At 44.5% G+C, this 71,255-nt stretch overlaps 1 protein-coding gene across 1 annotated transcript; it reads right to left on the bottom strand.

Annotated features, from left to right (window-relative positions):
• Positions 1 to 11,386: 11,386 nt before the first annotated feature.
• On the bottom strand, positions 11,387 to 46,924 carry TMC2 (transmembrane channel like 2). The gene is made up of 20 exons (XM_075705837.1): positions 46,879 to 46,924; positions 46,518 to 46,565; positions 44,133 to 44,463; positions 43,225 to 43,377; positions 41,022 to 41,112; positions 40,017 to 40,098; positions 39,614 to 39,720; positions 37,767 to 37,865; positions 33,295 to 33,437; positions 31,639 to 31,786; positions 31,005 to 31,193; positions 29,292 to 29,471; positions 28,283 to 28,435; positions 26,789 to 26,917; positions 23,709 to 23,776; positions 22,571 to 22,810; positions 20,820 to 20,945; positions 15,093 to 15,171; positions 12,780 to 12,900; positions 11,387 to 11,640 (listed from the first exon to the last, which is right to left on the bottom strand). Exons 1-20 carry the CDS (start codon positions 46,922 to 46,924, stop codon positions 11,387 to 11,389), a joined length of 2,787 nt encoding a protein of 928 aa, XP_075561952.1.
• Positions 46,925 to 71,255: the final 24,331 nt, after the last annotated feature.

Raw genomic sequence — 71,255 nt, 5'->3', positions numbered from 1 at the left:
AAGTGTTCATAATGCCTGACTTTAACTAGTGTGTCTCTTCTTGTGTGAGAGTCCTAAATATTTCCGTCAGCATTTGTTTTACTGGCTACAAGATTTTTACTAGTTTTTACTACTACTGTTTGAGCATGAATAAAGTAAGTCCTCTAAAGGACATTGGATTCATCCTCTGAAATGGTGGCTTCTTTGAAGGCTAGAGAAACCTGATTTCATACAAAATCTTTGCGTTCATTTTAAATGCCATTGCACTACACCCAGAAGGCTTGAGTTGCGCAGCTTGCTCCCTTCATTTTGGTACAGAGTCTTGCCAGTGACTCTTGGGCAGAATAAGGTGTACCGTGGCACTCCCATGCGTCTAGCAGAGACCACTTTTCCGCAGCATCGTGTGCCCACTACCCTTAGTGCGGGGGCTTGGGTATTAACAGCAGGCAGCTCAGAAGAGGAGGGAATGAGGTGTATTGTATGAGCCAGAATTGGATGCTAAGGACTGAATCAACCCACCTTTTAGGTATTCAAAGGGACTAAACACCTACCCACCCTGTTGTGTGGATTAGGGTTAGATTTAGTTACGCAAAGCAGGGAGCTCAGCATAGGAAGAAGTGTGGCATGTTGCACAACTCGGAGCTGGTCTGCCACGAGGACGGTCGCGTCAAAGACTGGGCCAAGCTTTTGCCGTAGCCATACGCACAGGTGCTGCTCATTCCTGTGCTGTCAGTGGAAACCCTGTGGTGCTGCCATAAAACCTAGAAAGCTGCTGTGAAGCTCACACCTGTAACGCTGAACTTGTGAGCCTTGCCCAAGAAGCTAGTTCTGGTCCTGGAGGCTGTTTGCCACATCACCTCTGGAGAGCCGAGGGGATGCTGAGAGTGAAGGAGACGGTCTGGATATTTGCCTTTCAGGTCTGAACTAGCTCAGGACCAACGCAGGGCAGGTGGTGACCGTACCAGCATTTAGCCAGTTTCAGATGTGGGTATGTTAACAAAAGTGGCTTTCTGGGGGCAGGCAAACACCGGACCATCAGTCCTGCCTGGCAGGTTTCAGGTGGATGATGGTGGTGCGTTGCACTGCTGCCAAATGCGAGGGTGTGGATCATTTCCAAGACCCCGGTAGATGGGGCTGTTATTCCTGGTTTGGCTGCTGCTGGTGGCCTGGCTGGAGAGACCGGGTGAGGGAAGGGTGGTCAAAAGCTGTTTTGTAAGCACACCTGGGCCTTTTGGGGTGACAGCCTGTGGTGAAGAGCTCGCCTGCCCCTCCTAAACATCCCAGCTGCTATTCAGTGCTGCAGGAGAGACTTGATACCGCTGCAAATCCCCTGGCTACGGGGACTAGTGGAGAAGTGTCTTCAGTGCCAGCCTCCAGCTCTTGCAGCTAGAGCAGAGCTGGTCCAGCTGGTGCTTGCCCTGTTTCTCACCTGGCTTTTTGACTTCCCTGTAGCAGGATAGTGCCCTCTCACAGGGATCATAATACACTTTTTGTGGAAAAAAAAAATATCCAAACTCAGAGCCTACTGTTTTTCTATACGTGTCTGAGTGTTAAACTTGTCTCCATGCTCAGCTGCAAACCTTGATCTTGCTTTTAAATTTCCCTAAGAGAACAAGTGTGGGATGCTGCTGGCTTCCAGTGCAGAGAAACATAGTGCTCCTAGCTGAAGATGCCTTGGAAACTTTCTAGCTCATCCGTCCTGCTTGGCTTATTGCTTCCAGCATTTCTAGAGTGACTTGTCTTCTCCCTAGTACTCCCAAAGCTCACAGGTATACAATTCATTGTACCTGTTGGCTTTGCTTAAATAGGGAAAAATTAAGCAGCACATGTAGGGAGGGAATCAGAGTGTGTACCATTTTCCTTCACTTGTTACTTTGCTGTTAGAGGCTCTAATTTGAGAGGCAAGATTAAAAAAAAAAAAAAAGCCACCACAACTTCCCTCTCCACAGCATCTTTTCCAGATGCTCCTTTAAGCCACATACCTGCTCCCAGCTGGGTAAGGTTTTATGAGTCCCAGGTGCCAGGGGCTGGAGCATCTCCTCCACTTTGCTCAGAAGGACTGGTGTGGGCTAGGAGTGAGCGTGCTGTTGGCTTTTCTTCTTGGCTTTGTGAGGCAAACCCACTTTGTCTGAATGCTGCAAGCAGCCAGCAGTTCTCCATCAACTCCTTCAGGAGGGCTGAGAAGTTTAGCAACTAGTTTTTCTGATTTCAAGGGTTCAACCCTTTGAAAAGTTTTGAGGTGAATTTTAAGTCTTAATTTTGTTTGCTTAAGCATGGCTTGGATTCCTCCTTGACTTCTAGTCTGCTCCTGCACCTTGTTTTACATTTTATTTTCCTTCTGTGAAAGCTATGTGTTTGTGGTTTTGTTTCAAAATGAGAACTGGGATTTCTTGAACCATACCTTGAATACAGAAGCAGGAACTTCATTAAAATGTCAAACCTGAGACTTGCGATAGAAAATGCTGCAAGTTATCAACACTGCAAGTTATCAATGCTGAGTGGTGCCCAGGTGGGATGAGCGCTCTGTGGAGCCGTCCTTTTGCAGCGGCAGGATGGTCTGTCCTGGTCCTGCTCCCCTGGGATCCGGGAGATGGAGGTTGCTCTGTTCAGGTAAGTGTCAAGCCTTTGTATTTATTTAGTTTTTATTTTAAATATTGGGAGTCTGTTCTTCTACCATTACAAGAATAGTGGATTGACCTTCCCTTCTAGTGTTTGTTTGGTAGGCACCTGTGTTAGAGCAGAGCATCTCTCAGCTGGGTTCAGCCTGGGAAAGGCTCGGTGTGCAAGTGTGACCCCGTGAGTGTCCTGGAACATGAGGGCTGCTGTAAGACTGCTGTCTTCTGGGACTGTGACTTTGTGATTAGTGACTCTTGGGGCTCTTCTGCTAATAAGATAATTGCAACACAAAATATCAATCACAGAATCATAGAATGCTTTGGGTTGGAAGGGACCTTTAGAGATCATCTAGCCCAACCCCCCTGCAGTGAGCAGGGACAGCTTTAACTAGAGCAAGTTGCTCACAGCCCCATCCAACCTGACCTTGAATGTTGCCAGGGATGGGGCCTCCACTACCTCTCTGGGCAACCTGTTCCAGTGCTTCACTGTCCTCATTGTAAAAAATTTCTTCCTTATATCCAGTCTAAATCTGTTCTTCTTTAGTTTAAATCCATTATTCCTTGTCCTGTCACAACAGGCCTTGCTAAAATGGAGGAAGACAAAGAGTGCCTCATCTGGGGCAATGTAAGACAGAGGGGAATAGTATAGAGATTAGGCACAAGGCAGCCGTCTCTTTCCTTGCCAAGGCTGGGGTGAGCTTAGCAGTCACAGTAGCTGCTGGGGCAACAAGTTGCTAGTACCATAGGGAGCCCTGCAGCAAGCGTGCACTTGGTGCATCTTCCTGGGTTAGGTGAGATTTAATGGAGGCTGCCTAGGATGGGTCTTGGCGCTGCAGAGCCTCCTGTGTCCCACCCCTCTGGTGATGGTGGGGTGCGTTTCTCACAGGCTAAGTTTGGGATAAGTGGTTACTGTGGGGTGAGGAGAGCTCTCCCACTGCATTGGTGTTTGTGGACCCATGTAGGGGCTCCCTGGCAATAGGGGTTCTGGTCTTCAGCGTGGTGCCTTGACTGACCAAGGAACAGCGCTGTCCCCAAAACCACCCCGAGGCTCCCTTCTCATCCACGGCCAGGTGGAGCAATAGCCTTGCAAATAGTTTTAAACAGATGTTACTTTCGGAGGCTCTGCCTTGCATCCCTTATTCTTCCCTCTGAACGTGAGGCCGGGACATGCCAGGAAAGGGGCACTGCATCATCTGTGGGCAACTTGCGGAGGCCAGCGCATTGGCGCTGGCTTCCCTTCATCCAAGGAGGATAACAATCTGAAATGCAATTAGTAAATGAACCGTGACTAAGAGGGTTGGGATGCTCTCTTGGCTGGGAGGCATGTGATTTGGTGGTGGGTGGGAGGGAGCCAGGGCTGCCCATACCCGGACAGGCTGCACTGCAGGGGATGGTAGCTGTGGGATAGGTTGGAAGGAGGAGGATTGGGTTGTGCCTGTCAGGTCTTGCTGTGTTTCTTATTGGAATGGTAACAAAGAGATGAGAGCTTTGTGTGCTGTCTGGGCCAAAGTCCAACCCAAAAAACCCTATTCCAGCTACGTGCAACCCCCTTATGTTTTTAGATAGATATTTGTTTTTTTCTCCAGGACTTTGGGTTGGAGGAGTGCTGTGAGCAATGTATATCTGGCTCATCCCTGATGAAGTGATGGTTTTGGCTGTTTGGTGGATAACCAGTTCAAATACACTACTTGCCTTTGGCTTTGGTGGCACTGTGGTACTGTTGCATACCCAGGTGGTGACTTGTCCTGTTCCAGGACAACTAGATTAGCTCTTCAGAGCCAGCAAAAGGTCTTTGAAGCTACTTACCCTCCATATTACTGGCCTTGAGGGGGGATGTAAGTGGCTGAAAGGGCATGTGCCTGACATTGGGCTTCCTCTGGAGATGGATTGCAACAGATTTCCACCACTTCTGTGCAAGGGGACTGGCTCTGTCTATGGGTCAATGCTCAGGGCAGTGCAAAGGCAGAGGTTTCCCCACTGCTGGCTCTCTGCTGCTGTGGAACAACCCTGTCCCATGTGGGGCCAATGGCAGGCGTGTGGAAAGTTGAGCAGGAGCTGCAGAGAGTTTCCCAGGCTGAGCTGCAGCCATTTTTAAGGGAAAGCTTGCCAGTGGCTCAGTAGTTACATTTGCGTATCCAGTGTCAAAATGCTTCTGCAGCCTTCTCCTCCAAAAAGTGCTGGGCTTCCTGGGGAGCAGAAGCTTGGTTTGCCGGGGGGCCTCTGCAAAACCCCTGCAGCCCTGGCCTTGGGGCCGTTTCCCTGCTGCAGCAGCTGCTGATGGAGCTGGGGGACCTGCAAGCTGCAGCGGTGCTGCTGTGATGGCAGTGAAACTCCGCTTCATCTTCAGGCAGTGTTTGTACCACTGTGCCCGAGCTACTGTAGCAAAGTGCTCCAGCTAATGAAGAAGGCATAGTTTTTATTAGGGTTTTTTTTTTTTTTCTCTCTACCTGGCCCTGAGCCCTCCTGGTACCTGATTTAAATAAATCTGATAATAACCTTCATATCTTGAAGATCCTAAACATCTGCTTAAGCACTGAATTATTTACTGCTGCTGCTATGCAAAAAAAAAAAAAAGTCTCATGTGTGTGAAATGTTTCTTAATTACAGGAAGGTTTGTATCTGCAGCCTTTTGCAGAAGAAGCCTTGGTTCCCCTAAACAGCTTTGCTTTGAGGGAGGGAGAATGGAGAAAAGGGGAGGACACAGCTGCTTGGGATGTTTCTGCAGCTGCTGTTCCCCAGTAAAATGGGGTTACTAACTCATTTTTAATAATGTTCCACCTACTGCTAACCTGATCTGCACACTTGATCACTGTGATGGTTTGCCCATCCTCGAGCAGTCCAGGTAACAGTGCTATGCTGCTATGGTTGTCTTTATTTTATCTTCAGCTGAGCTGAAGTTATTTTTTCTCCCTCCCACATTGCCTGGAGAGAGATGACATTGGCAGCTTCGCTCAGTTCCCACCAGAGAAGCTCTCCTCGCCTCCATTCCTGCTTTAATATCCTGCAGCTGTTTCCTTGCAAAACTTTTTCATTGCTTGTATGCAGCAGCGGTGGATGCAGTGTGTCCTTACGCCCGTGCTGGTGCTGAGGGGGGTGCAGGGCTGCTGAATTTCTAATCCATCCGCTTGCTACGGCTGGGCCCAAACCATCCTGATTTCCCAGCTCTGTGAGCTGGGTTAAATGTTGCTAAATCCTGTTCCACTTCCCTTGGGCATGAGCCTCTGGGAAGCCCAGCCCTGGGGTCTCTTGTGTCCTGCTGGCACTGTCCTGCCTGGGTCTGGTCCCCGGGAGGTGGGGGAGACCATCTGTGGTTACCCCTCTCCTTCTCTTGGCTACTCTGCCACCTTCGTGTGGCTTTTGCCCATCTGGCAAAACCCCTTTTCATGGGGGTTTGATGCTGATACACACAAAGCTTTTGTCTGCTCGGAAATGGCATCTGTCTGTCCATCCCTGGGCGGTTGTGGGCTTTCCTCCCTCTGCCTGCACACTGCCAGGGGAGGACGCTTGGTGCACCAGCTGCAAACGCATCCCCTCGCCTCAGTGATTTCCAGTTTTGCTGTGAATCATGGAGCGGTGCAGAAAATAATATCAATCCTGAAACATTTTAAAATCCTCTCATCTTTATCTCAGTGCCTGTGTTGATACATGCATACACAGACTGTCTCCCAACATGTGGGAACTTGGTGGCCTCCGTTTGCTGAGTGCATGGAGGAGGTGGGTATCCCTGGGTAGCACCACGTGGTACCAATTTAGGATTTAGAGACAGTGTTCACTACTGGTTTTGCCTGTCTGTAGATGGCTGAACTGAAGGGGAGCCAGGGAGTTGGGTCCTATGATTGGAAATGAATGATCACAACAAAGCCAAGCCGCGTTAGCTTGCCGCACCATAGTGTTGCATTGTTGTAGTCCATTTAAAACACGATGCTGAATTCTGATTCAGCAATGATGACTATGTTGTGTGAGAAATGGTCCGGAACCTAGAAATCCTCGATTTCCAGAGTTGCCTTTTTTCCCTAGGGAAAAACTGTCTGAGCATTTGTGAGCAATAAAGCTTTGGCCGCAGATGAAACTGGGCTGCCACCTGCCAAAGGACAAGCTGCTGCCTTGGGGCTTAGGCAAGCAGCAAGAAAAGCGTGATGGAGAGAAAAAAATCCCCATGGCTGTCAGGCTGGAGGGTTGGTAACGTTGCACGCAGCATGAATCAAAATGGGGGGATTGCTCTTCAAAGCCTTTCGTGAGCACTTTTTTTTTTTTTTTTTTTTTGTCAGGACATTGCTGCTTTGAAGAGATGTGGTTTAGAGATGCAGTGAGGTCAGGCTTCAGAGGTCGCAATCTGACCTGCTTCAGTGGCAGCAAAAGCACCTGTTATGTGGTCACAGAGAGGGGTCTGAGCATGCTGAGATGCAGAGGGGTGGGCAACCTGCGGCACCCACAGCCTACCGGTGTCAAGTCAGGCCCGCAGGACATTAGAGCAAGACTTAGTGCATTTACACCAGCGTGGAAGCCACCGTGGTGCTCCTGGCAGCAGCAGAGCCCCTGCCCGGCTGGGTATGCTGAGCAGTGTGCCTTGTGGGGTGGGATAAGCTGCAAAAATACCAGAGTCCATCACTGGGAATTTTCTCTGGGCATGGGAAAATGGCCGTTTGTTGTCTTCCTCACCTGGATTCATTGGTGAAGGTTTCTCAGGGTAGGTGTCAGTGGGTACTGGAGCCAGTGCAGCTTGCGGCCCCTGTCCCTACAATGTCTCTTGCAGTGTGTGGAGCCTCTTTGTAGTTGAGAGGTTTATTTAGCTTAGATGTGCAGATGACACCCCTCCTCAGCACCTCGAAAGAAACCAAGAATCCCTCCCCAAAACTCTGTTTTGTTAGCTGGTATGAGGAAACCCTTCTCCCTCTGTCATAAGCAGTGCTGTGCAACTAAAGACAGTGAACAACCCAAAGAAGAAAGCAGGCAGATTACACACGAGGCCTCTGTAGCTCAGAGTTCCAAGCAAGGTGACAATCCTATGGCTGTGAAGGTTCAAAACATGGGATAGATGGCTTTCTCTTAGTGCAGGGTCAGCCATAGGAGCAGAGAATGAAAAAGGGCTCAACAAGATGATCTTGACTGCTTGTTTGGAGTAAGTGAGGCTATCAGAAAAAAAATGCTGTCAATGGTGGTGGCGTGCAATGCTTGTTCTCTCTCTCCTTGGGAAAGCTTCATATAAGCTACCCAAAAATGCAAGCTCAGATGTTTCAAAGTTCTCTTTTGGAAGGAACTTATTCTCCTTCTCGAGTGAAAAGCTTTTTTGTGCTTTGGAGAAGCCAAGGCCCCAGTATTATGGTACTGAATGCAAGATCAGTGTATTGTTTGCATGTACATGAGATACTTGGACCACTTTTCTGGCTTTATGAGCAAACCTGTTTAGTGGTGTCTACTATTTTCTGTTTATTGTGAGTACAGAAAGCAGTTTGCCTCATATGATGGATGAGCACAGTATGAAAGAAATGGCTGAGTGGCATTTTTGACCCTAAGAGAAGTGTATGTGTTGGTATCCCTTTCACAGTTCATGTTTAGCCTCATGTGTTTTGCAAAATTGCCCTTTTAAATTTTATTTTTTATTTTATTGAGATTCCCGTTCATCAGTAACACTGAGCAGATGCTCAGTCTTTCCATGCTCTGTCTGGCCATGCAGACTAAAAACTGATGCCCACGAGAGTTGCCTGTTTAAAAACAAGCCTTTGGTGAGAAGAATAATAAAAGAATTAAGCTTGGCTATTGCCTTGTTTTTTAGCAAAACCTTTCGGATGCAACATTCAAGCTAGTGGCAATAGAAGATGTGAAAAAATTGCAATGTAGAGGGCTTTTCTAGTTATATATGAATACAAACTGCGCTGTGTGAGATGTTACTAGGAGGCTCCCACTACACACTACTGAGCTTTTTTCTTTTTTTTTTCCCTTCCCCTTGAAGTTAGCCTGAGCCCTAGAGGAAACTTGGTATGGATGTAGTTTTTCAATAAATGTCAGGGGGGCAGGGAATCAATGCTGAATTCTCAGACAAGTACTTATTGCTGTTAATAACAGTAGAAAAATAGGGATGAAACCAAACAATACTGGATACTCCACTGAGTTTGTGGAGTTTAACCTCCAGTGGCACATGACTAATTGATAAATAGGCTCAAAACTCAGAGTCAAATAATCATTTCAGTCAACTTGAGGACCAAGGGTTGGCATTTTTACACCCTTCACAACTGTTGTGCTCTAACAGAGGACCTCATTGTGAATTGGAGTCGGGGAAGAGAGTTGCCACCAGTCTGCAGAAATCATTGTCTAGCTGATACCATCACCCTTGTACCTGGAAGCATCTGAGCTTACAAAATACATTGATCAATGGGCAAACCTAATATCTTATAATTAGAGATAAGCAAACCTTGAAAGATTAATTAGCTAATGGGCAGTTGTGTGCTCCAGAGATGACAAAAGTGCTTTGTAGGGCTCACTATTATTGCAGGTCTCAGGGGCCTCATTCAGAGAGCATTCAAATCCTGTAATCTGGATCTAAGCCTGCCTCTGCTTCTCAGGTTTTCAAAACTGGTCTGGAGTTTTCTATGGCTTCTTCATGTTTCTTATTGCCCTTATATTCCTTGTTCAAATAAATAAATATTCTCTACTTCCCTTCCATGTATGTACACACGTTTCCAGCCCCTTTCTGTTTTTTAGCAGAGGTGAGAGAGATCTGAAGCCATGTCTCCTCTTTCCAAATCATGTTTTAATGTGAGATGAGGCGCTAAGAGAAGGGAAATCCTATTCCTCATTATGCAACCATTCCCTAAGACACCAGAGTCTGCAGGGCAGGCTGAATCAGGGCACCGTGTCATTTCTGTGACATCCTTCTGGATTAGCAGGCTGGCAGCACCTTCCCCCAGCACTTTCTGACCACTATTTTCTATGGACACCTGTGGAGAAGGATGGGGGACAACAGCTTCTGTCTCTTGTCTGACTTCTCTCCAGTCCAATGACTGGGCATCTCTGCGGACAGAGGTGGCAGGAGAGGCAACCACAGCCGTGTTGCACCAGCAACTCTTGCAGCAAAGCAAGACAAGACCTTATCTGTGAGACCCAGCTCTGAGAAATGTCCTTCCAAGACCAGGAAATAAATCTGATGAACAGCTTCCCATATGGAGGCTCCCCAGGAGAATGAGCGACCCTGACCATTGCAGCATGCCTGGGAACAGCTGAACTGACTTTGAGCCGCACACCAGGGACAGCTATTTCTACAAATAACCCATTGAATTTTCAGTATTTGAAAGCAAAATGCAATTACTTAATTTTTGAAGAAATTCTGAATTCTCCTTTTGTTTGACTCTCACTTGTATCTTCTGGAAGTACTTCTCTAGGGCTCTGGTCTCTTATAAAGCACAGACATCAAAAAAATGAGCTAGGTCTCTATCTACAAATAAGCACAGCACAATATTTAAGCTCTTAATTCCTATGAGGAATCGGATGCCTAAATACTTTTGTTGTTTTGGACCTGAAAAACAGAATCCTTTTCCCAGTCTGCCTCACATCTGACCTAACTGGACCCCTTTGCCCAGCTCCTCAAAGGTAGACATTATCAAACTGAAGGTCAAATGCTCTGTGCTTTGTCAAGCCATAGAGGGGAAATAAGTTCTGAGGTTCCTGTCCCGTACATACCGTATGACCAGATCTGTGGCATTTAGTGGAAAAATTCAAGGTGCGAACCTTTAATCCCAAATATCCCAGCTACAGTGAAATTGTTACTAGCTATATTTATGGATTTGTTTTTACTGAAGAACATGACTTTATGTTTTACAGACATTTTTATGAAGAACAACACACATGTGAACACCAGATCTAAGCTGCCTGGGATGGGTTTGTGTCAACAACAGGAAGAAACTGTAGGTGTAAAAGAGCAGGTCAACCCAGAGGAGTCCTGCCATGGAGTCCTGGGAAGGCCTGTGTATCTGGAAGATATGATCCTTAAATTGCACCAGAAATTTCTAACTGGTTATAATCAGAAACTAGGCCAAAGCACTTTTAGTCTTTCAGTTGCGCTGGGTGGTGTCACTATATAAGGACTTGTATATAGGGATAGAAATAATGGTGCAAGCTACTGTCAACAGACTATGAAAAGAGGAGCGGAGTGGGAACCCAGAGAAAGCAGAGGTGAGATACACAGTGGGGTTGAAACAAAAAGATGTAAGTTTGGAGGAGGTAGACTAGAGAAAACCTATCATGAAGGATGAAATGCAGCTGACAAAAATTCCTCCTGTGCTGGTCTAGTAGGAGTCCTCTACTCCTCGTAGCAGCTGCCATGCAGCTGGAGAGGAACATTCACTTTTTTTTAAAGAATACTTAATTCCTCAGTTGGAGGGACAGAAAAAAAACCCCAAACCTTTGTTGAGAAGACAGGTAAACTCACACTACTTTTTATTAAGTGAAGAAACCTTTGAAAGGACCGACAAGCACTCGCACCGCAGAGCGAGCTCGCCGTGCCGCCGTTAGTGGCCACTGGGCTGCATGCTCTGTGTAGTAGTTTAGCAATGCCATGGCTGATTTGCATCCTGACTGCCTCCTGTTTCCTTCGTGATCAAAATCAGCCCAGCCATTGCGGGTTACAGCTCCAAAGTACTGCTAAGCTTCCAAACAAAGCTGGTTTAGATAGTCAGTGTTGGATAGATACAGGTCATCATGAGTAGATGACCAACATACAGTAATAATTTCCTACTAAAACTACGATAGTTCATGAAGCACCTCTATTTTAATGTCAAACGGGAGAAAGGTTGCTGAGCTTATTGGGCAGCATGTAAGTAGCGTGGCTGCCCTCTCCCCCTTCCAGGGACTGGTCCTGGTGGGTGCCACCTTAGTCTGGGCTGGCCAGGGTAAGGTGCCCAGACACCCAGTGTCGGTGGCTGTCTCACAAACACGTGCGGTGGCAGGGTGAATGCTGCTCCTCTCCCACCAGTCATAGGGCTGCCAGCCAGGGCTGCTGCTTTGCCTGGTTTCCCGACAGGGCTGGTTCTATTAGGAGACTCTGTTTTCTTGTCTAGAGCAAAGATCATGAATGTTATTTTCTTGAGAGCAACCACTGCCTTTCTTCCTCTCCCCACTGGCTGCTGTTTCTTCTGCATGCAATAACCCAGGTGTCTGGGGATTTGTGTTTGAGCATCTGAGTGAGGAAACCATAAATAAGACTGTTAGCCCCTGGCCAACAGCCAGTATGTGTCTCTGCTGCCTGAGCCATCTTTGCAGGTTCTTACTGATGCATTTATAAGACATGATAATCCTACCAACCATGCTGGTACACCTCTAGCTGTGTGGTGGTCATGGGTAATTGTCGATTTTAGCCTTTATTTTCAATGCACCCACAATGCTGCCAGCACTATTTCCATTGAAATGAGTGCCCTGGGTCTGCTCTGGGGGCAATCTGAGTCTGGTTGGTCTGAACTTTCCAGCTTGTCTCAGCCTGTCCAAGAAACAGCCCATCTAAATGCAAGAGGGTTATGGTGGCACTACTCTGCTTTTCTCATCTCTATCAAGCTAAAAATCAGTGTCTTTCACATGTGTTGCGCTGTTTCTCACAAATGAGAGCAGGAGGCTCTGGTCGTCAGGAAATGGCTGGTTCAGACTGAGCCTGGAGGATCTGTCTTCCTTGAGAGTGCCCGGATCCTGGTGCCAATGCCTCCTCCCACATCTTTCTGCCCAGCCATGGACCCCCTCAGCAGAGCTTACAGCATGCATTTATTTGCCCTAAGAACAATGCAGTCCTGTAAAAAGCTTCTGTCTCATTCATAATGAATTTTCCAATGAAAACCTCAATTTGGAGAAAAGTGTATGCCTGGCTCAAGTCATCAGCCCAGAAACAATGCTGGAGTTTCAGCATCATTCCCAGAATAAATTGCTGTTTTCCAGCATGGTTAATAGCTGGGGTATGGATCATAACTTTGGATTAAAGTTCCCACACTGAGATAAGCCTGTGAGAGACATAATCCAGTCTACAAACTTGCCCTTCCTGGGTATCCATTGGCAGATGGACTTCTGTAAGCAGACAAAATCTATGCTAGTTATATTCATCTGATCCTTTGCAAATGTGTATCACTCCAGTTTCTCAATCTTTCCCAGTCATCATTTGGTGGCAAAAGGAGCCTTTTCAGGAGGGTTGAGGGGAGGTTGTTTAGTTTTTACCTTCTGCTTGTTTGGGGAGACTTTCAGTCTTTGTACTTGGCGTAAGTAAATCCTCCATGTCTTGCAGCACGGGGTTAGTGCTGGCTTTGTTGTTTCTCTTGTTTTTCTCCTCTTCACGTTGCTGCATCAATAAAAACCGTCGGGTTTAGTTTGAAATTGCAGATGTAATCTGAAATGGTGGCCTGGTGTCATGGTTGGCCTGGCTAAGTGTTTGCTGGTATGAATGTAATCTCTTTGCCAAGTTCAAGGTGCTGAATCTTGGTCCAGTGACCAAGCGTTTTAGGGGAAGAAAGTACATCCCAGGCAGGACCAAGAGCCTGGGAAGCGACGGCTCTGCTCTTGTTAGGGCAAAGCACTTGCTGATAACGTGGTTTAGGTCTACCAGGCTGTCTGTGTGTTTCTGCAATTGCCAATCTGCCCTCCCTGGGCGTTTGGTTTGTTTTAAATGTGGACCTCTTGGCAGGGAGGTTGTCAGTGATAAACGTCAGAGGAAGAGGAGGAAGGTATGGCAGCATGGGGGTGGGCTGTAGGGATGTCTTTGGTTTTATTTGCACACATGTAAGTCTTCAAAAGATTTCCTTCTGGATGGCAGAGGGTGGAAAATACCCTGGGGGCTGTTTCTGCTCAGGACAAGCATGCTGGACAGGGAAGGGAGAGGCTGCCCTCTCTTATGCAGTGAGAAAGCTTGGATGGACTCCACTCCAACTCCATCCCTCCTCCCAAAAGAGTGATCTGCCCGTGGAGGGAGTTGTGTGCTGGAGCCACAGAATGCAAGGTGGCTCGTGGCCTTGCTACAGCTGAGAGGTCCCAGTCCACAGAGCAGCTTCTATCCATTTGGCAAACCTGGCAGACTTTGGGGGCAGCCATGGCAGGTCTCTCTGAGCTCAGCAGGTCATCACATGAGAATTTCAGGTGGGCTCCAGCTGCTGACCGTGCCTGCCATGACCAGGAAGCTCCCATCCCTCGTTCCCTAAGCAGCGGGGCTGTGCTGATGCCCTCCCTTTCCCCCTCCCCTGCTGCATACCCCTCCTCTTGCTGGGCTTGTCTGCCTCAGCAAACCTGCAGGTACCTGCAGGACAAAGATGCATTAGGTCAGTGCCAAGGCAGGTACTTGTCTGGAGATGTTTCTGTTCCTTTGGGTAGTACTGGGCCTTGCTTTATGACCCCTCCATCGGGGCTTGTGCTCCCTTAAACCCTGATCACAACTAGTTTGCGCAGCGTGAAATAGATTACGTGCCCCTAAGTCCGAGTGTGCTGTAGCATGTGTTCAACCTTTGCAATACTTGAGGATGCCCTATGCACCAAGACCCTTATTTTAAGCCATGTGCATGAGTAATCAGTTCTGGATTTGAGCATTTGGATGTAATTTATGGAGTCTCATTTCTCAGTGTGCACATCCTCACTTTTAACGTTGCACCGATCTCTGCTTTATGCAATGCGTTGCTTGATGTGGCATTGCTTCTTTGGTTTGGATCCTGCCCTGTACCAGTAAAATGGCTGATACCAATCCTTTGATGGCATCATATCCTCTCCTGATGCAAGGCTCGATACTTTGGACACATCTATGTGGTACAAAACAGCACAGGGTTAGAGACTCACCAGGAAAGCTCTGGGACAAACTGGTGCTGCCAGACCAGCACAGGTAGCAGGACACCTTTGCTGTTTCTCATTGAGACTCATTATCTGAGCAGAGCTGCGCTTTTGCAGGTATTCTGCTGCCAGACCTAACTCATATTAGTTCAGGATCCCTGTGTTATGGTCCTCTGTGTGTTGCAACCTTTCCCAGTTCTAGATATTGTGAGGTCCAAATCCTACCCTGCGAATTTGAGTCACTGCATCTGTATCTTGCTTTTCCCATCTGCATGGCAGAGACAGACACCAGCCTCCTTTTGTAAAGTGCTTGGAGAATCACTGGTAATAAATGTTATTGCCATGTCTTTATTTGTGGCTCTTTGCTCTTCAGCTTGTACAAAATCTGTCTGTGCTTTTGATAGGCTGATCATTGTCCCTGGGAAATCTCAGGCTCCAAAACATTACTTGAATTTTGAGGTAACATTTTTGTAGGTGGAAAGCGCCGTTTATGGGAAAACTCACTGTAGTTTGATGTATGAAATAGCAGCCTATTATGGGATGTGACCACTCTTTGCAGTTAGCCATTAAATGCCATCCGAGAGGACTGAAGAAGCATAAAATGCATCTTCCCCTTGTGTCACTAATGTGTTCAGAAGTGAAGAGCAATTTAAAAGCATATGTTGCACATCAAACTTGAAGTGCACGGTATTTAAAAAATGGCTTTGCCAGATCAATGCTTACCATTTGCATTTTCTTCTTCAGCTCTGCATTGGCGCGCTGGTATGCTTCAGCCACGGCGTTTAAGTAATAGATGGCGAGGCTACAAAAACAAATGTGTTGCTGTAGTGATAAGATCAGGGGAGAGAAAAGTTTCACAGGGAGGGAACATTTAATTTTTGCCTACCTTCTAATACCTAGTTTTTCTACCAGCTGTCTCCAAACTGCCTTTAGAGGCTCAAGGCTTAGGAAAAATTCAGGCTGCCTCGTGGCATGGTCAGCTAAGATGGGCTGAGGAGCTCAGTAGCTCACTTCTGCTCAAACAGAATTAAAATTACCATCCTGCCCTCCTGTCCCTGCCTTGGCTGGCCACAGGCTCCCTGTGCTGCCTTTGCATTAGCCTTGGCCCTTGGGTCTTTCCTTGGTGGTGAGCCCATTCAACTCATTACCTGAGTGAAAACCAACTCAACTGATAACGCACATGGCTTTCTGCCATGGCTCAAAGGAAAACCAATACAGACACCAGGTCACACAGGGAACTTAGAAAAAAACTAGGTGTCCTGGTTTCGGCTGGGATTTCTTTCCAGTAGCTGGCATAGTGCTGTGTTTTGGATTTAGTAGGAGAAGAATGTTGATAACACGCTGATGTTTTTGTTGTTGCTGAGTACCGCTTATGCTAGTCAAGGACTTTTCAGCTTCCCATGCTCTCTGCCAGGTGCACAAGAAACTGGGAGGGGGCACAGCCAGAATAGTTGATCCAAACTGACCAAAGGGCTATTCCATACCATATGACGTCATGCTCAGTATATAAACTGGGGGGGGGGTTGGCCAGGGGGCAATGATCGCTGCTCGGGAGCTGTCTGGGTATCGGTCGGCGGGTGGTGAGCAATTGCACTGTGCATCATTTGCTTTGTATATTATTATTATTATTGTATTGTTATTATTATCATTCCTATTTTACTTTATTTCAATTATTAAACTGTTCTTATCTCAACCCAGGAGTGTTTCTCACTCTTACTCCTCCGATTCTCTCCCCCATCCCATCGGGGTAGGGGGAGTGAGCGAGCGGCTGCGTGGTGCTTAGTTGCTGGCTGGGGCTAAACCATGACACTAGGAAACAAGGAAAATAGTGGCAGGCAAGGCATGGTCTGCCTTCCCCCTCAGCAAGGACTGGCTGTCTCCTGCAGCCTGACAAGGGGCTGTCAGGAGTGAGCAGAGATGGGAAATGAGGGTGAGCAGCAGCCAGGCTGAAGCAGAGCCACTGGCTTTTGTTTCAATCCCTTCTGCAAAAAGGGCACGCTAAAGCCAGGGGAAAAATGAGCCAAACTGGAAGGAACTGAAAGGCGAGTGGAATGGGAGAGGGCATGCTGGCAGCTAGCCTTTGGCGCACGGGGAGGCGCGTTTTAAAACATGCCCAAGCGTCTGGGCCTGTCTTGCCACTGCTGCCACTCACCAGCCAGTAATATTTTGGTTGTCAAAAATGTCTCCTCCTGCTTTTGTAGAGTGCTTTTATTCTTCTAAATTATAAACATCGTCTGCTCAGTAACTCCGAGCCATTCCCAGGAAAAGCACCAGCCGTTCAGTTCATCACTATAGATTTTTTTTTTTTTTTAAAAATAAAGTAGAAAAATATCTTGTGAAAGAAAAAAAAAAAAAAAAAAAAAGGCAGACCAAAAAAAAAAAAGCTTTCCTGACAGTTCATAACCTGCTGTGTGGCTACAGCCTAGGTTCAGCATCCTCAAACCAGGCTCAAAGATTTTGTCAGCGGAGTGCCTGACTCTAAGCCCAGCAAGGTGCCATGTGCTGGCGTATTGGTTTCCAGGTAGGAGATCAGGAGGGGTTACTCTGGATGGCTTTTTTTGAGGCTTTTTGCAGGGGTCTGTCTGGAGAAAACACATTTGGTTCCTTTTGTCTAGTATTAACACAAAACTCAGTCTTGGTGAGTTTGAAAATTGCTATTTTTCATCTTCTCTACGGATGCAATAGTTTTTTCTTCTACATTGTCAAACTCATTGCCTAGGAAATATATTGCTTTGTAATCCAGGGCTTTGGTGCTGCTCTGCTATTTTTGTCATGACCAACCAGGACATAAGTGCCTAAAGCCACCCCTGTTTTCATAAAGATAACTGGATCTGCCTATTCAAAGCAATCTGGGATGCCACGCGCTCCGTTGCTGAGCTGCCTTCTCAAGTTCATTAACTGAGCAAATCCATTCCCATTCCTTTTTCAGTCCCTTCTCACCCTCTGCATTAGTGGCCAGCATTGTCTCCAACCACCACAGCTTCCTCCCCTGCTGACTCCTGTGCTTAATGGGGCATTGATGGGAAGGGTCTGAACTCACCAGGTCCCTCTCCCAAATGCTGTGAGATATGAGCCTGCTCTGTCTACAGGCTAATGCTGTCCTTGGTTTATTGCAGGTTTGTTGTTCAAGGGAGGTTGAGTTTGTCCAAGATTGAGCTGCCCTTAAGGGGTCTTGGGAGGGAGAGGGGAAGGGGACAGTGCCACAGAAAGGGCATTTGGGGGGTATGCCTTTGCTGCAGTCCAAATCTGCAGGTAGTTGGCAGATTTGGACTGGGTTGTTCAGGCCAAGACTCAGCAATGCTGAAGCAGCCTGGGTGATCCTCCCAGGTGCATGCAAGTGTCCTGGGCAGGTCCTACAGGTGTGCTGGATTTGCTACTGAATTCCTGATTCACACTGCTAGTGCTGGTTCCCAGAAAAGGCAGAGCAAAGCCACGCCCTGGTCTGACTGTAAGCAGCAACATGAGGAGCTGCAGCCTTTGCTGGAAACTCAAGTAAGCATTAGCAAATGGTGTTTATCCACTTTTAATGGGATGCTTTAGATCTACCTGCAACTAAAATGAGCCTGGGGATGCACCCTCATGTTTGAGCTGCTTAGCACAAATGCTGTGTGGCCCTGGCACCCCTCTTCTCTGATTTATTGCTCCCTGAGACCTAGGGAGAGAGCATGGGTCACTGTCCTTCTCTAGCCTGTGCAGTAGTTTTGAATCTTTTTCTCCTTCCCCTTGATGCAGTGAGGTGCTTCTAGCTTCTGCCAGGAAGCTCTGCAAGCCATAGCTTGGAAGCCTGCTCCCGACCCAAATAGGATTAGGTTATATGTCTATGTGCAAAGTATCTGTGCTTCTTCTTGCTCTGTTCCCTTTTTCCCTTGTCCTTAGGCAGCTAGAAACATGACAGTAAGTTTGATACCTATGTCACCTGCTGGACCCCATTGTTGTCTGGGACCAGAAGCCAAGAACAGAAATAAATAGAAGAGGCATTTTGGATTGCACCTGGAAAAAGAGAGGGGGTTATCATGGCTTGAGAAAATGACTTAATTCAGTCTATAGAAGTGGAAAACACACTTTTTGAGTGTCTGCTGTCAAAATCAACAGACTGTCCATTTACAATCCACCTGTTACTCTTTGTAGACGCTATTTGTTATTTAGGCTGCATTGTAGGTTGCCTTGCCTGCTACTTTGAGAACTGCTGTCTCTCTGCTCATCGGGACCAAATGAGGCTGCAGCAGTTGCATTTCCCTGGTTTTAATCTCTTGGCAAGCTGGACGGGCATCAGCGTAAGGACTAGCTCCAGCTTGACCCTGTCTACCTGTGTGCGCCGCAGCAGAAGCTGAAGACTTTCAGGGAGAAGGCAGGAAACTGGGGACTTGTGCATGATTTATAGTTACCTACTTTCCAGAGAAAATGGTGAAAGAGACATAAACCTAAGTTTCTGGCCGCTGGTAGCCATTGGCTACAGGACTATAAGCAAAAGGAGTGTTAAATGCTCTTCTGGCAAAATTTTAATTGGGGCAATTAGATTTTGTCTCCCTGTATATTTAAGTCATTCTTGTAGGCATACAAAAAATGGTGTGCTAAATTTGAGTCCCTTAATTCTAAAGTTTCTGAGATGAGAAAAGGACCCAAGCCTTAGAAAACTTCCTTGTAGGGTACCTATAATTTCACCTGGGATTAAACGAGGAAAAATTTGCATGCACATAGTGAGCAGTGCTTCCACAGGACACGTGATGCTCTTGGAGCATGCAAGAGCTACTGCCAAGGGGCTGTAGGTCTGACTTGTCCAGGCACCATGGAGGCACCCACTTTTTTAGGACTGTGACTCTCTTGGTAGCTGAACAACTAGAAATCACAAATATCTAATATCCTCAAAGGCTGCACAGGCAGTGTATCTGAGTGAGAAACGAGGATGTTTTAGGTAATGTGGACATGGTGTATCTCTCAGTTTGCAGAGGGGATCAGGGCAGAGACAAAATGGTGCCTTGAGGAGAGATGGACCAATGGGAAGGCTGTGGGGTAGGAATAGCCCAGACTGGGAAGGGGAGATAAAATGTGTCTCTTCAGCAGATAAACTTCATTTGTGATGTTCCCTGTCCTGGCTGTCAATGGAGGAAAGGGCGGGAGACTGCCACTGGACAAAACATTATTTTTTCAAATGTCTACTGCTCTCCCACCATCTTTTTTGGGGGGTTACATCAAAGCCTCAGAAACCTCACCTGCAGCCCTTCTGCAAAGGTCATCCATTTGGGGTGAACTAGTTCTGCAGTCTTCATCTCGTGTTTGTGGTAGTATCTGCTAGTACTACTGTGAAGCCCGCAGGAACAGAGCTAATAACTCAATAACATGCTTGGCTGTGCTAATGTTGTAGCGTGAGACTTCTTGTCTCCTGTGTGTATCTGATCTGATTCTTCTAAGTGTAGGATCCGTCTGCATGAGTTATAGTATCTGATCATCTTTATTTAGGTTAAAATGAGTAAGTAGTTCGAGAGAGGTATAGGGATGACAGGTCATTTTCAGTTTAATTAGGATTTTTCTCAGGCTGTTTCTGTAAGAAACTTCATAACATGGGAAATTGTATTTGATTTGATTTATTTTCAGTATAACCTGTTCAGAATGAAGGATCACAGTGCCCAAGAGCAGCTGTAATGGATCAGCCCAGAGGCCCATCTCCAATGTGTGGGATGCCCAAGGAAGACTCTGAGCAGACAAGCATATGTAATATGCTCCCCAACCCTCTCCCTGTCTCCCATTGTTTAGCCTGGAGTGTTCAGAGCTGCCTATAAAATTTGGCCACGGCTCTCCCACTCATTTTGATAGCTATGGAAACCTTGAGAACAATGCCAAAAACATCTTTTTAAAAAAGAAAAAAGAGAACTGCCCTGGTCCTAGTGCTGCTGAAGGTGCTAAAGATTAAGTGTGGTTTCGAAGCTGAAATGATCAGATAGCACTGAAACAAATTCCAGATGTATTATTTGGAAAAAGAAAAAAACCCAAACAAACAAAAACTCCCCAAAACCACAACAACCCAAACAAAACCCATACCTCTTCATATTTTTGGAACATGCAATTTTTGAATGCCCTGGCTTGGCAGTGCTGTAAATACCACCAGCTGTGACAGAAATTGCTTCTCCAAAAGGCACCAGGCTGAGACTGTCCATTTATTTCCTGCTGGCTACTGAAAATCTTTCATATGGAAGCTGTGACAGCTTTGATATCCATGAGGCCTCTGTCAGCAATGCGTTTCATCTATGAAGTTGTGTTTAATCGGGTCAGAAAATTAAATTTTGGGAAATTGGGTTGGGTGAAGGTGAGGGGGTAGGGAGCATGTGTCTGCCCTAATAAGAGCTGTTGTCTCAGCAGAAGCTGTGTTTAGACCTCATTAACATCCCAGCATTTTTTTTTTTTTTCCAACCTTTTACCCCTAGCCAGGCATGTAATATTGCAAGGAAAACTTACACCATGAGCAGAATTGCAGGTATGATCAGTCCTGGATTTGCCACATAGCTGAAGATCTTGGCGACAAAAAGTGGGAAATCGAGCTCAATGGTCTCTTGAATGACTTCATACATCCTTTTCTTTCCACTGGAAACACAAACGGCCAGTTAAGGAGTGTAGATATTTCCTGGAGGGACAAAATAACTCCTAATCTACCGATCCTAAATAGCATGTTTCCTCTCTCTTTCCATGAGCATCAGCTTGCTGTTGGCTACCAAGGATTTTGAGATGCCTTCGTTTTAAATTATCTGTTGGTCCATCCATTCCCCCCACACCCCCACTGATTATAAGAATAATCTTTGCTCGGCCAAATTGCTTCTGGAGTTAATACATTTATTTCCATATGTGGCTCTTTTACGAGTTCTGACTATTTACCCCTCTGAAATGTATAAAAACCTACAGATTGCAGTAACCATAAATTTCTGATCAATATCTTGTTAAAAATGGCCTTTTCATGGTAGAGATGACTTTCTATATGCAAATTCCAGCTTTGTGAAATAATAAGCCAACTTGAAGAGCTGCTAAGTAATGACAAAAATAGCAAGCTGTGATTATTGCTTAATAGGAAACTCAGTGAAAGAGTCATTTCAAACCGGATTGGTAAAGCAGATGAGAGTATTCTGTATGAAAGGAGAACAAATCTGGAAAAGGCTGGATTACATAATTGACCTTCTTCTCTCCCCGGCATCTCTGGGTCTATGAATTCAACCCGATGAGTGCTGTTATACATCTTTAGGCTTGTTGCCTCCTGGGATCTTGCAGGATTCTGCTCAAGAAGGTGTTGGACTCTGTCCTGATGATGAGAGTCAATAGAGACAAACTTGGCTAAACGGTATCCCAACTTCATCAACTACCTTAAGCCCAGGAGAGCTGAGCTTTCAGTCAAGTTGAGAGGAAGTGCCAGGGGTCTGAATCAGGCTGAGTGGCTTTTGAAGGGTTGATTGGGAATTGAAATAGCTCTTTCACATTGCAGATTAGTCACCTCCAAATGATAGCGTGCGTGCAACATGTTTCTTGTCAGATCTTCTGACATTGCTCGTTGACACCTGTCCCTGCTATAGAACTGAAGGAAATTTGGTCTGTTGCCTTCTCTCCTGAGTCTTTTAGCTTTCTATAGTCATTCTCCATTAGCAAGTGGATAACCTAAACCAGTGCATCTACAGGACTAATTTGTTCCAAGATGGCTCTTTGCTGAGTCAGACTCAGCAGGCCCAAGAAATGGTGTTACTCAATCAAATTAGTCTTTATTGGCATGCTAATCTGGTCCACTGAATGCTCTGTGCGGTGCTGATTCTGTCTTAGTAAAATAAAAATAAAAATAAGCTGCAACTCTTCAGGCTCAGAACTATCTATTTCCTGCTATTTTCCAACAAAATTCAACACATAAAATGCATCTCATGCTGTGGGACTTCTTGGCTCTATGGAAGAAGGTCTTAGAAGGAGGCTTTGGACCCCTGTTTTGCTCCCACAATGTTCCTGAGAACCTTGGGGGTGCTCCCATTGCTGTCCCACCCCTGCTGTCCTCTGGTGCTTTCATCGGTGTGTGTTGCCCACAGCTGGTCATGGCCCATTGCCTCACATTGTTAAGGATTTAACCAGATGGAGAATGAAGGCATTTGACTATCTCTGCTGGAGTCCAGGCCTTCTAACTTCATGAAAATAATCCCATGTATCAGAGCAGAAAACTGCCATTTGGGGTGTTTTGCTAGTACCTGAACGGTCCACAGTCAAAGGAGGGAGGCAGGGACATGATGGTATAAGCCACAGGAAGGAGGCTGAGGAACAGGATCAACAGCAAAAGTCCCATGTAAAAATTATTAGACTTGGATGCTTTGAAGACTCGTTCATGAGGGACATTGCTGCTCATGACAGCCCAGCACTGAAAATACATGGAGGTTAATAAGCGCAGCACATTTATACCCACGAGCCCTGGTGCATAAAAGGATCCCATCCTGAAAAGGAAAGGAGAAGGGCAGGTGCTATTTTTTGACACACTGGAAGGTTTTTTATTTTCAGAAGAAGGAAAAAAAAAAGTGTTTATATGATGGCAAGTTTACACACAAATAAAGTCTGAGCAGGCTGGCTTGTGCTAGCCCTGTGCTCCCAGAGGAGAGGCTGCGTGCATCCACGTTAGGGTACAGTAACCATACATTGAGGACCAGCGAGGTCTCAGACCCCTCGGTGCTTGTAAAGAAAGATTTTCTGTTTGTGATAAAAATTGCTTGGGGATAGCTTGGAAAAAAATACCAGGCGAGTGTAACCAGCAGGGAGAGACCTCCCTGAGTCTGCAGGGATGTTGTAATAGGGGAATGGGCAGAAATCATTAATCCGGGGCAAAAGAAACCTTGCTTCAGGAGGAGGTGAGGGTGCTTTGTGCTGTTGCCTGTTGCTTCTTGTACTGTCACAGCAGGGCAAAACAGCTCCTGTTTGCCCTCCCTTGGAGCAGTTTTGGCACATGCCTCTCCTGCCTGACCTGCTCAGCTGGCTCCGTGCCCACCCTTGCATTGACATGTAAGCTCCTGGTGCCCCCAAAACCCTTTCTGATCTCCTCCCCCAGCACATGGGCCATCTTAATACATTTTTACCACTGGAAAAAAAATGACCTTATAAAAGTGAGAGTGGGGCAGGGTTTGCAAGACTGTTCTCTGTTGCAGTTATGCCACTGCTACTCTTGGACGAGTTAGCTGGCATTAAATTTACACTTTTATAGTCAAACACAGAAAGCCAAACAACCGGAGAAACCAAAACCCAAAGGTTATTCTAGCTCACTTGGAAAATTTCTAACTCCACTGGCAGGTTTTCTAAATAATGCAAAAAAAAAAAAAAAAAAGGAAATATCAAATATCTTACCAAATCATTCCCTGGTTGAAGACCAAACCCAAAACATTGCCGCTGATGTCAAACTCAGCATATGATGGCTGCATGGGGAAAGAAAGGAGAGTGTGTTGTTGCTAGAGGTACCTGCTATTGTTTGCTGCTGGGTATAAGGATGCTTATTTAAAGCTGGTATGAAGGGATTTCGGGGGGGGGACTCCTGCTGCGTGCATATTGCTTGAATGACCAGCAGCAGTGCGGTGAAAGCAAAATTGGAGCTACCGTGCTGTGGGCTTCTGCTTCTCTCCTGGCTTGCTGAAAACTAGAAAGATATATGGACATGCTTAGAGTTGCTCCGTTTATTTCTCCTTGCTAATATAAAGCCAGTTGTGAGCAAAGGAGCCATGGCACGGGACTAGGTTTTACACTCCAGCTGGTGTAGCTGGCTACAGACTTACAGTTCCAGTCTGGTAAAATATTGAATGTTTAAATGGTGATAATGATGAGCTGGAGGGCGAACGCTATGGCAGATATATCTATGCCCACAGGTCTTGCAGCAGCAGGCTGGTGAAGAGCAGAAACAGAGAGCAAAGGGAGAGAAATATGAAGGAATATATGACCTGATGGGTATCTGGTGGCATTTTGCTCTGTGCTACCCAGTGGTTAAAATACTGCTTTATATGGAGCAACCTGTCTGGTGTGGACCCTAATGGTGGTAAGTCTAGGACATGCTGGACTAATCTATCAACAGTATTTGTTGTTTTATAAATTATTATTCTGCAAGTTTTGCCTGAGATGAAGGCACTGTTTCTTCTACATATATCAGCTTTTGTGCACACAAAACTCAGCTGACTTTTGGCAGATTAAACTGTGTGTAAAGTTTTTCTTTTAGATTTTCTTGAAAAAATATTTTTCTTACTGAAATGCAGAAAATACTATTCTAAGAAATGATGGGTGATGCCCTTATGTGTTTGAAATGTCCCGTGCAGTATGTCTGTTTTTCAAACAATTTGCGTGTACTTGATATGTCAGCAGTTCATAAAGTTGAGGTTTAAGATGTTTGTCTTTTATGATGAAAACTCAAAAAGGAGCCGAGTCAGAGTCTTGCTTAGTTGACTGCTCACAGCTTTGGGAAGGGATGGGTGCAAACTATGTTTTCTTTGTTCCTTTGATTCCAGTCCATTTCTACTTCAAAACTTTAGCTAGAAGTTAATATTGGCTTCTTTTCCCAATGAAAATAAAGACAACTTTCAGTGCCTGCTCTCCTCTGCCTTGGGTGCTTGTGTGTGAGAAGGCTGAGTTAAACAAGAGACTTATTCACTGTATACATTAGAAAAACACATATACAATTGTGCTGGTGCCCACGGCTAGCTTGGGTTAGATGGCTGTTACCAAACCATCTTTCACTCCTTTTTGATTCCTGGGCCAGGGGAAAAAAAAAACAACCCCTACTTGAGCTCCAGTGGAGTGATACACATAGCACCAGGAAGAATACGCAAACCTCCCAAAGATGTAGGAGAAAAAGAGGAGGGAAGCCCACGGTGCTTTCTTCTTTCTGTAACTTCTATGGCAGTTGCTTGGCGTGAAAGGGGAGTTTTGCCTTTGCTAGATTGCAGAGTGCCAACCCTCTAGTGCTACCCCTGTTATGGGCTGCAAATTAACGCTACTACTTAGTCCTAATAAAAAAGGGCCTTGCCTTGCTTTGCTCGTTCTGATCTCCCTGGGTTGGACTGCTCATTTGCAAAAGCTGACCTGCTGGAGCATGTTAGTCTGGTCACCCCCTGACAGATGCTGAACGGGGTTTATTTTTTGGAGCAAAATTGCCTCGCAACCTGTGTGGGCTGATGCTGAATGCCAGGGGAAAGGAGAGAGGGAAGTGCAGAATAAGCCCTAAGGCAGAATAAGCCCTAAAGTAGCTCTTTTACGTTTCACTGAGAGGTGGAGGATGGACGTCCAGGAAATATGTGGGGTTTCTTTTTTTTTTTTTTTTTAATACATCAAGGAGTACCTGCAGGACAGAAGAGACTTCCAGCTATTTGTACAATTGAGATCTTAAGAATGAAGAAAACACCATGTGGTATTTCTAAAGGTTGTTTTGAGAAAAGCATCTTTTTAAAAAAAAAAAAATCAAAGGCGGCTAATGAAGTGGGAGGAGGACATGGCCAAGGGGAGGAAACCAGAAGCTTCAACAAGACTCTGATCTGTGAGCACACACAATGGGAGCAATTTTGTGCTGCTTGGCTGCCAGGGGGGTCCTCCGAACTCTGAAATCCCTTGGCCACCCTGGGAAATGTCCTCTGCCTCCCTCAGAAGAAATACAAAGAGCTCCACAAGCAGCAAAATGCCTGTTGTGCCCCAAATGCCCTTGCTTGACCAGGCCCCTGTAGACACCTGCAAAGCCTTCCTCTTTGCTCTTCTCCAGACACCTCCTGGAAGCCCTCCCAGTATGACAGCTAGGCAGCTGGTACACTGCTATGATTGTAATCTTGCAAGGTATTTCCATCTCTCTCTGAATCCATCTGGTTTTGTAGCTTCTTATGTGAAAAAATGGACTACCTGCCCCCCCCCCCATTATTTTCTTCTGTAATTGTGCAGCTCCAGTACTGGCTGCTTTGGTATAGTGTAGCCTTGCTGAATACCAGAGTCCTGTGCTGTTGTGTGTTTTGCGTACATGAGAGGGAAAGGAAACGTTCCTTGCTCCACTACAGCAGAAGTAACACCAGCTTCCAGCATTGATCAGAAGATGGTGCTGTGAGTAAAGCATGCTACTGCCTGTGGGGTGGGCAATGAACAGGAAGGTCTGGGGCTTTGAGAAGAGGTATAGAATGGCCCAAAGGTTTGGGGTTATAACAACTGAATGAACATCAGATTAATTTTTTTTTAACTCAACTTCATGTTTTAGTCCTGAGGTGGGGAAGAGAACTACATTATTGTAGGGTTCTTTCTGGGATGGAACAGATTGATCCAGAGAAGTGATGCAGAGACTACCTACACCAATTAAATTATCGGACAAGACCGGAGGACCATTGGAAGCATTCAAAACCTATCTGTTTGTAGCATTTGACCAAATAGCCCTAAATTACTTCTATCTTCTCAGCTATAAGAAACTGACTTACAAATCCAGCCTCGAGGTCCCAGCACCAACAGTAATTCACAAATCTCACGAAGCAAGCTCGGATGAAATCTCCCACCAGGATGGTTATGTAGGTCACCAGGATATCAGACACAGTGAGCCTTACGAACTCCTACAATTTAAAGCAAGGAAAAAACATTTAGCTGCTATAATTTCAGTAGTGCATTCGGGACTGTATTTTTTATTAAGCTGTTTGTCTTTATATGACAGTAACCTTCAGAAAAGCATGCCATAAGCAAACTCCCTGCTTGTTTTCAAACACCCGGCAGTACCTAAGCTTTACCTCTGTGCTTGGGAGCCATGGGCTCCGTTACAGCCATTAGCCCTGATAATCACTGCTGGCGTTATTGCCAGCACTATATGTTGTGGCAGCACATAAAATGGAAGCAGAATGTTAATGCTGCAATAATGCAGGTGCAAAACATATATACACTGAGGGTAATTTCAACTGTGCATAGCTCTGCTATGGCTCAGCTCCATAACCTTCACGTGGACTCCTGAGGAAATTGCTCAGCCGTAAACAAGAGCTGTGAGGAAGTGTGGAGAGGGGAGATGTGCAAGACAAGAAGGGTAAAATTGCAGGCAGAAGTAAGACTTGTAGGATGGAGATAGCTGGTGTCTCAAGGATTCGAAAGGGAAAAACACTTCCAAGAAAAGCTTTAAAAGTCTGAGAGGAAAAAACAAGGATCTGGAGGATGACAGCTCAGCCCCTTCCAAGGAGCAATGGTGGCTGTTTTTTCTCCACTTGACTGAAAACCACTTGGCTAGTGAAGACCTATTGGGTGTACACAGTAATGCATGGCCTTGTAGCTTGGTAAGACCTAGCTACCTATATCAGACAATAAGTAAGTGCTTTTACTTTTTAAGTTGTTTATAGTCTGGCTGCAGAACCTCTTGGTGTAAGGTGAAGGTTGCAGGGTGGGTTTGTGGGCTGAAACTCTGAGGACTTGAAGGCCACCCTGCATACATTTCAGGGGTGTTATATTTGCCTAATTCTGCTCTTGTCCCATGGCCTCACAATGTGTTAGAGGTTGGGATGTGTCAGGAGTTCACTTGAGGTGTGTCCTCTGTTTGGGTTTCATTTGTGCTCCAAAGTCACTCTGCAACGTGAAGCGCAGCAATAAGTGGAGAAGACAGGTTTGCTTCAAAGGCACCGTTGTGATTTGAACAAAAACATGGTGCAGGCTTGCATGGCTGCAGACTACCCAGCCTTTTGTGCTTTTCACGGCAAGTGCTGCAGAGCTGTGCGTGCCCTGGGCACTTCCAGCTGGGGATTTCACCACCATGGCTTGAGAACTGTGGCCATGGACCTGTATTGGCTTGGTGCTGCTATGTGAGAGTTGGGAAAGGAGATGTCATTTGCAAGGAAAACTTCAAGCACGGAAATGCTAAAAACATCAATAACAAAAAAAAAAAAAAAAAAAGAGAAACCAACCCCAAACCAGCCCAGAGACTTACTACGTAATGAATTTCTTACAATGCCAACAGTTGTCTCCCAGCAGGGTCCCCTGGGCACATCTGCAGGATCAAGGGGAGGTGGGGTGGCAGTGCTGCTGTTGCCAGCGGACAAGTTGTGGTGGCCAAGCAGTGTCCAGTGAGTGATGTTCTTCACCATGTCCTCTTCAGCCAGCTGCAACGAAGAGACCCGCCCCCCCCCCCCCCCCCCCAGCCAAAAACATCAGGAAATAGGGGTCCCAGAGGACGTGTTTGGAGAAACCCAAGGCATTGGGTTCCCCGCCTCCTCCCTACCAGTTACCAGACATCATATAAGCATCTGCTTACAACAAAGTTGCAGTGCTGGTAATAACGCAGGAACTCCTTCCCTTTTGCCAGGAGCAGGGAAGCAGCAGCCCTTCCAGACCAAAAGCAGATCGGGGCACCATGAGTTTTGGGGAACTAGCAGCCTGCTCCCCACACATGGAGGAGCCAGACCTCCTTCAAGACTACTGTGTGCAGAGGGAGCCTCCACCCTCCTCCCTGACTTTCATCATAATTTTTCAGGGCAGAGCAAACTGCTGCGATTCCTCCAATTCTTCTCAGCTTAAAACAGAGTCATTTTTTCTGCGGATCAGTTAGACATTTATCCTTTCCTGCAGTTATCTGCCTGCAACACGCTACCAGGATAATGTTAAAGAGGGAAGGGCAGGGGAAGAGGATTATAAACTATATCTTTGGGGTCTGTGTTAATAGAAATTGCAAACGGTGTCAGATGGAGAAAAAAATCGAATTACACTAACATGCCATGATTATAGGAGACAATAACCACTCTCTTTTCAGGGCTGTAAAGAGAAGCTGGAGACTCTCTGGAAACCCCGTGGGTCGGTAAGTCTCCCTGGGGTGCTGCAGCCGATGCTTGAGAGGTTTGGGGATGGTGGAAGCACCTGCTGCAAAGGGGGTGATCATCCCTCCTGGCTGCGGGGATGGGCTGCACTCATCCTCGACTCTGGAAAATGCTAGTGAAAGTGGCTTTTCAGCTCAGCTCTTACTTTTTCGTTCACATCATCCATCAAGGCCAACAAAAACGTGTAGAGGTTTCCAAGGAAGAGGGCAAAGATCCGCCCCAGCTGCCATTTCAGCCCAATGCGGGGATGGTAATTTTCTAGTGCAGCGATGGTTTCAAACAGCGGAGGGCAAAACATGCCCAGCAAGGACATCACAATTTCAACCTGCCACATAAGGAAAATGAGATTACTGCTAATAGTAACAACAGCAACTATCTTTCTTTGAGCAGGGTGGGGGCTGCCAGCAACTGGCTGGAGATTTCTGAAGGATTTATAAAGGGGAGGGAGTCAAAGCGAGCTCAGCTTCTGGCTTTGCTTAGTGTTGCAGGCAGCACAGCATCAGACTTCAGGGCTGACTTGCATGTCTTGCTCTTGCAGGAGCACTTCTGCTGTTATCTCAAAGGGATGAGCTCTGAAGAATTTGTTCCCTGTCAGTCCAAGACTCATGAATATTTAGGTTTCTCAAGTCCCTCGTAGTACTGCTTGCATCAGCTCCGAGGTTCTTATTTTAGTTTCAGAGGAAGCACAAGACTTGGCTTGTGTGCATAAAGATAATTATTTGATGTTAATGTTTATTTTCCATGTTCAGCACCTTTCCTTTTGCAATAGGCAATTACAGATTTGAATGGAAGCACATAAAGGACTCGGTTTTGCAGCTCAAGAAAATGTGTCCTAGTGGTATTTTTGTTCCTCTATATGGTGTGAGATGCTAAGTTGTACTGTGGTCAATGAAGTCATTGGCAAGACAGCGTTAACTCAGGCATGACTTGCAGGCTCTATCTTTTTTTACAGCCCTACAGTGCCCGTTGACCTGCAGAGGACTGTGTCTGTACAGCTGCTGGCAGGTTCTGACTCACAGGTCTCCTTTTTTGTGCTTTTCTTTCCAGGAAAGGAAACAGTACCCAGAACAGTATATATTCAGATCTCAAGTTATCACCAGGAAAGTCTCAGACATGAAACCTTTTTCTTTTTTAATAGGATTTTTTTCTTTGGGAAAAGTTCACTGAGATAAATCAAAGCATTTTGTGAGAAAGTGCTGTCTTGCTAATGTTTTCTGAGGGAATTATGAAAATGCACAGCTTGGAATTTAATTTGGCTTTGATATATAAATACATGATAATGTAGTATACATTGAAATGAAACATTTCCATAGGTTTAAACTTTTTTTTTTTTTTTTTTTTTTTTTTTTTTTTTTTTTGTGAAGAGCTTCAAGATTTGAACTTCTTATTCCAAAATCAGACACAGAAAAATTTTGACAACTGAAATTTTTCTGCGGGTTCTAAAATCTTATTCCCATAATTCAAGATGGACTCAAAGATCTGAGTTTAGCTTTATGTCTGATCATGGACATTTCTAACACCCAGAGAGCTTTCTAGTACAACAGAGTTTGTAAGCATTAATATGCAACTTGAGGTAGATTCTTTAGAAAATCGTCAGTGTTGTAAGTGCTGAAGACCCACTGGCTTTTATTGTGATTTATTGTAAGAGTATTTTCCCGTCTCTGCAGGAGTTGTTAATTTGCCCTGGAAACTCTCAGTGAGACCAATGTGCTTCCCAGCTAAAAGAAGTACAAAGGTACTGAAGGGGACTTCGGAGCCCTGGTAGAGAATCCTTCTGCTTTGGATGCTGTTCTCAATGATTATGCTGATGTCCAAGGCAAATCATCACAGCAGAAAACTGGAAGCAAAGTTCCCTTACCTCATTTCTTTCATACCACCCAATGTTTTGCATCTTGGAAAATGTCTGGGAGCGTTTCACCACAAAATAAATGAGGTAGCCACTCCCGCACAAGCAGCATATGATGAGGACATTGGCCAAAACCCTCAGGAACCTCCTCAGGTGAATGTTCTCATCCTTGTTGCTTTCTTGCTCATCCACGATAGACTCCTGAAAAAACAGGGGTGCTCATAGAATTGGAGTGAGTATCTCATGGCACTGAGCCTAAGGCAACATCAGATGGTTTTCCACCCTATGAAATGCAATCCCATGCTATTCTGGCTATGTTGAACTTGGTAGTTTGTGTTACGTTCAAACTATGCTTCATACAGGCATCCCAGTTTGACTGAAAGACATCAAGTGGCAAACAGCCTGCCATGTCCTGGGGGGATGTGGTGGGGGAATTGCGCTCTGAAGTAAAACAAATTTTTTTCAAATCCTAAAAAGGGGGTTAGGGTGACCCAGGGCACAGGAGCTGGAGCTGCTGTGGTTCAGCACCATACCTGTTCATATGGAGAGATGCTGTGCAGGTACCCAGATTTCCTGTTAAACCTCTGCCATGGTAGGCACTGGGAGCATCCACAGGAGCAGACAGATAAATGCTGGTTAGGGTTACCTTGAAGCTGGTGGTGATGGATGCAAACTTGTTGTCTGCTGTCTCTGGGTTGCCAATGAGGTAGTCCCAGCTGGTGAACATTTTCCAGCTGAAAATGAAGTTGTCATCATCCCCGTCTGCTGTACTTTCATTGGCATTGCGTGCCATCCTGTGTAGAGATGTGTGCGGTGGCAAGGTCAGACGATGTTTCACAGACCCGCCACGTGTCCTTCAGCTATGCAAAGCAGCACCAGTGGCTTAGGATTGATGGTGGGTATGGAAGGAGCGGGGTGACCATTCTTGGGGTTTGGGTGCAACTAACACGTGCCGTTGGACTTCAGGTTTAAGGAGGACTGAACTGTCAAACAGGGTCTTCAGGGCTATTCAGGTCTTGTATTAAAAACAGCAATGCAGAAAAAAAACTAGTATAGGTGATTAAAGCAGGTTAAGGATTGCTTCCACCAGCTAGTGCATGAAAAAAGTCTATTTACAGTGCTTCTGGGTCCTAGGTTACAGTATATGATTATGGCTACCTTTAGTTAAATTAAGTCAAAAGCCACTGGTGCTGTCCAATACACCCACTGCAACACAAAGTTTTAGTGAGACTTCAGTAGCTGCACAATGCTGGAGCCAAAGAGCTTGCAGCAAGTCATGCAGGTAGAGAAAAAGGATTATTCTTATTAATCAGCATAGGAGCAGATATGGCTTCTGCTGTTTCCTCTCTATTATTTGATCCCTAAAATCCTTCTGTAACTCCCACTAGAGTTCCTAGCACCAGTCCCTCAAGGAAGGTGAGACAACAGATGCTGCCATTTTATGGCAAACGTACAGCAAATCCCCATGTCCCACTCCAGCCAAAGGCTCAAGAGGCTCCTCCTGCTGCACAGCAATAGGGCCTGTTTCAGCAGTGATACAAATCCATAGGCTTATTCTTTCTTGCAAAGGAAGGAAAACCTTTGCATGGTGTGCCCTCCAGGCAGAGACAGGGTTTTTTATTATTATATTTGGCTTTGCAGAGACCATCTCAGCAGTGAGAAGTGCCTTGGCTACATCCTCGGTGCCTTGGGGATGCTGTGGGGGCCTCACCAGTGCTCGGGGACAGTGCACCAGGGGCACAGAGATGGGGATCCCACTTTAAAACCCCACTGATTGGTTTGGGGATGCATCAAAAGCAGTCTGGTAGAGTCTGGCTCTTTTCTGTACCCGTTGCACAATCTGTGTGACTCATATTGGCTTTCAGGAATGGTTTTCTTGCAATGAAAGGATGGGAAAAGGAGCCTTTGAAATTTACTGTAAGTAAAATCCTCCTTCATGTACAAAATCCACCTGTTTGACCACCCTGTAGTAATGTTGGAGGAAGGGTTAAAACGATCCAGAAAGGAGGAGGAGGAGGAAGAAGAGGGCTGGAGAAGGAGGTGGGAAGGTTCAAAATAATGCATGTGAGCACATGGCTGAGGCAGGGGACTGCCCGGGTCCACCCAGCCCACCAGAGTCGGGGTGGTGGATGCTGAGGCCGAGCGCATGAACACAGCAGGCATGCAGCCCCCTTCACCCCATGTTCCCCCAGCCGTCCCGCCAAGGCTGGACCAAGCCGTGAGCTGTGCCCGTGGAGGGGAACCCAGCTGCCAGACACAGCTGGGTGGAGTTTGCAGAGAGGGCAATGCCCAATGTACTTACGATCTTATAACAACCATCAGGCTGTAGCCGAACACGCTGATCCCAACCATGAAATATGCCATTGGCAGCCTGTATTTTAACCAGCCAATTGTCCGTTGGTTGCTGTAGTAGCCATAAAAGAGCGCTGAGTATTTGATGTAGCCCTGGAGGAAAAGCAAAAGCAAACCTTTGTGTAAGCTGTGCAGCTTTTCTTTTTCTGCAGGAAAGAGGTTTCTGGTGAAAACTGAAAATTTAAAACAAGGAAAATCAACTTGGAAAAATTTTTAGTGGCTCACTCGTGGCTGTTTGCTGCCCTGTCACTTTTAAGAGCCATCGTCCTAAGAGCTTATCTTCCTAAGAGAAGGGAGAAGAGGGAGAGCACGTCAGAGGATACTGGCTCAAAACTAAAATGTAGTTTTTATCCATCACTCTTTCATTCCTCCCAGAAAAACCTCCTTCTTGCTCTTTGTGTCTGTAGCCCACCTGCTTCTCTAAGCCAGTATCAAACACTCAGATCTTGTAGTAGAAGCTGTAGCAAAGGGGTTTCCACCATGATATGAAACTTTTCTTTTCAGCTAGGAGGCAGCTGATGCTCGGTACCCTGCAGATTTAGTTCCTTTTACTGGCTACCGCCTGCAGAGCAAATATAACTAAAGACTAAAATCAAAGCATCGCTTTCCTGTGGAAAGCAGAACTCAAACACAATATCAACCATGTTGTTTTTAGTAGATCTATTTTTTGCTGTACAAACTGTTGGGCATTCAATGAGTGTGCAGATCTCCTAATCTGCATTAGCAGTCTCTCCCTATTTTTCCGTCATAACTCATCCAAGTTGATGTGTATCATTGCATATTGTACTTCTCTATTTTTTGCTTGTTGTCTTTCAGCTCATAAGTTAAATGTAGTTAATTAGTCTGGCCATGGTAGCTGGGCAAGCTTCCCTCTGATCAAGCCTTTGGAAAGACCAAAATTGAGACATAACTTCAAGCTCATATCAGAGGCTGTGTAATGGATCTTGTTTAGAGACATTGAATAATTTACATGAGAAGGGACCTCTGGAGGTCATCTAGTCAAGCCCCCTGCTCAAGGCAGAGCCAATTTCAAAATTAGGTGCTGTGGCTCAGGGCCAAGTCCAGTTGAGTTTTGAAAATTCTCAAGGATGGAGATCCCACAACCTTTCTGGGCCTCTTTTCCAGTGTTTGACCACCTTCATTTAATCAATTAGACTAAGCTCCCCCAAAGTGCTAGGTTTTTCATTCCCAACCTAATAAAAAGCTTTGGTATCCCTGGGTGCCATGGTAGCTGCGTGTTTGCCCTGCACAAAGTGCAGCGCCACAGGTACAAGACAACTCTTCACATGTTTCTGCCAGTGCTGCTGAGCCACTCAAGGAAATGCAGCAAGCCTGTGGCTGGCAGACTGGGTAGTTGTCATGATTTAGCCCCAGCCAGCAACTCAGCACCAGGCAGCCCCTCGCTCACTCCCCCTACCCCAGTGGGATGGGGGAGAGAATCGGAGGAGTAAGAGTGAGAAACACTCCTGGGTTGAGATAAGAACAGTTTAATAATTGAAATAAAGTAAAATAGGAATGATAATAATAATAACAATATACAAAGCAAGTGATGCACAATGCAATTGCTCACCACCCGCCGACAGATACCCAGACAGTTCCCGAGCAGCGATCGCTGCTCCCCGGCCAACCCCCCCCAGTTTCTATACTGAGCATGATGTCATATGGTATGGAATAGCCCTTTGGTCAGTTTGGATCAACTATTCTGGCTGTGCCCCCTCCCAGCTTCTTGTGCACCTGGCAGAGCATGGGAAGCTGAAAAGTCCTTGACTAGCATAAGCAGTACTTAGCAACAACTAAAAACATCAGTGTGTTATCAACATTCTTCTCATTCTAAATCCAAAACACAGCACTGTGCCTGCTCCTAGGAAGAAAATTAACTCTATCCCAGCCGAAACCAGGACAGTAGTGTGTTATGTAGAACATGTGCTGGGGAGTTGTAATGAAAAAAGCCTCATAAAATAGAAAGATAATGTTTCTGGAAGGTGCTAGCGAAGTTTTTTTCTCAGGTTGTAGTCCCAAACCTTTGTCTTTTCAATTCATGAAATGGTGGGGACTGAAAAATGAGTTTCTCTGCTCACATCATCCTGCATGTTCTTTAAACTCCATTTTGTGAAACATGGTGTCTGGTGTCCAAGTGAGATTTATTCCTTTCTACTCCTCTAGAAATCCATGATGTGACCTCCTTGCTGCCAAAGCATACATTTCTCTGGCTTCTCTCTCTTGAAATGTATTTTTCAGGATCACAGTATTGACTCTTCATTTTATGCCTGCTCTGAAATATGTTTCCTCATTGCACCTTTCCTGTGGAGCACACTGGAATAAGCATCTATTCATTTTCAAAGGGCAAGCCTCTGTGAAGGGCTTCATTTGACATCTTCTGGCTGCAGAAGGTATAGGTGTATATCATTGCTCCATAGCTGGAGACTGCTTCTCAAGCTTGCGTGATTGCTCCCTGGTGTCAAGCAGCAAGGGAGTGGGTACGGGAAGGGGACCTGCATGGCAGAGGGGCTCAGAGGATCAAGCCCTCAGTGATATCAGGGGAATGTAGAGATATGTACCAAGCCACAGGCAGGAGACTGGCAGGTCATGGTAGCCAGCCTTTCATGCAATGGTACAGCCTCATCCAAGAGCAAATTTCCTTACTGATATGTGTATAGTTTATGGTGTCTCAGACAAAATCAGCAACTGCAGTTCAGCAACACTCCTGCAGGGTTTTTTGGTTTGTTTTGGGTTTTGTTGTTCAGTTTTTTTCTTTTTTTTTTTTCTGGATGAATGAGTTTAAATGTTGCTTCTTTTATTTTTACAGTGTGCTGCTCAAATGAGTTTTTCATTCAGTACAATGTTATTCAAAATGTCGCTAATTCACCTCTGAATTTTGGATTCTGGTAAGTGGGTGAAAGTGCTGGGAGAGCAAGAACAAGGAGCCTCACCAGAAAATGCATGGTGAATGAAGGTCTGGCCCTGTCAGGTTCCTGGACACACCAGTGTTTGAAGCCTTATTAATAAATTCATTTAAATAATCTGTCTTACATTAAAGTAGTTGCTGGGATTTTTTTTAGCTAAGAAAATTGTGATGGGGTTTATTACAGAAGGACTGGATCCCACGCTTGTAATATGTGGGCCAGCACCAACAAGCATTTAAAAAATATTTCCAGAAATAGCAGCTTTGAAAGTCAGATCCCAAAGTATTGGCCATGGCAGAATCTGCACCCTCTGCACACATCTTTTTCTTTTTTGGGCCGTCTCCTGAAAACAATTCATCCCTTTGGCCTAAATCTTCAAAGGCAAAGAGTAACTGGGGGGGGGGAGTCAGGGTTGCAGCCAAGCACTCCCGGGCGGCTGGAAACTCAGGCTTTCCCTTAGTGTGCAAGTCCTAAACTTTGGTTCTAGCTTCAGGCTCATATAAATATTTCAGGGGAACGGGGATGGCAGGGATGTGGGGAGCGATCCCCTTCCCAAGTCTATGAGCAAGTTCAGTGGTATGGAAAGGTGCTCCCTACCCATGAAGGGGGTCTGCAGCTTGAACTCACCTTCTCCCTGCCTGGTTTGGAGCAGCTCTCGTGTTTCACTTGCATGCTGGCTGCCTTTCTAGTCGGATGTAAAATACAAAATTTTTTGGTTTTTTCAGAATAAAATTCTACATTATGAATGTGAGATGATGATATAGATTTCTACAGACTATTCTATGTAGATTTAAAATACAGCAGAACTGTATTTACTGGGTGTTTTTTCTTCTGAAAAAGGATTTTTTTTTTTTTTTGCCTGAGTTCACGAGGCAACTCTGTGAATGTGGTTTAAGTGAGTTGCACCAAGCTCATCACTGGGCAGTTTACATAGTCACCTGTTTCTACTAATGCTCATAGAAAAACCTAACTTTGGCTTCTTGTCCTTCATGAATAAAAATACTGTGTAGCTAAAAGGACATGGGGTTCCTAAATCCGCTTTAACTTCCTTCAGTGTGGAACTGTATAACTCCACTGGCATTAGCGGATTTTACTTTGTGCTGTCCTCATTGAACCCAGGCAGACACATTTTGGGTGGTATTAGCCAGCTGTGTTGGGATATGATATGTTCCCTTTGGAATAAAAGTGCATCTGCTTTATTCCTGCAAACCTGAGAAATATATGTCTGTGTGTGTTTGTGCATATGCACACACACACGTGACATATGCCAACCAGCACATTTGTATATGGGAGTGGTTCAAATCCATATGCAGGTGCCTGCATGTGTGCATGCTGTTTTGGTCACAAATCTCTGGAGATCTACAAAGATTTCATGGCAGCAGGTGTCTTCATCTTCTGGAAGAAATAGGGGCATTGCTGGTTTATCTTGGAACAAATTCATCCCTGTAGCACCACTAACTTCTGAAGTGTTTTAGGAGGTATTCAACTGATCTCTTATGAGTAATGCTCCTGTGCTTACCTGAAAATCCCAAAGAACTGAAAAATCCATAGCTGTTGCTTGTTCAGCCCGGGGTACAGTTTTCCTTGGCATGCTCCCATATGGCATTCCCATCAGGACCTGGTGAACATTAGTAATGGTGATGCATGTATAGTATAACACACTGTACAGTTTTTTGCAGTTTTTTTCTTAACGAGTCTCCCTTGGTTTCTTTTGGTTGGTTTTCCTTTTTCTTTATTTTAATATATATTTTATTTCTTAATACCAGAGCAGCAGTTTAAAATATTTAGAATCAATTTCACCCAAATAACCAGAGGAGTTCCCTTTCCCTGGTAACATCCATTGCACAGGAAGTATTTTGCTAAGGAACTCTCAATGAATGATCCCTCAATGAACAGCTCCAGTTTAAATGTCTTTAGTTTAGCAAGAAGTTCTTTGCTTGAACTTCATGGATCTAGTGCAATAAAGGGATTAGCTTTATCTATTTATGCAGGACTTCTCCTTTGAGAGAAGTCAAGAGCACTGGGTTGAGCTTGCAGCGTATTTTGTGTTATATAGTCTTGAATAGAAAAATTATCTCAAGGTGAGGTGAAGGGCAGCTAGGTTTGGGCAAAAAGCATATGACAAAATGATGCAAAGAACAGTTTTCATGGCACAGCCTCTCCTGATGGCACCAGGCAAAGCAGGTCTTGCAGCAAGTCCAGCAGTTATTGAAGTCCAGGCAGAGAACGTCAGGGGCTATGGAGAGTTAATAATATATTTACAAGCAGACTCTGACTGGTGCCTATATCAAAATATCTCATTAACATTCATAGCCTAGAAAAGTCCTAGCATATAATCTATCATTTATTTTTTAGGGCTAATTAATTTCAAAATCATTTATGATTAAATGTTTATTGCCCAGCTACTCTCCATATCGTAACAGCTCAGTAGGCAATGAGTAACAGTATGCATACTTTAAAGATGAAAGATGTTTAGTCTTCTACCATATGCATAGTTCCTAACACAATACATTTGTATTGTTCAGTGCTAATGGTTATGTCTCTTCAACCTGGGAGGAAACAGAGCTTTTACTTTCGATAGTGTGAGCAACCAAATTAAGGGGAACAAAAGCACGGTCCTCAGGAGAGACTCTGCTGCATTTTTGCTCCATAAAAATCTGCACTGAACAGAACAGATGCCGCTGTCTGCAGATTGCACAGCCTTTAAAGACTGCACTGAGTAATTTAGCCAGAGCTGTAATGGCTACATTAAAAAATTCTTCAATAAACAATCATATAAAGTTGGCTATGGGATCCTTTTCCTTCTCCAAGAACAGCAAGAAATAGAAAAACTAAAAATAAAATTCCTTGTGAATCATCTAAATTAGAAGTACAGAAAAGGGATATTTCCCAAACAAATGTTAATTGGCAAAGTGCTGGGAAATTGTTTGTTCCTTCCCTCAACAGCTCCTCCAGCGGGGCTGTGCCCCTCGGAGGGCCCAAAAAGGGGGTTGGTTCTTAATCACTTTCAGAGCACAGTCCATTTCTTAGGGCTCTTACAGACATGAGCTTGTACCTAGGATTCATAGGTCATGTTTTTCACTTTAGTCAAAATGTAAAATTAGCCTTAAATTAGGTTTTGAGAGCTCCTGTTTTAGCTGCTGGATGGGCAGGATCTTTGATAGCATATTAGGTCTCCTGATTTCAGTCCTACTTTTGCTCCTGCGTCAGTTACAGCCTTGTAAGTTGTTCTTTGTACATAACCGTCCTTATACATTTCATTTTTGTAAAGCACTGTCTGTTAGAAGACACTTGTTTGTGCTATCAATCTCATGTTCATGTTAAGCAACGGGCAAGATACTACTGAAAGGAGACTTAAGAGCTTACCTCTGGAATTATAACCAGTCCAAATATTAACCCAAAAAGGACAAGATTTACTCCGTACATCCACCGCAGAAATATGAAGTAGGAAGCGACTGAGGAGCCAAAGTGACCTTAAACCAGAAGACACTTCATGGTTAGGAGTTTAGGAGGCTTAAACTGTCCTCAGCAAGGTCTGGACCCCTTTACCCTCAGGTTTCCCCAGCGTGTTGCCCAAGACCCTCCCGACAGTCCCCACTGCTGAGGGAGACAGCAAAGCCCGGAGCTACCCGGGGTGCGTGCCCCTCATTTGGCACCGGTGCCCAGGGTGAGCGGAGACTGGGGACCAGGGAGCTGGAGCATTGTTTGGATGAAGGCAAAGGTGTCTTACAAAATGTCTCACTGCCACCACACAGCAACTTCCACTTACTCTCTACTTCTTTTATCTTCATCTCCCAGGGTATGCACTGGGTTTTAAAATTGTCAAAGTCTCTCTTAAATTTCACCCATTTCTGAAACAAGACAACATTGCAGTGAGCAGAGAGGTGTGAAGAAGGAGGCTGCTTTGTCTGCAGGGCTTTCTAGTGTCAGGGTTTGGTAGCATTGCTAGGAGTGGGTGTAAAGTCCAAAGCAAAAGCTCCAGTCTGGGTCTGATCTTTTGGACTATTTCAGAAACTACCTTCAATACAAAAGCTCCCCACGCCCAAGTGTTCACATTCATTGCCTGAGTTTTAACCTTCTCAGGCTTTTGGAAAGCTGCAGTTGTGTTGTGAGTTTACCGTATTATATAGGGGTGGAAAATTCAGACCTAGCTCTGGATTGAAAGAATTGATGCAGAACCAACTCTATTTAAAACAGAATTTAATTATATAAGATACTGAGCTTGAATCCTTCTTCATCAGACCAGCAGCTACACTCCCATTGATTTCGTCATCTCAGACCTGGCTCTGTTTTTCACTTTTCAATATAACCTCCATGACAACATGCAACTTGACTACCAACTTCAGTTTTAAAACACAGTCATCATTGTCCCTGTTATCTCCTCATTACTGGGGAAGATGAAATTTTACAGGAGTCCATGGGGCAGTGCAAGAGTTTGGCATGGCCTCTTTCCCCTTCAGGGGTACCTTGTCTCACAGATCAAGGTTTTGGAGATTGCAACCAGAAAGCCATGGTTTTCCCTGCTCCTGCAAACCCTGCCTTGCTTCAGGGAAGGTCTCAATGAGATTCAGGTCAGGGGAAATTTCCCCCTGTTCTTTCTGTAATAGTCATAGATTTGAAGCTGGTTAGCATTTTTTTTTAATGCAGGCAGAAAGTTTTATTCTTATTTCCTGGTGTCTCTTTTGCCAAATATAGGTTAACAAACTCTACCAAAAATGTGCTGAATACATAACCAGGTATCCAAGCTTTTCCCTCACATCATTGCAGCACTTACCTTTGCCATCATCATCTTATACGCGTACAACTTTTTGCCCTTCCCTTTTCCCAGAGCTCCTTCAAACTTCTCTACAAAAGCTTGTGCCTCCCTAATTGGAAAATAAGCAAGCAGGTTATTAAAACAGCAAAGAGGTCTTTAGCTTTTCCCCTCTGCCTGCACTGGTGGGAAAGCAGCCACTCATGCGAAGGTGGGGGTTTGGTCTCTCTGCACACCCTGCGCTGCCTCTGGGGTTCTGGCTGCTATCTGCTGGTGGTGTTGCTGTGCCTTGTAGAGCTCACACACCCACCCGGGGCTAGCTAACAGGTCCCCAAAGCACTCATGGTCATGCAGAGATATGTCCCAAATCTTGTTCCACACTTCTCCCTGAGTGTAGACCGTCTGTTTCTCTCGCTGCAGGGCTCTCCCACCCCAGCATGTCTGCTATAACTTCTCTCTCCTAGTTCATTGGTCAAGAAGAAAATAACATTGTCTAGTGAAACAAACTCCAAGAGGCTGCAGACTTTCCATCCATGAACACCTCCCTGGATAAATATCAGAGATGTGCTATTGGCCCAACAGGATAATCTCAGTGCCAGAGAAACGAGTGTATGCCAGTAAGGACTAAAATCAGGCTGCAAACTGAAATTAGATTTAGAATAGGATTTCTAAGGGAAATACAGAGAAAAGAACCTAGGTAGATGCTGTTAGAGCATGCTGAGTTTCTGAATAAAATTATATTGTATATTGGTGTTACTAATACGTCATGAGAAGAGATTAAATTTCAGGAGTTAGCAGGTCCTTTGCAATTCTAAGCCAACAGGAGAGACAGACTTCTACTTGGTAGAAATAGTTGGCCAGTTCAGCCTATAGCCTTGGGAAAAATCACCTGTAACTTTATTTGCAAACCTGAAGTGATCTTTCTAAGTCTTGAAACGCTCTTGTTCCGCTCTCTTTGTGTTTCACATTACTCATCTGTGCAATGGGGCTAATCCTTTCTTGTCTCAGGGTTGAGTCTGTGCAGCCAAAATAACTAATGAATGTACAGCAGTCTGAGAGGCTTTCTGCAGACCCCTGCACAACTAATGCAACAATTTTGTTTAGGTTCATTAGTGGGTGGTAATGATTGCCATGGTTCAGGGATAAGATGAAAGGATGGAGGTACACTGTCAACCGTGATCCTAGGCAGAATTTTAGCCAGGATCCTACACCAAAGGGAAAATATGTCAGAAATCACGCTGCTTTGCTTTTTTTTTTTTTTTTTTCTTGCAGAACTTTGGACTTTTAGGGTCATAAGACAGTTTCCCTGTATAGACCTTTACCCAGATTTTTAGAAATAATTGGCAGTGTTCCAGGCTCCTGATTTTAATGGAAGATAGAGCAGGTCTTGGCCTTCAGGGTGTAAAAGAGAGAGGCAGAGACACATGGTGACTGCCAGCCTTCACAGCCTGGTCACTGCAGCTCTGAGCAGCCTCTTGGCAAACACGAAGCAGAAGCATCACCACTCCCCATGGGGCTCTGCATGCCTTGCCACGCTATTTTGAAAGCTGTCTTAGCAGAAAGGGGTTTCAGAGGATTTCTAACTAATAAAGCTGGGATTTGAATCATTGCCTTGACATGGGAATGGCTTGTTATGAGCTGTTCCCTGTTGACTGGTGGGTTTTGATTTCCCTGGTCTGCCCTGCCCCACTGCCCCCCATTGCCCTGCACTAAGGCATCTCTGCAGCTGCCTGAGTTGTTCCCACATTCAGCGTGGGCTGGGTGGCAATATTATCTTTGCTCCATAAACCTCTCCAAATAATGCAGCATTTTTTTCCAAGAAGCCCCGCCTTGGGAGTGTGAAGTAACATGGCACTTTGCTGCTCTGATTTCTGTCTGACAGTGGGCATGAATAAGCAAACCAGGGCACAGAGTTTGCTTTAACAAGTAGCCTGACAGTAGTGAGTCATTTGGTTTTAAATACAAGGGTAGAATGACGTGGCCATGAGTATCAGTTGAACAGATTTGCACCTTGTCCGTTCTTTGGTTACAGAGGCTGAAAATCAAATTCCACATTTTAACTCTGATCATTTAAACCCAGACAGGCTGGCCAGGCTCTCCTGGTCGCTTTTTCTGAGACTGGTTTTACAGCAGCAGCAGCGAATATGCAATTTCTAGGAAAGGCAAAGTGCATCTGACAGTCAGCGAAGACCCCAGGGGTGTGGGTTCGCAGTGTGGTGGGTACCTGAGCACCGAGAGCTTCTTCACCATCCTCCAGGGCTTGTTCCTCATGGTGGAAATCAGTTTTTTCTTTTGCTCCACCTGCTCCATCAGCATTGCGAGCTCTTCCTCTGACAGCGATTCCTCGTCAGATGAGTTGGAAGAGGTAGAAGAAGTACTGGGAGAGACATAAAATAAAGGGCACAAAATAGAAAAACTCACAAGACTTAGAAGGAAGGTCTTTCTTGGGGTGGGCACAGTGCCACTGGCCCTCCGGGATCCCACTCTGATGTTGGCACATTGCCTCACTGTCCCCCAGCTCAGTGCGGCGCCAGCACGGCCCCTTCGCACTCAGGGCAAGGCTGCTTCCAGCCAGGATAATGAAGACATGATTGTGCTCCACCGTAACTCGCCCGACATTGTGCTTTGGACCGCTCTTCAGCTACAAAAGCATTGCCTAGGGCTACAGCTGGCTCTGAGAAAAGTTTTTCACACCTTCAGAAGGAAATGGCAGATATGGGGAGAAGCAGAGGGTTGGGACAAGCAAGATTTGGAAGAGGAAGAAACTTGAAAACATGAGAGAGCCATTTTAACCTGAATGTTTCCATAGACCAACCAGAAAATTGTGTCCAGGTCTGAGGTGCTCAAGCTGTCTTGCTTAAGAGTGCTTTTCCACCCCCAGCTGTAGGTGCTAGGACTCCACTACATGCATGGATCTGATCCTGGCTGAGAAATGATAACGATAGAAGACCTTGGAAACAGTTTGGTTGTGTGGCATTTTACACTATTGTTCTCCACTGTTGTGTCTCTTTTGGGAGAGCAGTAACTTATTTGCTGTCTATTGGTTTTGCAGTTCTGACCCATATGCCACTGGCATGTCGATACTGCTGCCAGTCTGACACAAGGCACCGTGCTCAGGGATTGTTTAATTACCTGTTTTTCCTATCTTTCTTCTGTTTGCTCTCCCCCTCCTTTCCTTTCTTGTTTGTTTTCCTTTCTTTGTTTTCTGACTCCTTTTGATCTTTGGTAGGAGCCTTTTTGCCTCTCTCTCTCTGCTGGCTTCCTTCCTCTCCTGCCTTTTTTCCATCACTGTTTTTCCTTTGGTAGTTTTTTCTCCTAGAAGCTCTGTTTTGTTGGCTACAACTGTCTTCCTCTTTGCTCTCATCTTCTTTGTCTTTCTCTTGCTTTTTCCTTTCAAGTCTACTTGCTTTGCTGGTTTCCCTGAGGGGCTGTTTCTTAGGTGTCTTGTCCCTTACTCCATCTTCTGCAAGAGATAAAAAACAAGTACTTTGGGAAATGCTCAGCTTTCCATGTTGGCAAAATAAGGATTCATCAGAAAAGTGCAGGCAGCCAGGATGCCTGATGCAAATCCTAGCAAAGTCAATGAACAGATGCCTATTGACCTCGGTGGGCTTTGCTTTATGCCCCATCCAAGAACCACGTCCAACTCTTTGGTTATGCAACTCCCATTTAAGACAGTATGACTCATTTTAGCACATCAGTGACTGATATGTGACCGTAAGAAAATTGAAAATTAGTTACAAGTGCAAAAGTCCATCCATCAGAGAGCACAGACAGGTATCTTCCTGACCTGTAAACACACCAGAGCAACAGAAACAGAAATTGCAGCCAGTTAACAGTATGTAGTGTGTTTGTTGGTGCAGTGTCCTTGAAAGCTGTTTACTTTTCAAGGCTGGGGATGGAGGTCTGCTTTTTTTGTAGAGAAAAGGTACACCTTAGGCAGCACCAGGTCTTGTTTCTCTGAGTTTTCTTTTCTATAGGAAGGTCTCTACCCAAAGAAGAAAAAAACGAGATGGTCTCTGATGCACTTTTCACTCTTATTGGCATTGCAAGTTAAAAAACTCATTTGTCCAGAAGTCAGAAGTGCTTCCAGGTTGAAGGATTGAAATGGAGCATGATTTAATTGCAGAATATTACGGAAAGGGGAAAAAAACATTCAAAAAACCTCAAGCCCCTCCACCCCTTTTGCCACCAAGTTCATTAAAATCAGTAGTAAGTTTTCCAGATTCTTTTGGCTTCTACTTTTTCAAGATTTCTTACTGATGAAAATAAAGTGTTCAAACAAAAAAAAACCCAACAAAACCAAAACAAAACCCCAAACCAACCAACCAACCAAAAATTTTTGTAATTTTGGCATTTTCTGGAGGGTTGGAGAAATTGTAATGAAAGAAGGGAATTGTGCTGGAGTGGGATCCAGAGAGAAAAATGAGCAGCCTAAAAGGCAAGGAAAATAGAAGCAAAAAGAATTAGAGTATTTGCATTTTTGTTTTGGTGAAAAGTTAGAAATTAATAACAAGCAAATAGTTTTTGCTTGCTAGTGGTAATTACTAGGTGATGGCTGTCACACTTGTCACTGGGAATGAGAAGGAGCTTTCAACTTATTTCTCAAGAGCCACTAGATAGGTTTCAGTTACTATGCAGTGGTGCATCTCAGCTGAATTTCAGTTAGTGATCTAGGTTAAAGGACCACCTACCCTTTTTGGGAAAATATGCACTTTGGGCAGCCAACTATCATGGTTTTCATTTGCAACCTATCAAATATTAGGTTAAATGTGGAGCATTCATTTCTTATTTTTATCTTATTTCCCTGTTTGCCTGTATGGGAAAGGTGGATATGATTAAAAAAATAAATTCTATTCATTTGCTAATTACTTTCTCATATTTTATGGATCGTACAGACACAGTTGTGAACCATTTTTGCAGTAGCATCTACATTCATATCACCTATCCAGTGCTGTTATGATCTTACCTCTTAGCTGTCTCTCTTTACTTAGTGTTATAAAATTATCCCTTAGCTATTTGTATTTATTTACTATACATACAGGGTTAAAGCTGTTTTTAACCCTGTCACTGGCTCTTCTTGATTTTCGTAACAGCCGTCAGTCTGCCTCCAATCCGTTTTCACTTTTATCTTCTCATGGGCATGATTAATCAAGATACCAGTGTGTTATGGTCTAAACAAGCATTACAGGGAGGGCAAGCAGCACCTCACTGCAGTGCAAAGCAGTCCCAGCCCTGCACAGGGTGGTGCTTTACTGTGATGCCTGGTTTACTACGGATGACTGCCAAGGGATGTGGGTTCCGACAGCCTCCTACTCTAGGAGCATGGATGAAAGGGGGAAGACTGCTCTAAGAATCGTGGTTTACATATCACTATTATAAGCCAAACCTCAAGGGAAAAATCTGCTTGCCTACAAGTAGCTCACGAAATGGTTCCTGTTGTAGAGCAAGTCACAAGCCAGAGAGAAAAAGAAAAGGTATTTCAAACAAGACCACATTTTTTAATCTCTACGTTACCTTCATTCTCTGTGTCACTTTCGACTTGTCCATCAATCTCTATTCCGGCTGCAAGACAAAGAACAAAGAGTAATTGCATTTGTTGCTGGGATTTACACATGCGATGCTTTACACAGCTAGTCCTTAAGTGCCAGCTGAGCTTGGCAGAGCGTCCCTTATTGATTATACATTATATTCTTTTCCTACAGTGGCACTCTTAATATTTACTTTAGTTTGGCAAATTGACAAAAGTTCCCTGCATGAGCAAACTGAAATTTCATGATCTTTGAGAGATGCAAAATGATGTGCTTGGAAAGTCATGAGACATTTTTGCAAGTATTTGGCAGCATCCAAACTGAAATGATCTCATAGTGATACCAACCATCTTCCATGATGACCTGTAAAGCACATTTCTTTTTCTTCCCCATGACAGCCTCCTGTCTTTTGCACAGACACCGTAGCTGCTATGCTGCGCACGCACACCCCAATCATATATGGGTTACTCTCTCTTCCAGTGCCCATGTGCTTGTCTCCTTGGTGCTGCAGATAGGCGGGCACATCCAGCCACTGGATGTGGGCAGGGGAGGGTAGGGAGGGGTGGGAGAGGCAGGGAAGGCTGAGGCTCTGCCTCAGCCCACCCAAACACTTTCCCTTCGGCTCCCTTCTCCCTGTGAAAAAGCACCTGTCAGCATTACATTGCATTTCATTATTTAAACATGAAGGAAAGCCCTTTGGTGGATACTTGGTGGTATCGTATGAAACACAGACACAAGTCATGTCTGGTTCTGACATAAGCATGTGGCTGGAGGCTTTGAAAGGATCAATTTTCTTAATGCCATATTCTTCACTGACCCGCGTCAATCTGTGTAACCCTGTTAGCCATTCTCCTGCACCTTATTACACCTCCCAGTGCGGTGCCCCGGGGGCACGGCTGTGGGTCACCTTTTGTCCTCCATGTGTGTCCTTTGCAGGGGACTCATGAGCTAATAGATGCAGCAAGGAGTCAGGAGTCAGGACACCAGGATCTCTCTTTCCTTTGCTCCTCTATTCTGTGTGACCTTTGCATACTCATTGCACTTGCTGGTAAAATAGGATAGATTTTCCTTCTAGGTGCTCTGAGGCTTAATTAATTAATGCGAGACCCTCATTCGGAAGGTCCTTTAGTACCGCAAAGTATTGTATTGCACACTGCAGCTTGCAGTCTTTCAGTGGGCCAAGGATAGGTTTGTCTAAGCAATCTGCAGTGTAAAACCTGCAGCACCTGTCCCAGCTGTAGTTTTCTCAGCGAGCCGGTCCATCCCCAGCACAGGGTTTCTCCTGCAGGCCTGCAGATTGCACAGGAATGGTTTCCGAAGAGGAAAGCTTACCCTCACGCCATCCATGAAGTCTGCTGTGGACCCCCAGCTTGCATGGGTGTCCCTTGGGGGACCTGGCACGGTGACAGTACACAAAGACTTTTTTCCAAGTGTTGGCAGGGAGATGGTTAATTCCCCCCTTCCCTCCCGAAAGAGAGGAATGTTGTGGAGATCAACTTGATGCTGCTGCCACCAGTGACCCTTGCAGATGACTCCTGCTCTGGGCCGGATGCAGCACCCGAGGAAGTGCCAGCCTGAACGGGACACTCTCTGCTTCTTTTTGATCACTGAATTTTGGTCCAAAGGCACCTTTCAAGTATTTTAAGACCAATCCCATAGATTGCTTGATCTGCCTTTGACATTAGCTCAGCTTGCCTGAGCTAAATACGTTATGTATGGTATATGCCCACACATTATTACAACTCTAACCCTACAAGTTCATTACACAGGGCATTTCCGCTGTGTGTTCCCCACACCAGAGGGTCTGAAGACAGCAGTAGTGGTCTTTGAAGGCCGTCCCAGTGAACAAGTTTCACCTATAACCCTATGTGCTGGTGTGGGAGGTTGAAAAGTTCCAAATGTGATCACTAGGTCATTGCATTAATACTGCTCCAGGCAAAACAGAGCAATTTGCAGTTGCTGGAGGCCACTGGAATGGATTTTCTGCAGGCTAATTCAGTTGCCTCAAGCCTCAGCCCTAAGCATCTCTTTCCCAAACAGAGGATCTAGGGATTTTCCTTGTTAAGTGAAAGCCAGGTTTCTGGAGAATCAGGTGGTAAGAGGCAAAAGGGGTGTGGATGCCCACCACACCCCCGCAATACTCTGCTCAGTGCTGTCACTGCTTCTGCCTCAGGACACTCTTCTTCTCCACCAAGGCATACTCAGATGCTGTTTGCATGCTCGGGGTATGCCCATGTGAGCATCTCATTGCCAGAGGTATGCAAAACGCTTCAGGAAGGAGCGAGTTGAGTGTCCTGGTTTCTACCCCACCACATGGTCAGTAATTCATCCCTCATTTGCACTGCAGCTGGGGCAGCTGCAGGCTCCAGAGCTGCTTGTACCACTTGGCATGCCCACAAGTACGGAGTACGTGATTTTGAAAAGTGATGGGGACTGCAGATTCATTTTGCTGAAGTTTGCTGCGTCTTCGAGATCCATGTAACCCTTTCCTGAGAAATACCCTGCCTCCCAGAAGGGCAGCTCATGGGCTATCAATGTATCAAAATGTGCAGCCAGGTAATACCTCTGCCTCCTGCTCCAAACCAAAACTCCCATCCTTTAATTTTTTAATCTGCACTCCAGTTCATGGAGGTGCTGGCAAGGTTGTGGTGGTTGTTCATGCAGTCTACAGGGGCCCAGGGCACAACAAAATCGAAGGAAATCCCTGGCCCCTACATGGCACCCCTTGCCACATGGGGTCGAGATCACCCTGCACCGTAGGAGGGTGCGATAGCTGAGGGGTCCCAGTGTATGGGACAGAGCAGGAATGGTTGCTGTACTGTACAGTGCTCATGAGGCAACATATTGGTGTGGCTGAAGGTATTTGCAGTAAGCTGTGTTTGCATGTTGCTTCCCTCCCATACCTACACTGTCAAACGTAGTAAGATTGACCCTGACAAAACTGCACTCTTACAGGCTGGGTGGCAGCATTTTACCCTTGCATGGGTAGGGGTCATTATCTTTCATGCTGTCAGCTTCGTTGGACACCACCACACGGAGAGGAAGGAGGTACATAATGGCTGGCAATTCTTTCCTAATGAAGAGCATTATTAAAGTGGCTGCTCAAGTGCTTACCCTTAAGGAGAAACCCCTATATTACCTGTCAGACTTGGCCTATGATACAACAAACTGCTTTGCATATGATCTGCTGCTCCCTTTGCCTTAGAGCCTCAAGATCAGCATAAACAAAATAACCCACCCCAGCTGATGCTGTTTTCCTCCTCCAGAAGTGAGGGTCCACCTGCAGCTGATATGCAGCGACCCAAGGATGATGGGAAACCTCAGGGTCTTCGTCCTTTGTGGTACATAGCCTCGGGGGGAGAGGCAGAGCCACCGTCACTTTTGAGGTGGGCCAGGCAGTGCAAGAGGGTGCAATGCAGAAGACAGGCTGGGCAGGTGAGCCTGGGGAGCCTCCAGGAGCAGGGTTCAGCGCAACAAAGGGGTGTCATGCAATCTGAGACCAAGGAAAAGTGCAGCATGGTTAGGCCAAACCACAGACTTGCTGGCTTTGCTTGCCTATTGTGATTTCTGGTAAGTGCTTAGAGATCTGTAATTTCCCCCCAGAATCAGGCTGGTGAAGATCTCACTGTATCTCTGGGCTGTTTTTTCCTGTGCAATACTGTGTTTTTAGTGCATTTCAGGTGGGCTGGACACAGAATACTGGTGGTCAAAAAGAGAAAGTTTAAAGAAAAAAATGTATAGCTGTTTATGTGCAACATTGAAATATTAATGGAAAAAACTTAAGGTGGGATATTCTATAAAATGCTATATTTGAAGTAAGAAAAACATATTTCATTTCATGTCCTTTTGACACCCATCTTTCTTTGAAGATAGAAGGTGCTTAGTTAAAAGAAACATACACAAAAACTTTGCAACAACCTCCAAGGATGGCAGGCCTGGGAGAGCAACAAGACATGTCGTGTGCTGTGAGAAAGGTCACACACGAGGATGTCCCATGTCCGTGCCTGTGTATCAAACAGATGACAGAACCCAGAATAGCTCTGTGCAGGGCTGACCTGAGCTTGCATAGCTGTACAATGGGGAAATGCTGCCATTCTTCAGCACCAAGCATGCTGCCGTCCTCAGCTTATGAGCCTGATTTTCCTAAGAGGATAAAGTGTCTTGCGGGGTTTATGATTTCTTAGGATTATCGATTGGGGGGGATTAATGGATTAGTCTTTTACCTTTGAGCTATTCCACACAAGGTATGAATAAGTAATGCACGACCACGAACCCAGCTATTACTTATGTAAATGTCAGACTTCGTATGCACAGTCTGAGCAATTTATGGAGTTGTAGTGCTAATTTTTTGTCCTATACTATTTAGCTTGTTTCTCCTCATGTTAGTGACTAATGCTATATAATTTGACAGTTCTGAGTTTTAACATACGAGGACATTGGACTTCTCACACACCTCCAAGTGTTAAATAAAAAGCAGTTGTGTTATGGAGAGAGGGTAACTGAATCCTGGAAGCACACACAACATGCTTCTAAATGCTTAATGAGCTAATGTTTCTCCCTTTCTTGCTTTCTGATTAACATAGGTCTTTAGCTAATTAATCCATGGATTACATTTATTCAATACTCATCTCATCTATAAGTAATCTTTACTTGAGAAGGTTTTTCAGTAATAACAATAATACCTGATCTGTGTGTGGATATTTCGATGAGGGCCTAAAATTTGCAAATTGCCAGAGCCAACTCTAATGATGTATCTGAGACAGATATTTAAAAGTTCCCAACACTGACTCGGTTCCGTCTGACTGTTAAAAAAAAGAACATTTTTAAAAAAAGAACATAATTTTGTTTTCCAGGGTCTCTCAGGCATGCTTCATAAAACTGGATTCAGCTCAGCTGTGATCCAATCTGGCTTTTGACCAAAATCTGGGGTTTACTTTGCAAAAAAAATTTCTGACTAAGCCATGGAAATCTAGCATGGGCTCCATGTTAACCTGAGCAGGTATGTATGCAGAGGTCATCCTTGTCCTCATGTAATCTCTGCAGTGCTGTAGTGTTTCTCTGTACTTTGGTACAAGGGTCTGCAGTGACCTCTGACAGAGCAGCATGGAAACACTCAGAAAGTAAGGACTTGTCAGCAGTGTTCACTGCAAACACGTGGGTAGACAGTCTCATTAATTTAACATAACCTGGCAAAGAAATTTCTCAGCTTTTTGCAGTCTCTGAGAATAATCCTCTGGCTCCCATACAGAACGGTGGGTCTGGACTATGGCTGGAGGCAGTAAAATGGTGCCAAATACGTGTCCTATGCTGTTTGTGCAGTATGGGCATTAGTTACTTGTGAGGACAATGAAGTCCCACTGGAAGAAATTGTGCGAGACTGATTTCATGTTTGGGATGCTCAACTCAGTGCCTTGCCAGCTCGTGCTTTGCCCATGGAAATAACTTTATCTGAATAATCCCAACCCAGGGTGGGGAGCATGAGGTCCTTGGAGGCAGAGCCATCGCTTTTTTAATTTCTTTCTTTCTTGTTATTTCATAGTGTTCTCTCTTTGGCTTTCCCTCACCTCAAGGCACAGCCAGGAGTTTCCTGGGAAGGAGTGCAACAAGCTCTGTACATGTTGTTAGTCTGTGTTTTCACTGAAGAACAATTACTGCCAGAAGGCTGCTAATTCAGGTGGCCTGTCAGGAAGAATTAAACCAAAAAAGGGGGAGGATGTGCACTGCCAGGTCCTGGAGCTGTGCCAGCTTGGAGAGATATCTTTGAACATCAGATCAATTATAGAATACTGCCCCTCAGTTTTCCATTACTTCTTCACATGTAGAAGCCAGCAATAAATTATTTTTTACTTTTTTTAAAAATGATGCTTATATTGCCTAGCTGTGTAAGAATAGAGCACTCCTTTAGCAGCAGCCTTATGGGAAACACTGCCGTTATTAAGACCCCGGCACAGGGCAACACACAAGCCTGTGCCTGCCCCCTCACTGCCACCTTCACTGACCCTATGTCTCAGGCTAAGCACATGCTTAGAGCTGTCCTAGATCCACGCGAGCCTGTCGGTGCTCTCCAAACACACCATGTAGGTGTTTGGCAGTGGTGCTTGTCAGATGGTCTATGTTGCTCCTGTATCATCCCTCCCCATCGCTGGCCCTAACAGGCTTTGAGGGCAGGAGGCTCTTCTTCATCCAAAAAGCGGTGTGCACCACGGCCCTGTGGTCCTGGCACTGCATGAGTAACTAAGCAGTATTGGGAAAAGCATTTCGATTTCTAACCACAGACAGAAACCTCCACCCATCTCCCACACTCTTTGTAGGGAACGGACACTGCACAACATTTTTTTCAACCCGTTTTTCAACCCATTACTCCCTATCTGAAGGTAATGAAGTCCAAAAATGAAGGTTGCTAAGTTTCCAAGCACCAGAAGAGAAAATAGGGGAGAATGTATGTGGAAAACCAAGAGGAGGGAAGGTTTTTTTGCACAAATTCTAGAGTAGGAGAAGAACATTTTCCTGGGGAGGAACATTTTTGGTGGACTCCGTTCCTACCTTACACACCTGCTTGGCCCTAGTCTGGAGGAGAAATTCCAGCACAGTTCCCTCAGCTTTGTAGGAGGTACCCAAAAGGTCAGCAATGAAGGGCACAGTATGAGAAGATCAGGAGAAGAACATCCTTCACTGGAGTTGACCCTTTTTTGCTGTCTCATGTCCAGCCCCTTCCAGACACAGAGGGGATGCTGCTGCTGGATTTCCCCCTCTTTCATTCTGAGTCTGAGAGGATTTCTGTGGGAAACATTTCTTTCACTTTTGTCTAGAATCTCTTTGCCTGAAAAACAAGATTTTTTTTTTTTTAATATAGAAAGACAGAGGGAAAGCTGTCTGACAATCCAATCACGGCAGGAGGATCTTGCATGCTTTTAACCTCTTCCTAAAATGTGCAAAGCTCCCAGAGGAGCTCTGCCTGCATCTGCACAAGCTAGACCCTCCACTGCTGCAACTCCTAAAGATTTAGTGACTTCCATGAGGCTCTGACAAGTTACACAAGCCGTGGGTTTGTGCCAAATAACCCTAAGCCTTCTGCTAGATCACAGGCTCAGTGATGCACAGGACTTTGAGGGATCTCCCCATAAAGCACGTGCAGAGTCAGAAAGTCCCTGTGAAGGTCCCTGTCTGTGTCAGAAGACAAGAGGAGAGAAGGCGACTGGAAGTCAGAACTAGGATCTCTGTATAAAATTATCTCAAGACCCTACACACAGATGATTTCTATCGGAAAAAACCAAAACATGCTCCTGTGCCATTGTTAGAAATGTAAAGCCATATTAATGAAATACTTTGCATTATTTTTTTCTTAGGCTTCCCAGGTAAGCTTTTAAAAAGAATAAAATGCAGCATAAAACCAGCATCATGATAGTGCACAAAACTCACATAGGATGAGAGCGAGCTAAGACAGCACAGAAGCAATTTGTTTGGGGAAGAGAAACACAATGATCAGGCATCTTAAGGGATTCTTTAACAAATTTAAGTTGTGCCACAGTAGCCTGTTTCCCCCTTTGCCTCAGTATCAGTTATTCCCCAAGTGATGAACAGATACTGCTTGCAAGAGTTGTACCTCCCTTCTGCTCCTAAGAAGGTAGCACTGCTTGCCTGTAATATGCTCCTAGTGCATTCCTGGCTAGCTGAAGATCTGGCCCACGTCAGGAGTGATGTACAATCAAAATGTCTTTTAGCCCTTGGCCCCAGACAGCTTCTCCGCAGGCAGGGAAGAGATGTGGTGAGGTGGTAGGGGAAGGGGGAGAGTTTCAGGGGGATGGCATTCTTCGTGTGCCAGATGGGCTCGAGAAACAGCAGGGGAAGAGAAGCGGATGGCTACCAGGTTTTTGTGCAGGGGGATGGAAGGGGTCGGTGATGCTCCATGCAGCTGAGGGGAGCGAGCCCAGCTGCGGTGCAATGGGACCTCCCTCTTGTGGCAGCCACTTTGCATAGCAAATTGCTCCATTTCAGCAGATTTACCATCGCTTCTGGCAGAGGTGGCACACTTCATAAAGGAGTGGGGGCTTGCACTGGGTGAAACTGGAATTTGTTTTTTTCCTTCACACTCTGTCTGCTTTCCCTCTCATTACTGAGTCAGCAGCGGTTTCATTAGCATCTGATTCAGAACAAAATACGGTGTGGCAGACCAGACGTGGTACCGAGTTAAAATATTACACTTAACAAAAGTGCTTTTTATGCTTGCCATAACCCCCCATGGGTGTTTCTAGAGAGCAGTCTCTGCGTTTGTAAAGCACCACTGCATTTCACACCCTGGTGACTCCGGTGGTGCCATACCCATTTTATTAAGAGAAGATGCTCAACGTGCTCACCTCTGGGCTTCATGGGTCTTATGGGGCTGGAGCTATAACCAGGGCTGAATGATAACTGGCTCTTTAAGGTGGCTGCCAAACTGAAAAACTGGGTGGAAAAAAGGACACTTAGGTTAAACACAATCTGCATTTTAAACCCAAAGATTTTCTCATTGAAACGCTTAAAAAAAAACCCAAACCAAGGGTTTGCTTCCCCCCCGCCCTTATATGAAATATCATTCAATTAAAATGATGTCCTGTTGGGAAGCAAAGGGCCAAACCAACAGAAGTCAGGATGAAGGGGAGGCGCATCCCTTCCATTGAGTGATGCCCTCCTCTCCACACAGCTGCCTACGTCAGCCACTAGTTTCTTTTACAAGAGCCAAGTACAATTTTGCCTTCTGCCTGAATCTTTTCAAGGCTCTAATTCTCAGATGCACCACCGCACAGCACTCTGCAGGGGGGATGCCTGTGTCAGTAGCTTCTCTTCAAGCCAGGCGACTTTCCATAGGAGGTGGGAGTGCTTTTGGGAAAACTGGGGAAAATTCTTGTTGAGGATGGAAATGGAAATGTTTTCCAAAAGTATCATGGGAGAGGACTAATCAGAGCAGATCTATGGTTTCTGTGATTGCCTCTGTATTCAAACCTTTCAGGTTTTCAGCCTCTAAAAAATGTCATGGTGCAGCTCCTCTGCCCCTCTGGATGCTAAGATGGCGATTGCTGGATGGGAGATAGATGCCCAGGGGAGACAGATGCTAAACATTTCCTAAAGTGCTAATCAGCCAACGCCCAAAGGATTTCACACTTCAGCCTCATCTGTATGGCAACCAAAGGCAGTGTGCCAGCTCTGGCTATAGCCAGCACCCCAGCTTCACCAGGGTGCCCCAGTGCTGGGACAGGCACAGTACTTGGGGATAATTTCCTTAGGATGCACAGCAAGGAGAGTCCATGAGGAATTTTTGCCTCCTGTTTTCTCTCCTCTCTGGTTGCTGCCACCCTTTCCCACTTTTTCTTTTCCACCTCTCTGGATGGGGTCCAGTGAGCCATTGACATGTCCCAAGGGTGGCTGTAGCGGACGCTGGCTCTCCCCCTTCTGTTGTGTTAAATCAAGAGAAAATATGGTGTGTATTAAAACCTGAAATCTTTGTCTTCTGCGCTCTCAGGTAGAATTGGAGCTACAGCCCCAAAAAGCAGAGCAGAAGTGAAGAAAGCAAGAGAGGGTTTTCTGGACTTAAACACTCATCATATCCTGAATTACATGCATATTGACATGCCAGGCCTTTTGTAATATTAGTTTCATATTGTGTAAGTCTTTAATAGAAGACTTTCTATATTCCGTCTCTTTTTTTTTAAGGACTGTTGCTAAATATCTTGCTATTGAAGGGTATGTTTTCCTTCTTTTTTTCTTTTTTTTAATTTGTGTCCCCTGTGCTTAACAGAATAGGGGTGGGGTTGGAATTCCTGCTTGGTAAAAAAAACAGATTGGAAAAATCTCTTAGGATCATTAACGTGAGGAATTTTACAATCACTTATCACAAATAGCTTTAGGAAAAGCCCCAAACTACTGGGAGAGGGGCTGGAAGGAAATAAACTCGTTATTTCCCAACAGGGTGAGATGATGAGGTATTCATCACAGCTGACCTCTGCAAGTCAAGCAGTCTGCATAGAAGGGCTGAGACTGCAATCTGAGGTTAGTAATTCAATGTAATAATAGAAAAGTGTTTAGATATGGAGCTAAAGTTTTGCAAGTATGTAGGGATTTATTTTCAAGCAGCTAAATAATCCAACTGACTTCCACCATGCCATGTAAATGCTTTATGTTAGTCATAGTTTCAGGAACTTGGTGAGTCTGGGTCTCTTATGGCACCCAAGGCACAAAATTATACCCTCTTGGTTTCTGTTGTAATTCTACTGATGCTGGAAAGATCTGTTTTAGAGGTACCTGGAGTCCTTGTTGGTCTGAGGAAAAACTTCTGGGCTGTCTCTCTAAATTGTTGTTGTTTTCATGATGTTTCTTTCCTTAAATGTACTACCAATGCACTTTATTATCAAATTTCAAGGCAACAGGCCAGCATGTCTTGAGAGAATCTTGTTAGCTTGTCATTCACAGCAAAACATTCCCCAGCTTCCATGGAAACTTTTGCCTTTTTGTCTCATGAACAAATTAAATGCCTAATAAGTGGCAAAGGAAGAAAATCCCTGACAAGTTATGCGCTTTTGTAGTGTTAGTTATTTCCACGCTTATTATTAAAAATGACTGTGTATTATTAAATACTGAATGAGAAAAATGTAGTGATAAAGGCCTACCCTTTACCAGTCCAGTGTGTGCTGCTGATATAATTGGCTTATGAAAAATTATTGCTTTTATCTGGGCTTTATTTAAAGTCACTGAGTATCTTCTGGTGCATTTATTCCCTTTAGATGATTTGTGAGAAAGATCCCTTTCTTCAGAGATGTAAGAGGAGGGTCATTTGTTACTGTTATTAATTTGTGTGTGTACATATATACACCTATATATAGATATGTGATCATATATATGTGTGTGTATACAAATATGTATATATATCTTCTCTCATTCAAAGTATCACAGATTCGGTAAGTTCTGGTAGGGCTGGGTGCTCTGAAACTTCATGTCCAGCATTAAGTCTACAATGTAAAACATATCTGCGTGCCTTTTCTACCATATGACCAGGACAGTAGCATGTTCGTATTCTTTTGCGCTTACAAATATTTATGTTGACTTCATCTTCTGGAGGATTCAGTTTTTGAGTTAGGTAAATCCAGTGTTAAAACTAAAACTGAGCTGGTATGGATGAAGTTTTCAGTATTGCAATGAAACTGGATTTTTTTTTGTGAAACTTTGAAACAAAAATTGAATCCAGGTGTGTCCAAGCAACCTTTTCCATCATCTTGGGCTGAGTTACCACCTGGGACAAATCACAATCTTCCAGCAGCTGAAGCAGGCTGGGGTGAGGCTGGCAAAACTTCTGTTTCTGGCAAATACCTAAGAAACTTTTTAAAGTTCACTGGGCAGATTAGTCTTAATGTTATTGCTGAGCCCCCGCTGTTAAACTTGACTCATGTGATAGTGTAACGAGTGAAATTTAGCCTGATTTTTAAAATTTTATCAAGTACATCAGCACTGGCCCAGTGCCACTTGGCTGCTGCTTTGATCGGATGCTTTTATTACAGGAACTTCATTTATTAAATCACTGTTGAGTGAGTTTGAGATCAGGTAAAGTACACTGCCACGAAGATCAAATGCAAAAGTTAGAAAGATAGGTTATTTAGGAAATAGGTTATTTAAGGAAAACAAAATACTGTTGATTAAAATATTAACCTTCTATGTGGAATGCAGAATGGATTTTGGTTTCTGTTGTTGCTTTTTCCTCTAACTGCATTGGCCTGTTCCTGGGGCAATTTGTTAGCAAGTTCTTATTTACAGCCATATTTTTGGCTTAATAAGGTGTTTTCTGGTTTGTAGTTGCTTGCTATGACTGCAGGACTCTCGTCAAAACTAATATTAACTTGCTTTAGCCATTGAAGAGAGAGAAAGAGAAGTCTGTATTTATTAGGACCAAATGGACAAAGTCCTAAGCAACCTAGTCTAACTTGGCTTGGACCCCATTTTGAGCAGGGGTTTGGACTAGAGACATCCCAAGGTGTCCCTTCAGCCTGAATGATCTTATGATTACTGAAAAATATCATGCACTCGTGAGCTAATGGGAACTGTTCTGTAGGGCATGAAGGAGGGGCTGTTTAGACTATTTAATCTAGACTACATAGTCTAAGCCTTTAGTTTGGGCTGGAGTTCTGAATCCCTCCTTTTCTTTGCAAAAAAGATGTTAGTGTTCTCTCTGTGTGACAGAGAGAAATGCTGATTGCACCTGCTGTTTCCACCCCGAACCCTATCCCTGTCTCCCCTGAGCACAAGACTGTTTGGATTTTTTTGCTTTATGGAATTTTAAAGAGCTTTCTCTGAACCTCATGCCTTTCTGCATATGAAAGGGATTTGGAAGGCCTTCCTTTTGACCTGCTAAACTCAGTGTCCCTCTGGGGTTTGCCTGACACTCAAGCTTTTATCTTGTTAAGTTATGCTGAAATAGTTTCCAGTGTGTGGTATTTAAAGTTACCAGACTACTGCTGCTCATCTATTTTGTATTTCTGCAGGGAAATATAAGCAAATTGTGCCCCAGGAGAAATCTATTTATTCTTGTTTTGCTACAGGGAAACTGAGTCTGAAGGATGTTAAACCATGAGCTCAAGAAGCTCTATGAAAGTCTTCAACTTTGGTCTTCTCATTCCCAGATTTGTGCTTTACCCACCTTTATTTGCAGTTTTTTTCCTTCTACCTTTGGTTTTGTGAGCCTGTCTTTCTGTAAAGATTTGCATGCTGTGGCATGCTTGACACTATCAGCAACACATTGCCTTTATATAGCATTTCACCAGTTACATTATCTATTCCTTTTGATGCCATGGGTTGAATGAGAACATGTTCATCCTGCTAGAGATTTCTAAGCAGGTCCAAAATCCTGTTTTTATTAAATTGCAATCTCTTAACCTAGAAATTCATGACGCCATTATTAAGTTATTTCCCTGATGAATAGGCCAGGGTGAGAATGAAAACTGGGTAGAACGAAAGCTTCTTTTGGAAACAGCAATATTAGCAGTCTCTGACCAGAGAGGGATCTGGAGAAGCAAACGGAAGCGTTGACCAGGAGCAGGCCAGGAGCAGCACTGTCTGTTCCTACATCTGCTCCCATTGCCTTTTTGGGGGCCAACATCTTCAGTGATAACAGCGCTGACCAAAAGTAGGTATTTTGGTAGAGTGAGCTAAAAGTGCAAGTGCCTCAGGCATGTTGTAGCTCTCGGCTGTATCCTGGGTGGATTGAGTGCAGGGGGAGACGAGTAACAGCCAATGGATCCCTCATTGCCTTTGGGCAGATGAGGTATCCGAAGATCGCTGCTGCTCAAACAGTGGTCTAGGAGGGCAAGTTACTGCCTTCTCGACCAAGACTGGCTCTTGAAAGGGGACCCCTGAGGATGTGCCTGGCAGTTTAAGTACAGACCCAAGCCTGTCCCTGGCATGGGGCCTGCCCAGGGACTTTGCAAGCCCTTGCGCCCCTGTCGTCTGAGTGTGCACCTTACAGCCCCAGCCAGCAGCCAAAACCACAGAGAGGGTCCAAAGCTCCTCCATGAGCAGCTGTGGAGGTAGGCAGGGGTGTGGATGAGGAGACAGCAGGTGGTGGGCTCACTGATGCAAAGCCTGTGCTTAGGTTTGCAGTGCTGATACCACCAGAGCACGGAGGGCTGGTAAAGGAGAATCCCCCCCACCCCCTTTTTTTTTTTTTTTAAAGTTGACATTGTGAACATGTTTATAAATGCATTGCAATGAAAGCAAGCACTTCCAAAATTTTTATTCTGAAGATTTTTCCCTTTCTAAGGTAGTTGGTATTTTAGTGTGTGGGACACTTGTCTGGGGTTTGGGAAATCCAGACTGAGGGACCTGCTCTGAATCGTGTAGATCTGGAGCTTACAGACACTTCTGCTACTTCTGTCCAAGGCAAATGCCCTAATCACTTGTCCAAGAGTTTTGGTCCCTTGCTCTTGTGCTGTGGCTGCTCTGCTTCTGCTAAATGAATGTGAATTGAATTAGGCACAGACCATATGCCCGGGATGGGGGAAGTTGCCCAGTGCAGACAGACATTAGCCCAGGTGCCTGGGGTGCTTCACCCGCTTCTGCAGTCAGCAAGAGCTAAGAAACTTGTATAGCATCAGTTTTATTGCAATTTCTAGTGCCTCTGTAAGCAGATAAGACTTTTTTTTGTTGGAATAATTTCCTATCTGTTCTAAAGGTCTGTCTCGCAAAGGTTGAGCTTGTGGATGAGGAGGGGACCTGGATGCTGGTAAAATCAAGGACCTGCTGTGAGTTGAGCATAGGGATTTAATGGCTTAGCTATGTCGTATTAATCAGTTATTTCTCTGTTGCCTCCATTTCTACATTGAATTCAAAGTGTCCTTTTAGTGGATTTGCTTAAAGAATATCTATGCCTAATGTTTCAGCAGACAGCAGGGTGATGTGGGTTGTTTTTATTTTGTTCTTTTTTATAGATACATGCTGACTTATACAGCAGTAGTTAGGCTCAGGAAAGCACCTCTGAAATTGATGAAGCTATGCTGATTTATGCTGCCTAAAGATTTGGTCCACCATTTTGCCAACCCTGTAAAAAACAGTGCTTTGTGCTTGTGCTTAGAATCATAGAATACCAGATTGGAAGGGACCTCAAGGATCATCTGGTCCAACCTTTCTTGCCAAAAGCATGGTCTAGACAAGATGGCCCAGTACCCTGTCCAGCTGAATCTTAAAAGTGTCCAGTGTTGGGCAATCCACCACTTCCCTGGGGAGATTATTCCAATGGCTGATTGTTCTCATTGTGAAAAATTTTCCTCTTGTGTCCAATTGGAATCTCTTGTGAGTAGCAAGTCCAGCAGCACCTCGTTCCTGGTTGGCACACCTAACACTTGTATGAGGAAGCAGTCCTCTACGCATTCCAGGAACTTGGTGGATGACATGTGAGCTCCATGTTGTTTTTCCAATAAATGTCTGGGTAGCTGAAGTCACCCATTAGAAACAGGTTCTGTTGACTGAAGGCTTGCTTAAGTGACCCAAATACTGCTTCATTGGCTTTATCATCTTGGTTTGGAGGTCGGTAGCAGATGCCTATTGTAAGATCCCCCTTGGAGACAACCCCTCTGATCTTGACCCAGAAGTATTTGATAGGGCTTCCACAATCACTGTAGTTGACTTCTATGCATTCAAGGTTCTCCTTAACATAGAGTGCGACTCCTCCTCTTCTTCCCTGCCTGTCTTTACGAAACAGCCTATAGCCATCCATCATGATCCTCCAGTCATGCGAGTTGTTCTACCATGCTTCAGTTATTCCTATGATATCGTAACTTTCTGACTGGGCATGGATCTCCAGTTCCTTCTGGAACTTCTCTGTGCTCCCAGGCGATCACAGGTGACATTCCCACCATCCGCTGGGCTCCAGTTCATGTTGCAGGGGAAGCTGGAGCCGCAAGGTACAAGCAAATGAAAACAAGTGCATTTTTATAGTATGTCTTTCAAAGACAAGGAGTGCAATTGAGGTGTGTGAAATCATGGAGGAAAATAATATTGAGTCTGAGGGCTTTTGGAGAGTCTTCAGAGCAGTGGGGCCAGCTGAGGCACCAGGTAATTGGAGATGTTGGTTCTGAAACATAGATATGTTGCTTTTAGACCATTGGACCTAATTTTGCTTAGTCTAGAAAGCCATAGGGAGAAGGGAAATTAATTTTTCTGAGGGATTTCAAGGTGTGAAAAATTTGTTTTAGCCTGTGTTAGAGTTTAAATGCACGCATTATGAAATCTTCTGATGATGGGGAAATCTGCTAGGGCAATCACTGCAGATTGACTGGAACGCTTCAGGTTTGGTTTGTTTACTCTGTTTTCCTTGAAATGAATGTTTAGCTAACAGAGCTATAAGGGTAATTTGAATGCAAGTATACTAACATTTTTCCACAAATGGAATTGTGACTTGAAAACTACTAAAAAGATGTATCTGAAATGTATGTTTTCTTCTTCTGGCAAAACCTTTATCAAATATAATATCAAATATAATCCTAGGGCTGACCGAACTGTATTGATTGGCGTCTGCTGGCAATCACAGCATTTGAGAAGGGCATGGGCTCTCGATGTGTGGAAAAAGCCCTTGAGAAGGGAATAGCTCATGATACAAACAGAGTGGACCAGGCTGCTATTCAGAAAGTGTAGCTGAGAGATGGCTCAGGAAGCTGCTCCTTGCTTACTTTCAGCAAGAAGCCATTGCTGCCTTTCTGAGACCTGTTACCATGCAATGTCTGTAAACTGCCTGAGGAGAGTCCAAAACTGTTGCTTTCATTGCCCATTCCCCTCTTGAACACCATAGCAAGCACCCAAGAGGTGGCAGCTTTCTTGACCACCTCTTCCTGGCAGTGGATTTTGTGAGCACTTTGAATGCACTTAAGAATAGAGTCAACAAGGTTAACTTTACCTGTGCTCACTGCTCACCAAATATGTGTGTTGCATCACCTCTTGGGACTCAGTGGGATGCAGAAACCCTTCACTTCTCAGATGGAAGGCATGTGGCCCTAAGGACGTGTCTAGAGCTGGTGTGCACTGCCTATGTGTGCATGCAGGATTTGCACATCCTCAGGCATGATTGGGTGTTCGACCGCAAAACCACCCACATGAACGCAGAGATCTTTGTGGTCCACCAGGAAGAGGACACCCCTGAAGCTGGGTCCCTCCAACCCCATCTGGCAGCACCTCTCTGCTTGTTCACACATGACAGAGGAGCGGCATCTAACTGAAAGTGACTTTGCTAAAAGCCACTTTTGGAGTTGTAGTGAGAGCGAAATTATTTATCAACATGCATTGAATTTGGCAAGTAGCTTCAGCTAGAAAGAAAACATTCAGGGAGAAGGGTATAGTTAAAAAACAAAACATAAAACCAAACCCACACGCATTTAATTCAATTTTTTAACACATTTTCCCATGAGAAATTTCTGCCTCTTTTTTTCTCTGGACAAAATAAAACCAAAAAGTTTTGTTTCAGTTCAGTTCAAACTGGTTATGTTCACCTTAAAAAATTTTCAGTTCAGTGTAAGTCTTTCTTTCACCTCTCTACAATTTTAGGCAGTACTAAAGGGAAACATGCCTCCAGTTTTAAGTATTAAATCTCCTTACAGTTTTAAGGAATGTAATAATCATTACACAAAGATATCCACTTATCAATCACACAAAACCCCCTAATTCTATGTGCCAAATTATTCTGCTCTAATTAGCATGATACAGACTATGATGTATGGATCTGAGAAATATTTACCACAAAGCCTTTAATATTTGACACTGATGGCATTGCACCATGCCAGTGGGCTTTCACTTTTGACTCCTGTCTCCACCAGATGCTGCAAATCAGTGCTATCTCAAGAATTTTTATATGACTTCTTGACATCACATGGGTTTTATTACATTGTCGAGTAAAAGGAGGATTCTTGCTGCTTCTCAGTGAATAGTGTTGAGCTGTATTACTGCACTCACTGATAATGACAAATTGGTAATTTACTGGGAATGAAATGTCGCTACTATAAAAAAAAAATAAATTCTAAAAATTAGATTGCTCTGTCAAGAAATTCAGGATTGAAGTGTCTATTTGAATGTATATATGCAGACCTAATGGATGCAAGGCTATAAATGCAGAGGAGAGGGAATGATTACAGCAGTAGATTTGTGTAGTTATCAATCTATAAAAATCAAACAGCCAAGACATTTCTAAAGGAAAATCAGGATATCATTAACAGGAGAGTAAGATTTCAGACAAGATAAATGGAAGATAAACTGTGATATTTACCAGCTAAAAGGAGGATGCTTACGTTCAAAAATTCAGGCCCCTCCAAAGTTGCTTGGACAGATTTACACCTTTTAAAGCATCTCTGTCTGTCTGTCAGAGTGGCCCTCCCAAGTCCCTACGGATAAAGTCCATCCTCTTCTTTACATAGAAAATTTCATCACTGGCTTTATCACCAGAAGCAGCTGCCAGGATTGAGTTCAGGCTGCTCTTCTTCACTCCTTTGAGTTCACTAGCCTGACTCAGCTGGATCCATTTTTATTACTACTTCTTGCAATTTTGAGGAACACAAGCAAAGATATGTATGTCAAACAGCGTCAAAAAAAATCTTTATTTTTGATATTTTTGTTCATGCATGGCTTTAGCAGAATGATGAGCAGAATTTAGCAGAATGATTTCTAGAACAAAAGTTGCAAGAGTAAAAACGAGTAGCAGAAGTTGAAAGCCCATCTCCTGGATGATCTGTGAAAGAATATTTTGAAAATGATCTATTTCTAAATGTCAGCTTTATGAAAGATACAGGGCAGGGTGAAAAGGAGATTGCTTTAAGGAGGCTGGACACCTGACTTCCAAAACATATAATCAGTCACATTTAATAAAATGGTAAGTGGTATATTCATGTATTTTTGTATCAACTAACAGAAGACAAAGTTTTAATGCATGCAAGACTGAAGAAAAAAAAGGCCATTATATCCTAAGTCATGAGAAAAATGAGAAGACCCCGCCCCAGCAGTCAATGACACTTTTCCATCACAAGCAACTCCATTGGTAACAAATTACAAGTTTTCAGTCCCCATGCCAAAAAGAAATGTGTGTCACAAAAGCCCATGGATCATATATCATTGTACTGGAGTGCAAGCAAGAGTACATTGGGGCACCTATCAGCTTTTCAGTATTATTTGGAGGAAATAAGCATATTATGAAGTATTATGTTTTGTTAATTTGCTCTCAAAAAAAGTATTATGCTAGAGTGAAAGCAGTCAGTACAAAGCAACCATGGGAAATTACACTATCACAAGGAGTGCTGCAGTTACCTTCACAGTGAGCACGAAGCTCTTGGCAATTCAGAGTGTAAAGTGTGAATGTTGATAGGGACATGTACAATAGTATGGATGTAAGGATGTCTTGTGAACTGGCCAGAAAGCTCTTGGCATTTTTAATTAATTTTGGTTTTCATAGTGATTGGACATATTGTCCTTTTATCTGCATTTATTTCTTCATAAGCTGCCTATCACGAGTTCTGGTACACATACAACCAACTTGCTATGATGTGAAATGCTTTGGAAATTCTTCTCAAGACTTGTAGAAATGCATGACAGAAAAGTTATTCTTCTGAGTTCTTGAAAATTCCTTGCTGTATGTATATGTATTTGTGTGTGTATGTATACCTCTGTCTCATGCATGTGAAAATAATGTTGTGATTTGTATGTAAGTATGAGGAACTAAATGATGCTTAAAGGTTCAAAGAGTGTAAGTGAGCTTGCTGGACTGAACAGCAGAAGATCATTATCATTCCTGTTCAGCGCTGGAAACCTGGTCATAACCGTATCCACAGATATCTGTGCTGCCTTGCTTTGTTAGTTGTGTGTTCCCCCAGACAACTGTACTTTAGAAATGCTGACCAGAGCTGGGTTGAAGTTAATGCTGGTTTAAATGCAGAGTAACATCAGCGTTTTTAAGAGATATCATTAATAAGTCACTCTAATATATTCAAGTCCATAGTTCAGCTAGGTCCTTTCATTAATAATAGGGAAAACTATGGTCAAGCTTCCCAGCCTGAATTTAATTATGGGTGTCCTGATTTTGGCTGGGATAGAGTTAATTTTCTTCCTAGTAGCAGGCACAGTGCTGTGTTTTGGATTTAGTAGGAGAAGAATGTTGATAACATGCTGATGTTTTAGTTGTTGCTAAGTACTGCTTATGCTAGTCAAGGACTTTTCAGCTTCCCATGCTCTGCCAGGTGCACAAGAAACTGGGAGGGGGCACAGCCAGAATAGTTGATCCAAACTGACCAAAGGGCTATTCCATACCATATGACGTCATGCTCAGTATATAAACTGGGGGGGGTTGGCCGGGGAGCAGCAATCACTGCTCAGGGACTGGCTGGATATCGGTTGGCGGGTGGTGAGCAACTGCATTGTGCATCACCTGCTTTGTATATTATTATTATAATTATAATATTGTTATTATTATCATTCCTATTTTACTTTATTTCAATTATTAAACTGTTCTTATCTCAACCCAGGAGTGTTTTTTTCACTCTTACTCCTCTGATTCTCTCCCCCATCCCATCGGGGTAGGGGGAGTGAGTGAGCAGCTGCGTGGTGCTTAGCTGCTGGCTGGGATTAAACCACAACAATGGGGGTAACACAAAAAGAATCAGTTTCATGTATGGTCTGGAAAGCTGAGGGTATTACTTCTCTCTCTAGGCACTGTAATACCACTGCAATACTTGCACACTTACAAGTATCAATAAATTCACTTTCCAGCACCATACAAAGCAGAGAAGTCACTTTGTTCCCCAGAAGAAAGGAAAGCTGAAGACAGGTTTGCTGTCTTAGTGGTGCTTGGGTACAGGATGAGGTACGGGCTGTTGGCCGCAGGGTCTTGGCCCCAGCAGTGAGGATGTGGGTTCCTGCCAGCTGGCTGGGCAGGATTCACTCTGGGTCATCGCTGTCACCTCTGATGTGGCCTCTGTCTGACTTCTGTCTTCTTTTGAGACAGTTAGCAGAAAAGCACAGCCTTTTCTCTCTGGCTGCGTTTTTTCTGGCTGATGTGTTGAATTTTAAACAAGCTATCTAGCTCTTCCTCCACTTTACTGTGGAGGGAGTATTTTCTGCTTGACTATCGAAGTTGTGTTCTTAAAATGGAATAGAAATAATTACAGTATCCCATATTTCACAATACATGCTGTCTAGCATGCCCTGTGAGGTGCTTCCTTATTCTCAGTAGAGAAAGACCGAACCTCTGATAGTAGTTGAGTGCGTTTAATGCAGGTGCATCTCTTTCTCAGGAGAAGTTTCCTTGTGGCACTTGCAGGTTAGAGAGAGAAAAGAGCAAATTATTTTAAAGACTCCGGCTACATCCTGGTTTTCTTTCTTTCCCTCACCAAATGTTTGAAAACAATTTATGGGGTGAAAAGATGCACAAATTATTTTCTATTGTCTGTAGGTTCTTCGCTATTAGGCCACAGAAAGGTAACATATTACATATATGTACCCATGTTCATATCTGTGCATGGTGCTTTAAAAAAAAAGGCAAAAATGGCATGGTGAGGTATGGACCTTAATGCACACACTTTTTACACTTTGTAATAGTACTAGTATTATTAATACTTTCCTATTGTTACAGTACTGAGAAACCAAGCTGGTTGGAAGTGTGCTGTGCCAGGAGCAGAACAAAAAGTCTCTGCCCCAAAGAGATTCAAGTCGTCTTCTAGTGTGTCCTGCTCGCTTCAAAAACCCAGCCGGGGTTTACCAGGTTTCGCCTGGGAGCTGTTCCCACGCACAGGAGGGAGAGCTGCTGCCAAAGGGGAGGATGGGGTCAGCCTGGGTGGCTGCTTTTGACACAAAAGGCAGGTGGGGTTGTTATACTTGATGTGCTGGGAGAGGAGGAGATGGTTTGGGACCTGCAGGGAAAGTGACAATAATCTCACAGTAGCCAAGGCATGTGAAAATTAGCATTGTGGTTAATGGTCAGGCTCGCTGATCTAAGCTAGAGAAACTGGTCAATATGAGAGGCAAGATTTCCTGAAAAACAACACTAACTTAAGTCAAGACTTCTTTTAGCCACCAGCTGCTTTCCTGTGCCATGCATCTTAGTCCATCACTACACCTTGGAAAGAATAGATTTCTTTAAAATCCCACTTCATCCTTCTTATCCCAGCCATACAGATGGTATAGTCTGATCTAAACTGGTCCGTGAAGCCTGGACAAAGAGGCGTATCTCCATCACTACCAGTGGTTGAGACTGAGTTGCACTAGGGCAGGATGTGCCCCGTATCTGCAGGGGCGTAGGAGGAAGGTTGCAGGCTGCTCTTCTGCAATACGCTGATTTCCCACAAGCACTAACTGTATCCTGGCCTTTGTCCGGACGCTGAGCTCAGGGCTAAGCTATGGACAGCAAAAGGAAGCGGTACAGATTTTGAAACACAGTGTTGACCATGCATTGATCATTGAAGAAAACAATAGAGTGAATTAAGTGTTAGCTCCTGATGTCGGAGCGTGATGGCCTGTGGGGAGCTTGCCTAGCTCAAGGGGCTGCGCGTGGGATGCTGCCGGCACAGGACTGGGGCTCTTCCCAGAGGGAAGGAGGCAGCAGAAAAGTCACTCCGTCTGCATTTTTTTTCCTCCTAGACTCAGGTGGCTATGGACCCACTTCCTCCTGTTCTGCCTGTATTCAAGCAGATGAGATCCAGAATTATTCTCTTGGTTATTGCATAAATACTCATGGAGTGGCAGCATCCTCATGTATGGGGCGGCATCAGCTGTGCCTGCAACTGGCCAGCTGAGTGGAAAATAAATAACATCTGCATCAGGTGGAAATGGATGGAAACTGAAAATTATAAAAAAAAAAAAAAAGAAAAAGAAAAAGGCTATAAAAGCCTAGAAACACATATGAGAAGTATTGGTGTGTTTGATGTTACACAGCAGTATGTACTGGCCACATCAGCACTGTGTGTACAGCGCTTGCTTGTGATAGACTAGCTTTAATGGGGTTTTTCATAGGCCCATAAAGGATATAGGCTTCTTGTTAGCTAACAAAACATGCTGTGTAGTTTAATTAGCTTCCTGGGGAGGGAAAATCCCTATGGATTTAAATTATGAGAAGACTCATAGATTTAAACAAATTCTGCAAACACAAAGCACATGCTTGGTTGGTCTCCCGACTTCCAGTTATACGGGATTGGTTTTGTTCCTCTTACCACCACTCTGTGCTGCCTCCCTGTGTTTTATGGTGTGAAGGAAAGAATGCTTTTACCTGTAGTGGGGTTTTTTGCTCTTGTTTGTGGTCTGTTTTTTTTTCTTTTATTTTTTTAATCAGCATTCTCGACTGCAGTTAGCAGAAGCCTCCACCTTTCTGCCCCACAGCTTTCAATTTCTGTGTCCTGGGAGAAGGCTGCGACTCTGCTGACTCTGGCACATCACCCCTGAAGCTGCATACTGATTCTCCTCCATGGGAACCCTTTCCTGAGAATCCCACTCAATTCTTAAACATCTGGCATCAGATTGTGGTTAACTGCTTTTTCAGCAGTTAAATCTGAAGTTGCCTGCCCCAGGAGACTTGGAAAAAGCAGAGAGACCATCTGTTAATTTGTCTTGGGCTGTATTGTTGCACCTTTATGGCAATCTGTTTCTTGAGTAGGAAATGCAATATCAAATATCCACACACACAATGTAGAATCATAGAACGCTTTGGGTTGGAAGGGACCTTTAGAGGTCATCTAGCCCAACCCCCCTGAAGGGAGCAGGGACAGCTTTAACCAGATCAGGTTGCTCAGAGCCCCATCCAACCTGACCTTGAATGTTGCCAGGGATGGGGCCTCTACCACCTCTCTGGGCAATCTGTTCCACTGCTTCACCACCCTCACTGTAAAAAATTTCTTTCTTATGTGTAGTCTAAATCTATTCTTCTTTAGTTTAAATCCGTTATTCCTTGTCCTGTCACAACAGGCCTTGCTAAAAAGATTGTCCCCATCTTTCCTGTAGGCCCCCTTTAAGTACTGGAAGGTCGCAATAAGGTCTCCTCGCAGCCTTCTCTTCTCTAGGCTGAACAACCCCAACTCCCTCAGCCTGTCCTCGTAGGAGAGGTGCTCCATAGGGAGGGACCATGGAGCCCAGAGAGGTGTGTCCGTCCTCATGGTCCTCTTCCTTCTCTGGTTCGTCTCAGAAACCACTCTTCCGTCTTGGATTTTGACTGTTGCTGCTTGTAATCTGACTTCTGCTTCCAGATAAACCATCAGAAAATGATGTTGTTTGGGTTTTTTTTTAACAATGTTTAGAAGTTTATTTATTGGGGCATTCACTAGTACAGACAGCTGGCTCCAGTTTCACATTGTTTCTCTTTGAAATAGTTAACACCTAAGTGTCTGGTTGCTTACTCCAGGAAGAAGACTTATCCATGTATCACTGAATACAGCTGAATATTTTTGTAGAAACCTGCATAAATGTAGCATAGGATAAATTTTAGAACTAGTCTCTGTGGGAATGGTGGAAATCCTGATTCTGTGCAGTTCCCAGATCATTAAGGGACAACACATTTTCAACAGTTGGGGTGCTATAAATTAATGTGTATGAACAGCAAAAATCCCATTGGAGCCCTTCACACAGGGCTTCCCACTGCAGCCAGACGCTGAGGACCTTCCACCCCTGAACAACATCTCCTGGCAGATGTCCTAATCATGACCCTCAGAGAGGTAGGGATCAGTCCAATTAAATGCTGGACACATCATTATGATCCTGACTTTCCCTGTCACATAGGTCATGTAATTTCATTTTACTTATTAATTAAAGCCTTAATTTTTTGACTGAGCTCAAGTACCTCTCTTCTAAAAAGCTAAGGACTTTGCACAGTTAGGATCCAGCACATTGCGAGCTGTCTTGTTCCAATGATCGATGTTGAAAGAAATGTTCTCCTTCCTTTTAGCTTGAAGTTGGCTAGATTAATCTTGCTGTCACTGAATGTTTTTTTTTAAACCTTTATCTGATAGATTGGGTTCACCTGTAAATATATGCGTGTTTCTCTTTGTAAGCATAGAAAGAATCTTATTAACTAATCAGGTCTAGATAAAGTTCTGAATACGCTTTGTAGATTGGACTGCCTCAGTCCAAAGTTCTAAGGTAGATTTTCTGTATCACAAATTACTATTTTCTGAACTTTTGCCAATTCATAAAAATTCTTTGAAATGTGGGTGGAAGAGGTAAAAATCCTGTTTCACAATCTCCTTCACTGGTGTGTAATAGA

This window comes from Pelecanus crispus, chromosome 2, assembly GCF_030463565.1.
Source record: "Pelecanus crispus isolate bPelCri1 chromosome 2, bPelCri1.pri, whole genome shotgun sequence".
NCBI classification, from domain to species: domain Eukaryota; kingdom Metazoa; phylum Chordata; class Aves; order Pelecaniformes; family Pelecanidae; genus Pelecanus; species Pelecanus crispus.
This window is presented reverse-complemented; position numbering and strand designations above follow the sequence as displayed.

Bases quoted from the DNA above. Each gene is read 5' to 3' on its own strand.
- TMC2 (XM_075705837.1), bottom strand. From the start codon at position 46,924: ATGGGGAAGAAAAAGAAATGTGCTTTACAGGTCATCATGGAAGATG. The intron at 43,378-44,132 runs GTAATTAAACAA...TGTCTCTCCCAG, and splicing joins AAGAAAGATAGGAAAAACAG to TACTTCTTCTACCTCTTCCA. The intron at 31,787-33,294 runs GTAAGTACATTG...ATCTCTACACAG, and splicing joins CTGATGGTTGTTATAAGATC to GATGGCACGCAATGCCAATG.